Here is a 72,089-nt window from a genome sequence, read left to right as displayed (position 1 = left end):
CACATGTTCCACGTCTCTCCGTACACAGTGCCTGCCTGCTGGCCAAACAGGCTGCTTCATCTTCAGCCACTTTTCTTCAGTCGGCACTCGTTGAAGCAGCCGGCTGTTCACAGAGCACAGCACATGGCTGCCTCTGTGCACCGTCTGGCTCTGCACTCCCTGCAGCAGACACGTGTTGCAAGCTGCCTGTGTGTTTCGCTTTATTAGGAGATTCAGTGCGACTGATGACTGAAAAGGAGATTCCGAAAATTATCAAGTATTTTTGGAGGTATGAAGTTGTCTTTGTCTGTATGATACTTTTTTAATTAGCTTTTGTCCAGGAGGGATGTTTTTGGACACCTATCTTCTGCAACAAAAATGAGCCTGGTAAGTCTTAACTTACGCTGCCAGCATAAGTCATGTCCGAAAAGTCCCACATTTAGACCCGATTCCCTTTAGAAGGAAACTTGGAAATGAAGAGTTATAGCCCCATCATTAACTAAAAACAGCTAACTGACTGGCGCGGGTGCTCCTTGTGATACTGCGCAGTCTCGTTAGTAGACTCTGGCTTAAGGGAACACAATGTCGGCCTGCCCCACATGAAGACATGGACAGGAGACATTCATTTATTAATGGCTGACTTCAGCCAATTCTATAGGAAGCATCACAAACCTAACGTGCCACATAAAGAGCACAACTCACGCCCAAGGGCACAGTCTTTTTCCAGGACAGTCTCAGTGGTCTGTAGTGATTTGTGACTTTGAAATATAGAGTTCCTCTTCAAACATTAGCTTTTGGTACACAGCCGACAAATATCATATGTGGCTCTTGGACCTCGAGATCTTCGTACAGTGAATCGAAGCTTAAGCTCTAGGTGGGCCAGGACCTGCCGGCTATGTGCAGTGGAAAAGAAATAAACATTTGTAAGGCAATAGGTCTCGCATTTATGAGAGTTTGAGCTATTGGCATTGGACATAACAATGCCTTTTATTTATGTGTTTTGAAAACCTGCAAGCAGTGCGTAAACACGCACTTTATACTTCTAGTCCTTGCTTTCCAGAAGCAAGGCTGGCAGTAACTGCGCCTCTTGTACTGCCAGCCTTGCTTCTTGTAAGCAAGGACTATAAGGACAAAGTGCGTGTTTACGCACTGCTTGCAGGTTTTCAAAACACAATTAAAAGGCAGTGTCATTTACAACGCAAATAGCTCAAATGCTCGCAAACGCGAGACCTATTGCATTTCTAATGCTTGTTTAGAGGGGGAGGTGGCAGCACTTTTTTTGTGTGCAGCGCATGCACCCCATCTTGGTGGCAGGTCAGGTCAGAGATAGTCCTTTCCGAACAGAACGCTTTGGCCAAGTGCGACGCATGGTACGCAGACACACCAGTGTTGCACAGAGCCAGAGGCAAGCCAGGCAACCCTGGGACAACATCATTGATCGTGAGACCTGCTGGATGGGATTCTGTTGGCATAGCCAAGTACACGAGATATAAAAAATGTTAAAGTTATTCTAAATTTTATTACTTTGCAGGAGAGATTACTGACACCAACTGCTGCAACCGATTTAAGGCAGACCAACTGCAACAGGGTCAAAGGTAATTAGAAAATTTACCACAGGTCTTCGAGAGTCTCCATGCACCTGAGTAAGCACTGAGACAGCGCCGCCTTCCCTCTCACTGCAGAACAAAGGGACCCTATAACTGTAATCAGGCATTCCCAGCACCAGGGCACAACAGAGACTTACTCTCAGCTCTAGGAGCACTTTTAAAGCAATCGTTGTCCTGCGGAAGTGGATCAGGCCCATCTTTGAGCGTCAGCCTCAGTAAAGACTTGGCCACTAGGAAAAAGTTGGATATCCACTGTCTACAGCAGCCCACCATTCGCAAAAACATTCTGACTTCTCTCTGCGTGTTTTGTCTTGTACACTAAATTCCACAACTTTAAGGAAGCACAATAAATTATTAATCCTTGTCTGCTCTACTAAAGAATTTAAAGCAGTTCAGTCACATAAGTGTTACCAACAATACTCTTTATAGCTACCACACACACAGATGAAATCTTAGCGAGCGGAAATCACCCTGACTGATGTAGTGTACCCTTTGAGCAAGAGGTTCTACTAACACCAATTACTGTTAGTACAAGCACAAAAATCTGTTATGGTCCCTATCTCAATTGTGCAGTTGATGGTGCCTCACAGACTGACACCACAAACCTCTTAACAGACATGTAACACCACAATTTCTCTTATCAAACTCAGCGCAGTCCAAGATCTTGGGATAGATAACAACTTCACCTGCATGCAATGTCTAAATATGACTAGCTACTTAAATGTTACATTATTTATGCGTGTGTTATACAAAATTAAAATTAACACTTTTCAGTTAAATGCATAATGAGGAAATTCGCTCTATGACTCTCTATAGTACTTTCTGTAAACCTCCCCAAAAAATAAGACGCACTTAAAAAAAGACACACTTCGTGCTCATCATGTATCTGACAAGTCTGCTTGGGCAAAAAAGGTAATGCACAATGACTTTTAGAGCACCTTTGTTATTGTGGCTAAAACCTTGGAGTACCCCTAGGGCTGGTTTCCCCATGGAAGTTCTGAAAGGCTGCTTAAACCTCGATAATAGGAATGCCATTCCATGGGTGGCCTTGGTTAAAAAAAAGTATTTGATTCCTTAGATTTGAGTATGCTCTACAATTACCCTGAAATCCACAGACTAAGGAGAGGGTTCAAGATAGCTTTGCTTCACATTCTGAAGAGGTGCGGATAGAAAGGTCTCTTGGATCAGGCTCCATTATTAATTATATGCAAACTTCTAATGGCTCTGACATTGAACCATACCTAAAATGGTGTACCAAACCACAGCACAGATTTTATTTGAGGTTACATTTAATCCATCATCTAGTTGCGTTTCCTTTGGTTGTTTCATGGGTTGCCTCTTTTCAAAGTGTCCCTGTGATACTGTTTCGATTCAACCCAATCAACTGCGCCTTGAGACCCTCTGGGTGAGTAGTGCGCTATATAAATGCTTTGATTGATTGATTGATTGATTGCGTACTTTATGCTATTTTGCACATTGCATACTACGACAAAATTGGGCAACCCAATTTTTTAAGTTTCTATTTTGGACTTAAGAACTATAGAACTATTAACAGTTTGTGAAAATAAATTCCCATGTGGGCACACTTGCCTGATTTTGATTTTGCACATTGCATCTTCGACTGGGGGTTCGTTGTTTTATGTCCTATTCTTTTGCATAAGCCCTTTAGTTCATATAATGAGGGTTTAGAATTTATCCAATTCTTTGCCTCTCCAGAAATTTGCACGGCCACTCAACTTTATTGCTGCTGCTACGAAACATAGGAAATTTTATGGAATGTGAATGACTTTGTTCTGTTTTTTAGCTTTTTAGTATCAGTAACTGGTTGATTTTATTTGCAATTAACTGTGACTGTATTTATTCTCTGTGCTTTTATGACCAGTTTTTGGTCGAATAAAGATTTTTTGACTGACTGACTTTTCCAGTTGATTTATTGCTGCCCACTTAAAAAGAAACGTTGTATGCACTTGGGTCGATCACATTCTTGCCCTGCTTGCTGTACTTGCATTGTTCCAGTGTGCCTGCATTTGTTTTTCCCCCGAATGGGCATCTTGCTTATGCGAGACCGCGTAATGGTCTCGGGCACTATGCGTAATTTTCGCAACACACAATTCCAAAGATTAAAGCAAATTGCACCGACATAATGAAACTTACCCCCAGGCCTAGTCACAAGACCAGTGATTGGGATAGGAAGGGGTGAGCTAACACTAGCAGTTGTGAACTCCCCCATAACATTCCTGAGGTCTTGGAGATATTGAGGCAGACATCAGGAGTCCAACCAAAGAGGAAAGTCCTGAACCACGTGATGATTTTTTCTGAAGCTCCTGTAACGTTAATATGCATAAGCAAATTCACCTAATTCAGTGGAGTAACACAAGATGCAAAATCTGCATTCAGGGGACCTCAGAAATCTACCACCACTGAATAACTGTTGCCCTACCAGGAAAAACACTGGTTTTATTTAGATTGTTGGTACCTGCCTGGTGCCCTGATGAGGGCATGTTGAATGGGTGGGGGTGCTAAGAAGGCGGTGTCCCGTGCAAGGCAGGAAGGGAATGGGTGTGTTTATCCTTTCAAATGTATTGATATTGCTTTCTGTGGCATAGGCGGTAAATGCTATATGGTTCCAACTGCCCGGCATTAGGTACAGGATTTTCTCTCACAGGTTATAGCGTGTTCCCATACATCATTTTCATCCTCCCAAAATAGCGAATGGTTCACTTAACCATTAGTGAGATCACTGGCAGTGATTGCCTCTCTGATAGAAAACACAGGCAGTGAGCCCAGGAAACACCATGAATCAGCCCCAGTGACCACTGAGAGCAAAGCATACCTCTCAGCACACAGCACACCCTCATACGAAGAGAGTCATCTTCCCTGATGAACCTTAAAAAACTTTTGGGGAAGATTTACAAGAAAGTGACACATTTGTAGAGATGCGTCACTTTCCCTGCGCCAACATGCCAAATCCTTGCGTCACCATGGATGCGCCGTCTTTACAATTCGGCGCACCATGGTGCAAGGATTGACAGATTAATAAGAAATTCTGACGCATCTGTTGATGGAAAAGTCATGCATTGCTGGAGTCGTGTCGCAAGCACGACGCAACTCCAGCACTGCTCAGGGGCGCCCTATGCCTAACATGCTGCGTCACTCTTTACGCCTGCTTCAAGCAGGCGCAGGGTTTTGATGCAGCATGGACATAAAAGTGACGCAGTGAAATCTTGTAGATTTCACTGCGTCACTTTTACGGGGCTTCCTGCGACGGAACGCCCACCCTGCATACATTAAACCTGACGCAGGTTTAATGTGGCGCAGGGCTTCACAATGTGACGCATCTCCCTAGATGAGTCACGTTGTAAATGGGCCGCAACTTTTACCCGGCCGCTGCGTCACATAAGTGACGCAACGTAAGTGCAAGAGTGACGCAAGGGGCTTGTAAATCTGCCCCTTTGTTCATATCCACTCCCTTCAATGGCATCACACCAAAAGCAGCCACCTTCACCATCCTTGGGGACTCTGTAGGTTGGAAGGTATGACAAACCCTAAGGGGCAGATTTATGACGTCTGGCGCATCTCTGCTAATCAGCAGAGATGCGCCAGAAAAGTTGCGACGCATCTGCCCACCCGTGCGCCACCATTGATGCGCCGCATTTACAATGCGGCGCACTGTGGCACTCGGATGGGCAGAGGGGTGACGCATCTCCTGTCGGAAAGGCGGCGCATTGCTGAAGTTGCGTCGCAAGCGCGACGCAGCTCCAGCAAGGCTCGGGGGTGCCCTATCCCTTACATGCTGCGTCAATCCTTACGCCTGCTTCAAGCAGGCGCAGGGTTTTGACACAGCATGGCCTTAAAAGTGACTGAGTGAAATCTTGTAGATTTCACTCAGCCACTTTTAGGAGGCGTTCCTGCGCCGGAACGCCCCCCCCCCTGCTCCAGAACGCCTACATGTGGCGCAGGGCTTTACAACGTGACGCAACTGCCAGATGCGTCACGTTGTAAATACCCCGCAGCATGGCGCAGGATTTGCGCCGCCGCTGCGTCACAAAAGTGACGCAACGGCGGCGTAAATGAGGCGCAAGGGGCTCATAAATCTGCCTCTATGTGGCTAGGCAAGTAACTAAGGCAGAAGATTGCACAGCTGAGGTATTTAAAACCAATAAACAAATTAACAATGAATCAGTGCTTCGTACCAATTCCGCAGGACATTTTGTGTGTTCAATATATATTCTAATCCAGAGAAGATCATTGCTTAAGTGACAGGAACATTTGAGCATGCTAGTTGTGTTTTTGGAGTCCTTGGTGGGTGCTAGGATGCCTTAGTGACCAGACCTGCTGCAAGAAGCATTGCTTCCAAATGCAAAAATGGTCAACAAAGAGTGAACCTGCACTGACTACAAGGGGCATGGGGATAACAGCGGAAAAAAACAAGGTAAGGCAGTGGCTGTAATATTCACATAACATAAGCTGGGCAGATGACACCAGTTGCCAATAAGCAGAAGAAGATCAAAATATAAATACAGTCCAAAGAAAATTTACACAAGTCCTTATGTCTCCGAAGTGCACTTTTTAGGCGTATACCCTTCTCAGGTCAAAGAAGGGGCTAAGCTGGGAAGGGACAGGGGCTGCTAATTGAATATCAAATACTCACTGTGAAAAGTACACACAAAGAGGAAGCGAAGCGTTAACACTGAAAACAGCCAACAGCAGTACTAGGGAAAGCAAACAAACACTGGCAAAGCCAATCGGTCTGGCCTTTCGCGCAGCTGTTGTACCTTATTTACTAGATGTCCCTCTTGTGCCAGAAGCAATAGCTTAAAGTCTTTATCAAGGCTGCAGTCCCTCGAGATGTTACTTTATATCCCTATTAAGTCAGAGGCAAGTGCTTGAAAAGCCTTTTACACAGCCGCCGTACCTCGAAGTTGTTCTTAGATGTTACTCTCAAGTCAGAAATGACTGCTTTAAATGTCTCTAATGAGGCTGCAGTGCTGCAAGACATTACTTGCTGTCTGTTGTGATTCAGATCAGACTGCTTGCAAGGTGTAAGGAAATGACACTTTTTGTATCATCACCCCCCCCCCCCCCCCCCAAGTGTTCAGACTGATGCCGCTGATTTTTCAACTGTGAACTCCACTGGTCCCTCCTGACCAGGCCCCAATGCATGTGTGTCTGACCCCTCAAATATGTGTCCAATTGGCTAATACTCATTGGCATATTTAACCTACCAGTAATTCGCTCGTATATGGTACCTACTGTACCCAGGGCCTGCAAGTTAAATGTCACCAGTGGCCTCCAGCACGTATTGTGCCATCACTGCAGTGACAAAGCGAAAGCATTGCTCTAGGACTCGTGCTGCATCCTAGGCAGGGAGCTTTCAAATGCCCACTTGGCATGGATAAGTAACCCATTGGCCAAATCCAATCCTTTCTTTTTAATATTTGTAAGGCACCAAGATAATCCTAAGGTCATATTTAAAGTAACACTTAATGCAAAGGTTATTTTAGAAAGTTACCACTTTCTTGCCCCAAAGTTCTAGTTGCCATTTCTGATTAACTACAGCATTTGTCACTGGAGTCAGCCTGCTGCCCCCCTGACAGGAAGTGTGAAGGGTTCCCCGGGAAGGAGAAAAAAGGCCAGTTGGTGGGAGGAGGTGTGTTTTTATCAGGACACGATGGAAGGAGGGCAGTGGCCCGCTCAAAGGGGCAGCCGCCTCTGATAGGTAAACGTGAGTCACAATGTACCCTGCCCTTTGTTGCAGAATCGGTTTTCCAGGAGGAGTTGCTCATTATACTGGACACAGCTCTGGGGTGTGTCGATAGCTCTGACCAAGGGAGGAAAGGTTCTGACAACTTGGATTTAGGCAGAGAGTTGCACTGTGCGATTGTTTTTTAGACAAACCCCCATGAAGTGATGTAAGAGGGCCTGTGTTTACCTCCATCGGTTAGGGAGTCCTCACCACCCACAAAGTTGAATTTGGCCTAAATATGGCATCTGTGGGCACCAGCCTCGGAACACGCATGGATGTGGAAAGAGCAGAAGAAGAACTGTATCTTCTGAACCTATGGACCTTAGAAAGAAAGCCTGCACAAAGGAAGACTGCACCTGCTGAACCACATCAGGACTTCAGAGAGAGAAGGCCTGTTCCTGCTATTGACTGTGTCAAGAGAGAGACCTAAAAGGCTGGACTTGCTCCCCACTTGTGCCAAGGACCAGAGAGTGGACTCCAAGAGCTAATTAGTTAGTCTCCCGTTAAGCTCCAGGGATAAAAAAGCTAAAGAAGACCTGCATCTGTAAAAGCTCAGCTGATCAGTAACAACTGGATTTCTCCTTGACTCCATTGATGCACTCAGGGAAATCGAGTCTTAGCCCCCAGGAACCTAGAAGGCAGGGGCAGCTAATCCACTAAGGAGGAGAAGCGTTGCATCACTGCTCTCAAAGCTGTGGAACAGGGAAAAATAAAATGATAACAAAGTTATCATTAAATTTTTTGTGGCTGCTGGGCTGGGTTAGGGCGGGTGTGGCTGGTGGCTCAGGGAGGAGGAGTAGACTGTGCACAATAAGTGCACATGACTGCTTGGCTGGCCATCTTGGCCCGGCCAAACCGTCATGCGCACTTTGCATGTTCCCCACCAGGCTGCATTATGAAGCCTGGTGGAGAACATGCCAAGGTCCCCAGTCCCGTTCTGAACACCAATCCACGGTGCTCAGACAATAAAAATGCTGCATTGCAGCGTTGTGATTGGCTTTGAGAAGCCTGTGTGCTTTCGGACTCTTCAGGAACGATGGAGGAGGGACAGAGGTGGACGCAGCGTAAGGAGGTAGGTGTTTTTTTCTTTTTTCTTTGATATTCTGTTCCACTCGCCCCCACCACCCCTTTCCCTGCCAGTCGCCCTGATAGAAGGTCACAGACACGCGGTTGGTGCAGGAGTGGACTCTTTCCCATGGAGGGACTGCAACTTGCGAGTGTAGAGTTTAAAGATAACGTTTTTTGACAAAGAACCAGAGGTCCATACACAACCGCTACTCAGCACCCCACTGAAGCCTCCTTCAGCTACAGACTTCAGAATGCACCCTCTGAAATGTTTTGCTAGTTTGTGGGTAGGCTCAAACTCCCATCAAGAACCTTGGCTCATACTGGACCGCTGGACTTCACCTGTCCGTTGACGTCATGCCTAACACCGGATCCAAGCTGCATATGACCCTGCCGACCAGCCTGTTGATGAGAAAAAGAATCAGAAAAGTGCAAAAGTAAATGTTTAAGTAGGACTAACCTGCCCCAGAATCCACCTCGTGGACTACACATACAAGTGAAAAGCAGTGATTTATAAAACATTTTGAGTAAACTGCAGTGAGTTATGAAAACCTTTAAAAATCATAACTCTGGTTCCCTTCATCAGATATTTGTCATTTTGGTGTCTTTTTAATGATGATAATATATGTTTTTTTTTACAAATCACAGCAGGATTTTTATTGTGTTGTGGTTCTTATACATTAACTATTTTGGTAATAGTAAATGCTTTGAACTTGTTTCCCTTTGAGTTAAACCTGACAGCTGTGTGCCACAGCTACCTAGGACTGAGGTAAGATTTAAATCAAACTAACCTAACTGGACCTGGTACAGAATAGTGGCATTGTTACTTGGTGAGGTGTCACCACCACCCTAACTAATAATCCACTTTCTCACACAAGACATTCACAAAGTTGCAGTACCTCAAGTCATTAAAAGAGGTCCCTCTCGAGTAAGATTCACAGCCGTAAAAGTCTTATACAAAGCTGCAGTACTTTATGCGCTTACCTGATGTCCCACTTAAGTCAGATCTCAGTACACCAATTCAATACTAAATGTCCCTCTCCAGTCAGTGGTAACTGCTTCAAATGTCCTTCACAAAGCTGGGGGTTGTGGCTTCAACATAAAAATGTAAATATACACCTATGCCATTTAAATAACTTGTGCTTGTTTTCCACAGGGGAAATTAATATACTAAAGGTGGTTTATGATGATGAGCTCATATTGCAGCTTTCCGTATGTGTCTGGATTGTTAAGGAAGTTGGTTATGCCACCCCACTACAGATGGGTACTAGCAGGCACTGATATATAGACGAAGAAAACAAAGACTGAAAGAGGTGACGGACTAAAAAGGATGCCCCTCCTTTAATTTCCAAATGTAATGTTCAAGACCTGTGCACAAATCACCCGGCACTTGCCGCCCTTCTGTGCCACTTTAAGACAGATTCCAAACTTGATGAAAGCAAGGAGGTGCACCAGGAAAAACAAATCCAGTCCAGTATATTTCTTGGAGAAATTCTTTATTCCAGATTCATGTACAATAAATGAAAACCTGCAAACGCGTTTCGTTCCCAATAAACATTCATGGAACTTCGTCAGGGCTGTAATGAATCACATAAAACACATAAGTACATAAACGACAATACCATAAACTATTACAACATTTAAAAATGACATAATAATAACTGTAAACTAAAATCGTAAGGAGGCACATCGGACGTACAGTAAACACTACAAAAGATGAAATAATTACTAGTAACCTAATAGAACCACAGATTTTGGACATTGGTAAAGCATAAGTACACAAAAAAAGAAGATGCCTAACCTAATAATAATACCGAAAACGTATTGCAAAAAAATCACACTTATACCCATATGACGGTATCATTGATTACACAAAAGTAGCTGAGGTCGGGATCATTATATGATAATAAACAAAACAAACAACAAAAGCGATGGTAACCCCCCTGGCAAAACAAAACTGAGGATATGGTCATTATTAAGTGAAAAACGACCCTGAATCCCCGCCATGGATGGATTCTGCCAAGAAGACCCTCATTGGCATCATGCTTGTGCCAAGCTACCTCCTACGGCATCCTAGACGCCATTAGTATAATCATAGGTCACTTCATTTTGAAACCCAATGCGATAACTATAATGGTAAATCATTGCCTATGGATTGATGCATCAACACAAATTTCGCAAGGCCACCAGGACAAAAGGGCTAATAATAAACAAAACAAAACAACAAACAACAAAAGCAATAGTAATCCCCCTGGCGAAACAAAACTAAGGCCAAGTTCACCATCACATGAAAAACGACCCTGAATCCCCGCGATGGATGTAATCTGCTGTGTAGACCCTCATCGAGTTCACGCTCTAGCCAAACTAACTCCCACGGCAACCTGGATGCCATTCGCACAATCATGTGTCACTTAAGTCCTAAACCCTATGCGATATCAACAATGGTAAAATATTGCCCATGGACAGATGTATCCACACAAATTACGAAAGGCCCGTAGGACAAAATAACATATGGGAAAGTAGAAATCCATCCTAAATCCCAATAGTGTGCTTTGTGATATTTCCTAAAACTGGACGCTCACAGCTCAAATAGCCATTAAATAGTACCACTGCAATACCGATTAAGAATACCTTAGCTCGCGTTCAAAGAAGCAATCCAACCCTCTCCCTATGTACTTTGACAAGTGTCCTTTCACGTGTGACTGTGGTTCAGTATGCGTTCAGGATTTGCGCCATTTTTTTAATTTTTGTTTATTTTACAGAGTTTTATATAGAGCGAACTTGATCCGAATCGGGTATCAGGGCGCTTTACATAGCACCAGTTGCATTACATGAGGACACATTCATTTTTGTTAGGCATGGGGAGATCAAGTGATTCACCCAGAATCACAGGATGTTCAGTGTCATTGCCGAGACTCGAACCCAGTTCTCCATATTTTAGGCCGACCGCTCTAGCCATTAGGCCAACTCCTCTCCCCTTTGTAATGCGTTTAAATACCCAGTGAACCCAATCAACTGCAAACGTGAAGCAATAGCATAATGTATCACATGACCCCCAATTTAGCCAATGCAGATCATGGCCACAACCATAGCCTCAAATCATCAAAGAGTGTAAAGTGCAACGTGCGGCCATCTTAAAACATGCATATTGAGAAGAGTATCACATTCAATGGTGTCCAGCTGCCAGATGCTCCAGTCTGCAATCTAACAGGAGTGCAACATCGAAACCTATATTTATACTAAATTAATACGAGAAAATGATGGTGAAAAACTCTACATTAAATGCCGACGGCCGCCGCCTCATGTTGAGTCAGCAATCGAATATTGCGTCCATCTTTGAAAGTACAAGCAGCAAAGTCTCCCTGTCAATGGAGTCCAGCCGCTAAATGCTCCAGTCCGAAATCTAACAGGAATGCAACTCCAATACCATTACTTTTATGAAATTAATACGAGGAAACATAAGTAGTAAAATCTCCATTGCATGCCCGCAGCCGCCGCATCTAGTTGAGTCAGCATTCAAAATATTACGGCCATCTTTGAACATGCAAACGGCCAGCTCCTCAAAAGTAACCTAAGGATTATAGCCCGAAAACATGAACATGCTGTGGGGGAGCATATCAGAAGACAGTCAATGAACAAAATGAGGAAAATAGAAAAGGAGTTGGAGGTAAAGTGTCCCTAAGTTGCGCTGGTTAAAATCAAAATGAATGTACAACCAGTACTCGCGACCTAACAATACAGGTTACACTAGAATCGATAGATAAACATTGTATGTAACTCAGGAATTAATAAAAATAAATATAAAAATAAATATAAACAATAAAGGCCTAATTGCATGTCGTAATAAACAGTAAACATAGTTCAATAATAATTGAAGGAACTTAATCAGTAGTGATAACACACTTACACTGGAGTCGCGCTGGTTACAATTGACATAGAAGTATAACCGAAAAATCAGGGGAGGTACAGGTTAAGGCTAGGTTTACCCTCCTTACTCTATATAGTTTCACAAAATTTGAGTATATCGAAAATAAACTAGCCTATGGGGGAACTAGGATTCAACGAACCATCGTTGTAATCACCTTACTAGAAAAATGACTCTTTTTCTAGAGACCCTCACCCACCTGGGATTTCCCTAGGTGGCATGCTTCGTCATTGGGGTTCCTCTCAATCCTCTATGGATTGAGGCATGCTGCAACTTGCGAATTACGTAGGAGCACTTAGTTATGGACTATGTGAGGTGCAGTGATGAGGAGTGGAAGGAAGATAAGTCTTAAAAATATCTAACTAGTGAGCTACTATTTTATTCCCGCCCCTAGCTGGGATGGTTAAAATCAGGGGTTAATACCAGGGAGAAACCTGACCTTAATGAGTTTGGTTCCCCTAGTATTGTGTCTGTGTCAACATGTTTCGAGCTGTCCCCTACAAGCTCTTCATCACGACTACACGGGGTACAGCCCGGTGCACACCACTCCTAATAAATCCTATAATGAGGATACAGTGAAGTGCACACCTCTCGGTTCGTTACCTACTTCTGTCCCTGGAGACCGCATACTCAGACTCAGTATGCGGTCTCCAGGGACATAAGTAGGTAACGAACGAGAGGCGTGCTTTGATGAAGGTGTGACTACAAGCTCCTCTACCCCTGTTGTTGACCCTGAGGCAATAGTATTGCCTAAATAGAAATACGGAGTATCATTAAGTAACAGTATGTATTTTGTGTATACACATTAGGTGTGCACTTCACTGTATCCTCATTATAGGATTTATTAGTAGTGGTACGCACGAGGGCCCACGCTGGTGGTTGCAGCATCAACGTGAAAATATATATATATATATATATATATATATATATATATATCGTTGAATCCAAACATTCCTGAACCTCCTGGTGCGGCGAAAATGAACGGGCGAACACCTCTTAATGGCAAAAGAAGAATATTTTTATTGCTCGCAACTGCCTGCCATGACGCGTTTCGGCTGGTAAAACGGCCTTGATCACATATGGCTGGCTTTGTGGAAAGACTATTTTTAAAATGCTGAACCTGTGTCACATGGTCAATAAAGGTGGAAAACAGTCTATAAACTTTTGTGCTAGATGCAGATCAGAAAACATACTAGCGAATAATGCAAAATAGCAATCCTAATATATAACAGTAAATGCACATCAGCAAAACTGAAATATTGGTGAGACACATGTATTATTTAAATATATAAATATGTATATAAATATATTGATAAATAAATAAATACATAAATATATCCCTGTATAAATACCAGTATAAAACATTTAAATGAGCCCTTTATATCAACATAAATGCAATGGGCCTACTCAAATGTGACAGGTGTCCCGCATATGTTATTACATATAGGATAAATGCAACACATTTATCCTAAAAAGTAAGATCATGAAAATGGATAATAGTCTGTAAAAACTCAAACATCCACCACCTAAAAGTGAAAAATAAAAAGATGATGCTGCTAACAATAAAAATCCTGTCAGTGCAAAAATATTGAAGGTGCTATAGATGTGCAAATATGCCCAAATCTACAAAATCTTATGCAGCAACAGTAACCTATGACAGTATATGTAGGAACTACGAATATACCAGGAGGTGTCCTGAGATGTAATAACCAGAATGAATTCTGATTCTGCATATAAAAAAAAATATATATGAATGTGAGGTAAAAGATGGTAAACAGTACAAGTAAATAAATAGGTATATACATCTAATGAAAAGGAACCACATTTAATTTCTGTACTGTAAAGTGCTAGGGAAACATATGTCACAGTTCATACACAACTATAAATAAGTATACATATCTTCAGTAGTATTCAAACCAAAAGGGGCCTTTGTGTCTAGTTCTAATATTAGACGAGTCTCCAATTGTCTTAACATTCTTTCTCTATTACCACCTGACGTAATTTGGGGATGGCATCAATTACAAAATAAGTAAGACATTGGAGATCATTGTTATAGATATAGATTTATAGATATATATTACCTATTGGCGGTCGCAGATGAATCCCCAGGGCCAAAAAAAACATTTCGGCGTAATGCGCGCTGGGGTCTCAAATTCCGCTGAAATTGTTTAAAAACAATGAAGCGCGGGTTCCCACGTTTTATTTTAATGAGATCCCTGGGTGGGGTAGGTCCAGGGGGCATTTCTTAAAAAATAACAGCTGGGGCCCCCGCAGCCCCGGGGACCACCACCTCTCCGGGGCTTCACTCATGTTGGGAGGGAGAGCGCGCAGCCCTCCTCCTGGAGCCTGTGATGGCCCTGGGGACCGCCATTACCCAGTGCCGGCTCCCGCAGTGTCCCGGGGTGCCCACCCCAGGGACACTGCTGTTTGCTATGACAAGGCGGGAGCCGCATGGCTCCCGCCCTGTCATAGCAAACTTGCTTTGGATTTTGGAAGCGGGAGCAGGAAAACCTGCTCTCGCTTCCAAAATCCAAAGCTGATTGCTTTTCCACACGGGGAGCTGCATGTCAAAAGCAATGCCGGCTCCCGCAGGATTCAGGGAGCCGGTGAGACCGCGGGGGCATTGGGGATCCCCCACGGTCCCCAACGTTGAGGCCAGGCCCTGGGGGATGGGGTCCCTGGGGCCAGAATTGGCCACTGGAGGGGGGCCAACGCTGCCGTCTTCTCGTTTTTTATTTTTTATTTCAATAGTAAACATGTCGGCATGCTTCGGGGGATGGGGTCCTGAGGCGACTGTAAATTAGTGAAAGTGCATGTTTAAAAAAAAAAAAAAGGTTTTGCGACTCTAGCGCGGCTCTCAGCGCGGCCCCCGTGTGAAAGCGATGGGTGCGCGGCTCTCAGCGCGGCACTCAAATACTTCTAAAGTCTTTCAAACACCGAGGGGTATATTCTGAAGGACACATTGCTGAGTTAACGGCACTTTATCGCAACTAAAATGGTGATAAATTTAACGCACCATTCACAAGCTGGAGCAAACAGCCCATTTCACCAGTTTACCAGCGATAGCAGCCTCAAAAAGCCCGGCAAATATTGCTAATGAGATGTAGCGTAGGCGTTCCCGTGCAAAAAGCAGCGAACGCATCACTTCGCAAGTTTCTCAACCACCAGCAAGGTCGTCGAAGAGAGTACAAAACAGGCGATAAGGTGGGTTAGTAGCAGGAAGTTTACACCTGCTCTGAGCTGGTGTGCAGTCGGACTACAATCTGCAACATGAAAGGAAGCCCAACCCAGAGCCACACCTGAATGACAACAGATGCAATGGAGCCAACGATCATACAGCTTGGACACCCAACACTGCTCCGACCCCCCCCGCCACCAGTCCCTTGTCCGCCATCCCCCCTAACCCCCACCCCCCACAAACAAATGTGACAGCAACCTTAGGAAAAATTGGAATGTAACAAATTGGCTGATGTTGCACAATTATAATACAGAAGATGCATGTGAGGTTTGACAATTAAGAATCTCAGTCATCTATGGATTTACGTATAAAATATTTTATTTAAACAAAACCGCGACAATTTGTGAATCACAGCCTGCAAGACAAAAAGAAAGATAAGATTGTGTGTCATGGGTCCATCAAAGGAGAGAGAGAGAGAAAGAGTGAGAGAGAGGAAGAGAGAGAGAAAGAAAGAAAGAGTGAGAGAGAGAGGAAGACAGAGAAAGACAGAAAGAGTGAGAGAGAGCAAAAGAGTGAGATACAAGGAAGAGAGAGAGAAAGAGAGACACGGTGTGAGAGAGAGAAAGAGAGAGAGAAAAAGAGTGAGACAGAGAGGAAGAGAGAGAGAAAGAAAGAATGAGAGAGAGAAGAAGAGACAGAGAAAGAGAGAAAGAGTTTGAGAGAGAGAAAGGAAGAGATAGAGAGTGAGATAGAGAGAGACAGAAAGAGTGTGAGTGACAGAAAGGAAGAGATGGAGAGGGAGAGTGAGTGTTGACACTGTAGAGAAAATCCTCACAGCTCACCTTTCTGCCACCGGTGTGTCTCCAACCACGTGCTGGGATATAGTGCAACCCTTAACGTTAGTCATCTGAAACATAGTATAGAATCAGTAATGGCAGAGTACATACAACTGCACACGCGTAATTCTCTGTTTTGCCCCTGCGCACCCAGGCTGCTGTACCCCATCCACTCCCACTGCCCAGAGGTGTCTGCCCGCTGCTGTGCACCCAGGCTGCTGCACCCCATCCACTCCCATTGCCCGGAGGTGACTTCCCATTCCTGCGCATTCCTGCGCACCCAGACTGCTGCACTCCATCCACTCCCACTGCCTAGAGGTGTCTGCCCACTCCTGTGCACCCAGGCTGCTGCACCCCATCCACTCCCACTGCTTGGAGGTGTCTGCCCGCTCATGTGCACCCAGGCTGCTGCACACTATCCACTCCCACCGCCCAGAGGTGACTGCCCGCTGCTGCGGAAACAAGCCTCTCTGCTCACCTTCCACCACCGGCGTGTGTGTAAGACGGTCCATCATGTGCCGAAGCAACCTCCTCAGCCGTTGCATACACGTGGTCAAGCTGAGCTCACAATTCAGAGTGGGTTTTGATTGCCAGGATGGCCACGCATCATCGCAGGCTGCACACGCATTCACCTCTGGTGCCACTAACTCAGTGGAACTGAAGTAATCGCCTCGTGGCGGGAGGGCCATGTGGGGGGGTTGTCAATCTGTGAATCACAGCCTGTGTACTGCTCGATTTTCCCGGCCTTCCGGTGTTGCAGAGCAATCCATATGACTTCAGTCTCTTTCCATCCGAGTCTAAGGACTGGAGTAGTGAGTAGGGCCTATCTATTAGACACTTGTGACACCATCCCGTGCTCCTACCCTTAGCTCAGGGCCTATATACATAGCCTAGGGAATAGATTTGTTAGCCTTGAGGATAATTTGCCCTATAGTGAGGTTGTTTCATGGAGCTGTGTTGAATTCAGGCCTGGTAGGCCTCAAACGGGAGAGACTCCATCTTTCTTTCTGCTCCGGCAGCCCGGGACCTTTCCAGAGGGAGGGGGATGTTTTAGTTATGAGGTGTTATTCGCTCGGAGAGAACCGGTTCAGGCCGGCCCTTATCGAAGGATTGTATTTTTCTTCATGCCGAAGACACTACATCAGGACGGCCGGCTGGGAAAGTGTCCTTGGTACGGGGAGGTACAGGAATTCGGTGGGCGGCAGGTTTCGAGCTGGAAATTTCCATGAGGGAATGCACTTCTATATTAGTGAAAGTCTGAGTGAGATAAGGGCACTTGCTTCTAGACCATAGGCGGCATCTGGCCGTTAGCAGAAGAGCTATTACTTATTCCAGGGAAGACTGATGATGAACTTGAATCCAAAGAGGAGAGAGTAGCCGATAAGGACGAGGTTCCAGTGACTCGGAGAGGGAGAAGGGAGCAGACCCACAACTGCAGAGGGGTGACTTCCAGGCTAAGCCGAGGCATAGACGAGAAGGGAACCTAGATGACCATTGAGCACGGGCTACGTACCATAAAGGTGAAGTCGACCCCTTTTTCTTTAGAGTATACAACTTAACCTTTCACTTTCCTTGCAGGTTGTCTATATATATAATGTATTCTGCGAATGTCAATGTGGCATTTAAATAAAGTATTTAGCTTGTTGTACGTTAGCATGTGTTGTGTACTTTTGTATAGGAGGATAGCCTATTCTTTAGTCAGAGTTGCCTTAAAATGAACAGAGGTTAATCCTGGTCAGGTAAGTGGTAACTGGATGAGGGGGAAAACAAGCCCCTCAAACTAGAGAACAGGTTGTGCTCCGCTAATGGTCTTTGTGTGATCTGATATATAGTAATCCCAATTCCCCTGTCGTGTACTACAGTGATAATAGGATGAGCTCGTGCCAAGGCTGCCGTGTAGGTAGGAGATTCTGGGTCTGACTGAGGCCGCGAGATCGTGTGTGTGTCGCTGCCGAATGGGTAGGAGATTCTGGACCTGACGGAGGTCGCGAGACTTTGTGTGTTGCTACCGGATGGGTAGGAGATTCTGGGTCTGACTGAGGCCGCGAGATCGTGTGTGTCGCTGCCGAATGGGTAGGAGATTCTGGACCTGACTGAGGTCGCGAGACTTTGTGTGTTGCTACCGGATGGGTAGGAGATTCTGGGTCTGACTGAGGCCGCGAGATCGTGTGTGTGTCGCTGCCGAATGGGTAGGAGATTCTGGACCTGACTGAGGTCGCGAGACTTTGTGTGTTGCTGCCGAATGGGTAGGAGATTCTGGACCTGACTGAGGTCGCGAGACTTTGTGTGTCGCTGCCGAATGGGTAGGAGATTCTGGACCTGACTGAGGTCGCGAGATCGTGTGTGTGTCGCTGCCGAATGGGTAGGAGATTCTGGGTCTGCCTAAGGCCGCGAGACTGTGGTTGCTGAGATTGCGAGGCTGTGAGGTCTTGATATATATATATATATATATATAATAGGAATTCCCTGTCCTTAGGTGGTACGTATATATGTGGTTATTTGGGTGTAAAAAGACCCTAGGGAGGGGGTAACGTTCTGTTTTGGGTCAGAAGGGCCCTGTAGAGCGGGTTCCACCCGATCCGAAAACCCAAGCAGAACATTTGGCGTCACGAACTGTTTACGTAACCTGTGTGCGTTGTGGTTGTCTTGTGTTTGCTTTCGGCGTGTGCGTGATTTTCTTTTTTGTATATTTGCGTGTATACTTTTTCTTTCTCTTTCTTTCTCTCTTCCTTTCTTTTCTCTGCGTTTCTTTTTCTTTCTTTTTCGCGATGTTTTCTAGGAAATCGAAATCTACTCTTAAATTGTCCGTTGATATTCCCGGATGGGATTCAACGCCTTATGGTGCCTTGGCCCGAGAGTGGGCTGATTCTACTGGTCTGAGTGAAAATTGGAATTCTTCTTTGGAGTCGGCGGAACCGGCTGACGTGATTACTTGTTTGCAGACGGCACCTGTCTTGAAGGGTGAGGAGGTTCCCGCTTTGGGGCGCAGAGGTTGGGTTATTCTGTCTGCGTATCGGATTCTGCATGAGAGGTTGCTGAAATTGCAGGTCTCTTTTAAGGATGCGGAATCACACCTTGTTGAGATTCAGAATTCTAACACTTTATTGCGGTGTCAAAATAAGTTGCTTTCCGACAAACTTGACACTTACCAAACGGTTGCCGAAAGGGCGGCTGTGCGGATTGCTCGTTATAAGTACAAGAACAGGCGTGGTCGTGTTTCGTCGCGTAAAGTGCGTCTGGTCGTGGCGAAAGCTGGACTGGATTGGAATCCTGATGAATGGGATGGTAATATCTGGGACTCGACTTCGTCTTGTTCCTCGGGTGAGGAATGTGCTATGCATGAGCTTTCTCGTTCCCGTCCTGACAGTAAGTCTACTTCTCGCACCTCTGATGGTGCACCCCGTGATTGCGCTCGTTCTTCGGGCGGGATTGATACTTTTCACCCTGACTGTCCCTCTACTCGTACTGCTCGGGCTCCTTGTGATGCTCGTCCCGTTGTTTCTGCGCACCCGGTTTTTCGTCGGAAGTTGCAGCAGTCTCCCAATGCTCCGCAGGGTGTTTCTTTAGACTGTTTGGAAGATTTTACCCAGCAAGAAATTAGTGATATTTTGCAACGCTTTCGGCAGCGGACTGGTGAGGCTTTGCTCACGTGGATGGTGCGCCTTTATGAACTAGGCGCTGCTGGTATTATGTTGGATACTGGCGATTGTTTGAAGTTTTGTTCTTTGAGTTTGGATTCTACTGTGCAAGATCATTTTCGTAACTATAATGGTGGTGGTCAAATTTCTTTGCTCCAATTGGCGACTGAAGGTTGCAATTTGAAGTATCCTACTGAATCTGACTGGCCTGTCAATGACAAGCCGTGGTATACCTTGCGTGATGCTGCGCAACGTCTTAAGGAGGAAGTGATGAAAACGGCTATTTTTCTGGGCACTGCTGACAGGTTGCTTGATGGGTTGTTGACTTCTTCGGTGCGGAATCGTATCATTCGCTCTTCTCCTGTTGCCTACAAGCAGGTCATGATGACTTTGTTGATTAACCAGACTGGTAATGTACTATCTACGGTGTTGGAGTCGGTACGCCAACTCGGTGAGTTGGGTGAGTGGTTTAAACCTGAACGTCAGTCTCGGTCTGACACTCGTACTCCTGGTGAATATAAATTTACTAGACGTGATATCTTTACTGGTCTTTTGGCTGATGGTGTGCGTCGGGAGGATATTGATGGTGAGACTACTGCTCGTTTGTGGGAAATGTTTCGCAAACGGGGCTTGGACCGGAAGGAGGGTGCCCGGCGTGTTCGGACGACTGAGTGTGATCGTGGTTGTTCTGATGGTAGCGGTGATGATGATCGCCGTGGGCGCTTTGATCGTCGTGATGATCGGCGTCCTGTACGTGATCTGTCCCCTCGTCGAGAGCGGGACAGGGAGAGAGAGGGGGAAAAGGAAAGGGGTAGAAATGATCATGCTTACAGCAGACGTAGAGATGATAGGGATCAATCCCCTGAATTGAGAAGGAGGGAGGATCGATACAGTTTGGCCGATCGAAATTCGCAGTGCAATGTAGAGGACAGGAATCCATTTCGTAATAGAGATGGATATGAACAGGAGGTACCGATACCTAAGAAACGTGAGAGTCTTTATCCTGATTTGTCCTGGTACACAGAATGCAGTAAGAATGACTAGGAAATAGGTCAAGCTCCGGTACACAGATGGGCTCACAGAGATAATAGACCCTATGTAGATATTGATATTTTTTGGAGACATCGTAATATCCAAAGGGCCCGAGCATTAGTTGATACAGGAGCGGAGGCCACTCTTATTCATGGAAAATCAAAGAAATTTACAGGGCAGCCTTTCACTATTACCGGATTAGGAGGAAAGGAAACCCCTGCAGTTCAAACTTTGCTTGAAATGAGAATAGGTAGAATCCCTAGAAAGGAATATTCTGTATTAGTGGTGCCACTTCTAGAATTCATAATTGGAATTGATATTTTGAAGGGAATGACATTGCATCTTGATGATGGGTGTTACCAATTTGGAACGACGCATTATATTTCGTCCAGACCTATACGGGTTGGTCGTTTAAGGATGCCCCCCATACAAGTTCCCCAGGCGACCAAAGTGGTTTGTCAGAAGCAGTATCGTATTCCGGGTGGTCATGAAGAGATTAGTACCACCATTCAGGAGTTGGTTGATGCAGGCGTTATAACTCCAGTTACTTCTGCTTGGAATAATCCTGTTTGGCCGGTGCGTAAAAGTGATAATTCTTGGCGCATGACTGTTGATTATCGAGAATTGAACAAACACACGCCCTCTTTGACTGCTGCAGTACCGGATGTTATCACCCTGATTGAAAGAATCCAAACACATCCAGGTACATGGTATGCGTCCATCGATATTGCTAATGCTTTCTTTTCTATTCCAATTGCCCCTGAGTGTCAGGAACAGTTCAGTTTTACGTGGAACGGGCGTCAGATGACGTTCAGAAGTCTTCCTCAGGGCTATGTGCATAGTCCTACGATTTGTCACCGGCTGGTGGCAGAACACTTGACTGAGGTACCAGCTCATCCCAAAATTCAGATATGTCATTATATTGATGATGTTTTGATCCAAGGCGAAACACAAGAGGATGTTCAGACACAATTAGATAGAGTCATTGAGTGTCTGCGTGGGAAAGGTTGGGAGATCAATACGGACAAATTACAAGGTCCGTCTCAAGCTGTAAAATTTTTAGGTATTAATTGGCATGAGGGACACCGCGAGGTGATCCCTCAAGTTAAACAGAAGATTCTTGATTTTTCGGTTCCGAGGAATAGGAAGGAAGCCCAGAGCTTCATTGGTTTATTTGGTTTTTGGCGCCAGCATATTCCTCATTTGAGTCAAATATTGGCCCCTTTGTACCGTGTTACACGTAAAAAGAATGCATTTGAATGGGGTAAACAACAGCAAGATGCATTTAGTCTGGCGAAAGAGGCAATTCAACATGCTATGGATCTCTGGCCTGTACGTGATGGTGATGTGGATTTGAATGTGTCTGTGCAAGGCCCTTATGCAAACTGGAGTCTGTGGCAGAAACAAGGCAGGTGCAAAGTACCATTAGGGTTTTGGACCAAAAAGCTACCTGATGCTGGTGAGCGTTATACACCCTTTGAGAAACAGCTACTTGCTTGTTATTGGGCTTTGGTGGATACCGAGCAATTAACATTGGGACATGACATATTCTTGCGTCCTGAAATTCCTATTATGCAGTGGGTTTTGAGTTCACCAAAAACTCATCGAATTGGGCATGCTCAGGAGGCGAGTGTGATTAAATGGAAATGGTACATACAAGACAGGGCACGTGTGGGTCCGAAAGGAGTTGCGTCTTTACATGAGCAAGTGGCGCAAGCACCATCGACTGAGACTGAGAGTGAGTGTTCTGTACCTTTAGAACAGGAGTCTCCTGTCAAGTGGGGTAAACCTTTTGATGATTTGTCCGTCGAGGACAGGAACCATGTGTGGTTCACAGATGGGTCAGCAAAATTTATTGGAACTACACGGCACTGGAAGGCGGTGTCTTATAATCCGATCACACAGAAACTGTTGAGCACAACTGGTGAAGGGAAGAGTAGTCAGTTCGCAGAGCTCTATGCCGTTTATCAAGTTTTGAAACAGGAGTTACCTGGTGTATGCCATATTTTCACCGACTCCTGGTCCACTGCCAATGGACTGGCCGTTTGGTTACCAACCTGGCATTCCCATAATTGGAGGTTACACTCCAAAGAGTTATGGGGAAAAGAGTTATGGCAAGAGATTTGGGAAATGCTCCCACAGAGTACTGTTACCATCTTCCATGTGGATGCTCACACCCCAATAGATTCTCTTGACAAATTTTTTCATAACATTGCAGATGAGCAATCTAAAATTGCCGAGGCAGTGGTGGACAGACAAGATCCTGATATTGCGGGATTGGCGAAATGGGCACACCAGAAGGCAGGACACTTTGGAGAGAAGGCCACTAGCAGGTGGGCTGCTGATAGAGGAATTTATATTCCCCTGGACCTAATAAAAAATGTTATTTTACATTGTCCCGTCTGTCAGCATATCAGACAGCGTAAAGTACCCCAAATTGTTAGAGGTCATTTACATCGCGGGAAATTGCCCGCTCAAATCTGGCAGATTGATTACATCGGACCCCTTCCCATGAGCAGAAATTGCCAATATGTTTGCACAATTGTCGATACATATAGTGGTTTGCTAGTAGCTTTTCCATGTAAGCAAGCCACCCAATTGAATACCATTAAAACATTAGAATTGATTATGATGTATTATGGTGTGCCATTCCAAATTCAATCTGATAATGCATCCCATTTTCGTGGAAGATTGGTACAGGAATTCTGTGCGGAAAATAATATCAAATGGATCTTTCATATACCTTACTACCCGCAGGCCTCGGGCCTGGTGGAGAGATTGAATGGCCTGTTAAAGGATCAGCTACGCAAATTAACAGATGACAAGTATAAAAATTGGCGAGACTTTTTACCCCAAGCACTATTAATCCTGAATAATCGTCCTTTTTTAAATGCTGAATCTCCACTTATGCGTTTGTTCCCCCCAAAGGTTGAGACTATGCCTAATGTAATTAATGAAACTGTGATGTATTGGGAAATTACTTCCGGAGCTCTGGCTCCATGCAGAGCGACCCCAGGGTCGGCAGGCTTAGATTTGCATGCCATGGATGACACCGTTCTAAAAAGCAAAAATCGGGTCATCATTGCTACCGGTGTTGGTATTCATATACCACCGGGGAATTTTGGATTGATCGCCCCTAGATCGGGGCTGGCTGTAAAAGGCATCCAGGTACTTGGAGGGGTAATTGACAGCGACTATCAGGGAGAGATTAAGGTACTTCTGCTAAATAGCAGTGAGAATGACTTGCTGATACACCGCACCGACCGAGTGGCTCAATTACTCATTATGCCTGTTTTCAGTGGTGAAATAATGAAAGGCACTGCCCCAACTTTGCTAACTGTACGAGGCCAGAAAGGCTTTGGCTCTACGGATAACCCTGGAGCCAAGATTTGGGTGCAATCGCCTAAGAATCCCCCTGAACAAGCAGAGGTTATTGCCACCGGTCAGGATAATACCATTTTGGTTATGAGGCCAGGGAAAGATAGCTGGGAAGCTGTCCCAGCTAATAAATGTTATTTACGAGAATGATTAATGCCTGTGTTTGGTTCTTTTTCAGATCATTCTTTGGATTGTTGCTGCAGGATGTGTCGGTACTGGACACCGTTCGGTCTACTTCGGAGAGAGAGAAGGGATCCCATTAACCCGGGATGAATTGGGAACCAGAGTGTTGCGTTCCTTCAATGCGTGGGACTCGTCATCGAACTTTTGGACACTGCTGGCGAAAAGAGTAACTGATGCCCCTCACTTCTGTTTGACACCGATGAGATCTGTGCACGATATCTTAGCGACGTGCCTAGTTGCTGTCCCCGCCTCGCTGGAGACGTTAATAAGCATCTTTAATGTTTCAAAGGCTCGTCCGAATATTATTCTGGGTGATTTTGCTACCCATGCATATTGTCCTTTATGTACTGAACTGCCGAATGAGCAACTTCCCATCCAATCCCAAATAACTACGTATAACATTACACAAGGTGATCTATGCTTTTTCCTCACATGTAATCCTAATGCAATTTCTGAATGTCTACGTCTCAAGTTAAGAGGCGCCACTGTTCTCACATCTCATGAACGAACTCTGTGTTTCCAGAGGACACCGACCACATGTGTTTCAGTCCAGAACAATATGACTTGCAATAGTTTGGTAGTTACTCCCAGTCACTATCGTGCAATATTGCTACCTGCCGGATGGCTTTTCTCATGTGGTAATACTTCCTGGCCCTATGTCCCTGCGAACATTTCCGGAGGCCCGTGTGCCATTACTAGACTCAGTTTACTTATGTTCTCATCACATCCAAATGCCAACTCTCGTGTGCTCCGAGATACAACTACGTTACAGGAGGATTGTGACTCATCTTTGCATTTATATTCCAAGTCTGAATACCTTAGTCTAGCTGTTTCAATTATTGGTGTCCCTGCTTTGGCGGTTTATAATGCTAAATCCATTGGGAAAATGGCTTGCTGGATGGTCAAATCTATTAATCATACTTCCACAGTCTTATCTGACTTACTATTAGACGCCCAGGGTGAATGTAGAGCCATCTTGCAAAATAGAGCAGCCATTGATTATCTTCTGCTTAAACATGGACATGGCTGCTCGGACTTTGAAGGCCTCTGCTGTTTTAACTTATCTGATCATACACAATCCATTCGTGCACACATAGATAAATTGCATGACCTAACTAATGAAGTTAGGAAACACATTGATCAGAGCTGGTTTGACTGGCTCTTTAACTGGTTGCCAGACATGAATATGCTACGCCACACATTAGGTGGCATTTTGATTGCTCTTGTTGTTTTAATTTCTATCTGTTGTTTTATTCAGTGTATCCCTTCACTGCTTCAATTCTGCACATCTGGTACTAGACATAGATCAGTTAGTTTTGTTTCATATTATTCTTCCACAGATGTTAGTTCCATTTAGTATATATATAATAGACTGAAGTCAAGGGTGGAATGTACTGCTCGATTTTCCCGGCCTTCCGGTGTTGCAGAGCAATCCATATGACTTCAGTCTCTTTCCATCCGAGTCTAAGGACTGGAGTAGTGAGTAGGGCCTATCTATTAGACACTTGTGACACCATCCCGTGCTCCTACCCTTAGCTCAGGGCCTATATACATAGCCTAGGGAATAGATTCGTTAGCCTTGAGGATAATTTGCCCTATAGTGAGGTTGTTTCATGGAGCTGTGTTGAATTCAGGCCTGGTAGGCCTCAAACGGGAGAGACTCCATCTTTCTTTCTGCTCCGGCAGCCCGGGACCTTTCCAGAGGGAGGGGGATGTTTTAGTTATGAGGTGTTATTCGCTCGGAGAGAACCGGTTCAGGCCGGCCCTTATCGAAGGATTGTATTTTTCTTCATGCCGAAGACACTACATCAGGCCGGCCGGCTGGGAAAGTGTCCTTGGTACGGGGAGGTACAGGAATTCGGTGGGCGGCAGGTTTCGAGCTGGAAATTTCCATGAGGGAATGAACTTCTATATTAGTGAAAGTCTGAGTGAGATAAGGGCACTTGCTTCTAGACCATAGGCGGCATCTGGCCGTTAGCAGAAGAGCTATTACTTATTCCAGGGAAGACTGATGATGAACTTGAATCCAAAGAGGAGAGAGTAGCCGATAAGGACGAGGTTCCAGTGACTCGGAGAGGGAGAAGGGAGCAGACCCACAACTGCAGAGGGGTGACTTCCAGGCTAAGCCGAGGCATAGACGAGAAGGGAACCTAGATGACCATTGAGCACGGGCTACGTACCATAAAGGTGAAGTCGACACCTTTTTCTTTAGAGTATACAACTTAACCTTTCACTTTCCTTGCAGGTTGTCTATATATATAATGTATTCTGCGAATGTGCATGTGGCATTTAAATAAAGTATTTAGCTTGTTGTACGTTAGCATGTGTTGTGTACTTTTGTATAGGAGGATAGCCTATTCTTTAGTCAGAGTTGCCTTAAAATGAACAGAGGTTAATCCTGGTCAGGTAAGTGGTAACTGGATGAGGGGGAAACCAAGCCCCTCAAACTAGAGAACAGGTTGTGCTCCGCTAATGGTCTTTGTGTGATCTGATATATAGTAATCCCAATTCCCCTGTCGTGTACTACAGTGATAATAGGATGAGCTCGTGCCAAGGCTGCCGTGTAGGTAGGAGATTCTGGGTCTGACTGAGGCCGCGAGATCGTGTGTGTGTCGCTGCCGAATGGGTAGGAGATTCTGGACCTGACGGAGGTCGCGAGACTTTGTGTGTTGCTACCGGATGGGTAGGAGATTCTGGGTCTGACTGAGGCCGCGAGATCGTGTGTGTCGCTGCCGAATGGGTAGGAGATTCTGGACCTGACTGAGGTCGCGAGACTTTGTGTGTTGCTACCGGATGGGTAGGAGATTCTGGGTCTGACTGAGGCCGCGAGATCGTGTGTGTGTCGCTGCCGAATGGGTAGGAGATTCTGGACCTGACTGAGGTCGCGAGACTTTGTGTGTTGCTGCCGAATGGGTAGGAGATTCTGGACCTGACTGAGGTCGCGAGACTTTGTGTGTCGCTGCCGAATGGGTAGGAGATTCTGGACCTGACTGAGGTCGCGAGATCGTGTGTGTGTCGCTGCCGAATGGGTAGGAGATTCTGGGTCTGCCTAAGGCCGCGAGACTGTGGTTGCTGAGATTGCGAGGCTGTGAGGTCTTGATATATATATATATATATATATAATAGGAATTCCCTGTCCTTAGGTGGTACGTATATATGTGGTTATTTGGGTGTAAAAAGACCCTAGGGAGGGGGTAACGTTCTGTTTTGGGTCAGAAGGGCCCTGTAGAGCGGGTTCCACCCGATCCGAAAACCCAAGCAGAACAGCCTGCTAGACAAAAAGCAAGATAAGATTGTGCGTCATGCGTCCATCAAAGGAGAGAGAGAAAGAGTGAGAGAGAGAGAAAGAAAGCAAGAGTGAGAGGAAGACAGAGAGAAAGAGTGAGAGAGAGCGTAAGAGAGAGAGAAACAGTCAGAGAGAGGAAGAGAGAGAGTAAGAGAGAAACAGGGTGAGAAATAGGAAGAGAGAAACAAAGGAAGAGTGAAAGAGAGAGAAAGAGAGAGAGATCGAGTGAGAGAGAGAGAGAGAGAGAGAGAGAGAGAGAGAGAGAGAAACAGTGTGAGAGAGAGGAAGAGAGAGAGAAAGAATGTGAGGGAGAGAAAGGAAGAGATGGAGAGGGACAGTGAGTGCCCACACTGTGGACAAAACCCTCACAGCTCACCTTTCTGTCAGTGTGTCTCCAACCACGTGCCGGGACATAGTGGAGCCCTCAAGCTCACTCATCTGAAACATAGTACAGAATCAGTAATGGCAGAGTACATACGACTGCGCACTCCTAAATCGCTGTCCCGCCTTTGTGCACCCAGGCTGCTGCACCCCATCCACTCCCACTGCCCGGAGGTGACTGCCCGCCGCTGCACACCCAGGCTGCTGCACCTCATCCACTCCCACTGCCCGGCGGTGACTGCCCGCCGCTGCGCAAACAAGTCTCTGCTCACCTTTCATAACCTGCGTGTCGAAAAGAGGGCTTACTACGTGTCGCTGCAAGCCCCAAGCCCGGGCCCCGCGGACAAGGCACCCTGCATATCATGCAGCCCCGCCCCGCAGGCCACCAGGTCTCACATTTGGTGCTGCATCTTGATTTTACCACTGCAGAGGACATACCAGTGCACCCGCCATCATCGCAGGTTTCACACCCGCTCAGCCCTTGGGGTGCCACTAACTCTGTAACCAGTGAGGCCACACCACGTGGCGGTAGACCCCTGCTGTTCGATGGCTCAGGCCTACTCTGTGGTCCAGCAGGGCACACAAAATCTGACCTGTCCGGACCGCCGGGACGGGGCATCATCGCAGGCTGCACACCCACTCAGCACTTACAGTGCCCCTACCTCAGTGCACCGAAAGTCACCGTCCCGTGACGGTGTACCTGTGCCGGTCACAGTGCATCAGGTGCCACCAAGTCTGAAATGGAAATGGCGTGGAACACGTGCGCCCGGTCCTTTTTATTGGCAGGATCAAGTGTCCTGTGATGCTGATTTTGGGGTGTTTTTGAAGATTGGCGGATGGGGGATGTTTGGGTGAAAAGTCGTACACCTTCCAGTGGATCGATTGTGTTCTGCCTTGCTGAGATTGTTGGGAATCGGTGGAACTAGTGTCCCAGTGAGTTTGAAGATGATCGGAGCAGTGGAAGGGCTGAAAACAGAATTTTTTGTGAAGGCCCGGTTTGCAATGTTATCCAAAGGGCGGTTTTGAGTTGCATGGAGAAGTGGTTTTTAGGGGGTTCCAGTTGCTCGAGGGGAACGGGGCTTCTGTGAGTGGTAGGGAGGGAGAATTGGTGCATGTGCAGGAATGTTGGGAGGAATCGATTGATGGGAAGGGTGTTTTTAGGCAATGTCGAGGAAGGGAAACCGCTGCCATAGGGGCCCATGTTAATCGCCAATTTTGCATGTTTTTGGAGTGCGATTGTAGGGTGTTGCAGATGGTTCCGAGTGGATTTGCTTAGCTTCAATCAGAGTTGTCTAGTTTTGATTGCAAGTGGTTTGAAGAAAATCCATGGAGGGGAAGGGGTGTTTTGGGCCTATTTTGAGAGTGCGTTTTGACGCGATTTTAGGCCTTTTGGAGGTCGCTGTAATGCACGTATTTGGGAGGGTAATTTGGGGTGTTGTAGGGATTTGGGAATGGGTTTAGGGGTTTGGGAGCAATGGTGGGAAGGTCTAGTTTTGGGGAAAAATAGTAATTTGGTTGTAGGTGGAGGGGAAAGGGGAATTTGGCCCTGTTTCTTAGGTGCATTTTGTGCCATGGGCTAACATTGGCGGCCCCAGAGGTCGCGGTGATGCAGGTTTTTGGGAGTCTATTTGGGGCTGTTCCACATTTTCGGGAATTGGTTTAAGGGGTCGGGAGCTATGGTGGGAATGTCTAGTTATGGGGAAAAATAGTAGTTTGGTTGTAGGTGGAGGGGAAAGGGGAAAGGGGAATTTGGCCCTGTTTCTAAGGTGCATTTTGTGCCATAGGCTAATATTGGCGGCCCCAGAGGTCGCGGTGATGCAGGTTTTTGGGAGTCTATTTGGGGCTGTTCCACATTTTCGGGAATTGGTTTAAGGGGTCGGGAGCTATGGTGGGAATGTCTAGTTTTGGGGAAAAATAGTAGTTTGGTTGTAGGTGGAGGGGAACGGGGAATTTGGGCCTGTTTTCAAGGTGCACTTTCGTGCCGTAGGCTAACATTGCCGGTAATGGGTTATTGCAGACGAGAGCCACAAGAGGGCGACTTAGGGCTCAGAGCAATGAAAGGGGGAAGTAGTAGGTGTGTGGAGCCTGCATAAGTAGGGAAATGGGTTTGGTGAGTGGAAGGTGTGTTTGTGGTGGCTGAGGGGAAGGGTTTAGGGCGTCGGGTTAGGGTTGAGGGCGCCGGGTTTAGGGCTAGGCATTAGGGTTTAGGGCGCAGGGCTTGGGTTTAACGCTCCGGGCTAGAGTTTAGGGCTCTGGGCTAGGGTTCAGAGCTAGGGTTTAAGGCTCGGTATTAGGGTTTAGGGCTAGGCATTAGGGTTCAGGGCTCTGTTCTAGGGTTTAGGGCTCTGGGATAGGGTTCAAGGCTCGGTAATAGAGTTTAGGGCTAGGGTTTAGGGCTGGCTATTAGGGTTCAGGTCTCCGGGCTAGGGAACGAGGAGGAGAGCAGTGGGGTAGGTAGGGATTGTGTGTTAAGGGTTTGGGAAGGGTAGCTGGTGTTTTGGGGTTCTGGGTTGGTCACTGTGGTGTATGGGTGTTTTGGGTTGGTGTTTGTGGTTTAGGGGTGTTTTGGTTGTTGAGGGTTGGTGTTTAGGGTTGAGGGACAGTGTGTAGGGTTTAGGGTTAGGTTGTAGGTATTTGGGGTGCTTGATGGGTGTGGTGTGGGTGTAAACCAGCCATCAGGGAGTGGCTATGGCATACTGACAACTAGACTTGTGAGCAGCAGATCACTACAATGAAAATCTGGGCCATGTAGCATTGTTGTCCCTCCCTGTATGCGTAAGCGGAGTGGGCTGGTGTATGCCAGTCCTGCGTGAGGCTGTGAACAATGACTCTGGAGCTCTGGGTGTGGTTCTGTCCTGGGCTGTATGAGGAATCAACTGATGAGGGTGTCCCTGTTGTAGTGCTGCCGCCACCCCGGACGCAAGCACCAATGTGTCACCCTGTGACCCAAGTCCCAAAACATGGCCAACATGGAAGGTAGGGTGAATCACTGACCCTACATTCATCCATACTTCCACACATGAAAGATCGTGCACATGACATATCTGTGTGGATATGAATGTTTATTGCACATTCAGTGGAGTGTTGCAGCTGTAGCAATATAGGACCATGCAAAGCCCAAATTTCCGTTTTTGGCACATGGAGGGCAGCCAATTAGAGCCAAGCTCGTCCTCGGGTGTTAAGCTCCGCCAACATATGTACTTATCGAATCACTCCGCCAATTCCAAAGCACTTATAAATTTACTATACACTCTCCTTGCAGTACTCTAATTATCTAGTCTTTACCTATGTACTTATACAATGACAAAGACAAAGTTACATAACCAAAGTTTTCCCCACTGCCAGAGGTAACATGGTTGCGAGCACTGTCCACAGCAGAATGTAATATGGTAGGGCCCAGGGGCAGCATCATGCATACATAATGAACAGACGGACACAGTTGGATAAATAGTGGAACTGGGTACAGGCTTGTGCGCTCGGCACCTTTTTATTACCTGGGTCACATGTCCAGTGATGTCTGTGCTGGATGCATGTGGGGTGAGTGTAAGCCAGCCCTCAGGGAATGGTTGGTGCTGGCAACAAGTACAACAGTAATCATAGGATCACACACAGACATTCAATCATAAAGGGACCATGACTTGTGTTGCACTAAGGTAGGGGCACCAGATGTGAAATAAAACACAAAAGATTCTATCATAAAGGTTCATGACTCGTGGTACACTGAGGTAGGGGCAGCAGATCTGAAATCATACACAAAAGATTCTATCATAAAGGGTCCAGGAGGAGTTGTGGTGCACTGAGGTAGGGGCATCAGAAGCATTCAGTGTGTGCACAACTAGCGAAGATGCGTGGTCCGGGAGGGCCGCACTGGTAGCAATGTCTGTTGCCAACTGGACTGCGTCATCTGCAATCACAACTCGATCTGAATTGTGAGCCCTGCTGGCCGCAATGTAGATCGAAGGCAGTAGTCAGCACAACATCGAGGAATGCTTTTTGTCGGTTCCTCTTGACAAAATCCGAGGACATAGAGTACAATTCTGTCTGCAATTAATAAATCATGTCTCAATGTAAATTGTGAGCTCTGCTGACCACAGCGTGGGCGTATGGAACAAAAGATGAAATATGTATGGACTACATTGTCGAAATATGTAGGTTTCAGGGACGTTATAGTTAGTTGCCTACTGGACTCTGAAATTAATGAATCAAGACTGAATTTGAATTGTGAGCCCTGCTAACCGCAGGGTAGGCGGGAGGCAGCAGCCAGCAAGGACAGACAGCCATGTGGCGTTGAATTGAGCAGCACAGGTAGTGGCATCAGAAGCATTCCGTGTGTGCGGAGCCTGCGATGATGCGTGGTCCAGGCGGGCCGCACTGGTAGCAATGTCTTTTGTCTAATGAATTCTGCCTTAATAAGGGTACGTGGCGATGACTTATGGTGCAGTGAGTTAGTGGCACCTGAAGCAACCAGCGTGTGCACACCTTGCGATGATGCGTGGTCCGGGTGGGCCGCACCGGTAGCAATGTCTTTTGTCTAATGAATTCTGCTTCAGTAAGGCCACGCGGCGGTGACTTGTGGTGCACTGAGTTAGTGGCACCTGAAGCACTCAGCGTGCGCGCAGCCTGCAATGATGCGTGGTCAAGGCGGGCCGCACTGGGACCAATGTGTTTTGCCTACTGGACTGCGTCATCTGCAATTGCGACTCCATCTGAATTGTGAGCCCTGCTGTCCGCAGTGTAGATCGAAGGCAGTAGTCTGTAAAGACATAACTCTGCGGTGCTTTGCTGCTGTGTTCGCAGGGGGCCTGTGTCGAGGAGGCCCGCGGTCATGGCGGCATCCACATAGTAGGGTGAGGGCTGCTGCGAGACGTGTTGGCCTTCACACAAGTGAATCACACCCAGAGCCCCGGCCTATTTATTCACACTTCTACGCTGGAGTGGTGTACATTGGATCAGCCCACTGCGCTTCCTCTTACAGGGGACGACGACACAGGTACATGACAGAGATCTTCCCCACTGCCTGAGGTAACATGGTTGCGTCCACTGTCCACAACACTACAAGCACCAGCAGTATATGTACACATGGAGAGGTTTGTGCTCTGCATAGTGAGGTCTGTCCAGCACATCACCGCTACACTTGGCATTGTGTGCATTATTATTGGTGGGTGACTTGCGTCCTTCATACATGTTTGATTACCACATCTCGCAACATTCAGCTATTGTGTGGCTGTGGGGCCATGCCGTTTTTGGAAGGTCCGCTGTCCTGTTGTGCGCTGCCTCGGTGATAGAATGGTGGGTCCGGGGGGGGAGGTCCTGAGTGTGGTGGCAGTGGGTTTTGTTACCTTCTTAGATGTCGGAGGTGCATGATCAGTAGCTCTATGACATGTGTTGGTCTTCAGATGTGATTCTGGGCTGGGCTCCCTTTCACACTCTAGGTAGTCGTCCCACTTTACACTAGTAAAAGGCAGATGTTACATTCCTACTGCTAACGCAGCTTATCGCCTGTTTTTGGATCGCACCGCAGATTTGGCTGCTCATTGAAAATATCGAGAATTGGTGTTTTCGTGTTACTTTTGCACAGGAACGCCTACTCTGCATATTATTAGCATTAGTTGTTGCTCTCATTTGTGGCGATTTTTTTGGGGCGGAACCAGGTTGAAAATGGAATGATAATTTAAAATCACTGAAAGAACTAGAGGTTTAATGAACATTATGAATTAGAAATTAGCATTTAAAAAACCTTTGAAATTCACTGAAAAAAACATAGGTTTCAGGGACGTTATAGTTAGAAATAAGCATTTAAAAAACCTTAGAAATTCACTGAAAAAACCATAGGTTTCAGGGACGTTATAGTTAGTTGGACATGTCACTCGTACAAAACCAGAGAAATTCTAACGTTATAGTTAGTAGAGCTAACTATAACTCGCGCCCCCGCTTTGCACTGCTGATGATGTCACATATTACATCACTCATGACATGGTCAGTGACATCACTGATGACATCTTAAATGACATCACTCATGACATCACTGATGACATCATCCACGTGATAATCTGATTCACCCCCTCACACCCTAATATAACCTTTGATACACCCACTCTAAAATACAAACTACCATTTTCGAAACCATAGACAAATCAATAGCAGTTACTATATACCCACTGACTAATTCCTAGCTATACACGCACATTCATTCATTCACCCATACAGTTACTCATACATGCAGTAACTCATCAATACAGCACTATTATATGTACTCATACACCTATACAAACACTCATACATCGTCCCTCTTCCCTAGAGTTATTGACACACCTAGCTAGACATGTAAAGAATCAATAACACTGCCATTTACTCACCAATACAGTTAAACATTCACTATCTATCCTATTCATACAGATACTAACATATACTTACTCTCTTATACAATCATTGACACAAGCACACACTCATTTATACAGCCACTCTCACAATTACTCACTCTCAAATATAGTCATTTATATACTCCAACACTCACATATACTGCCTTTCACATATGTAGTTACTCACACATATACCAGTGAGACATACATCCACTCACCAACACAGTGATACACACACTCACGCACCTATACAGCTATTTCCACATGCACCATTGAACCCATACACCCAGTAAATCATCCACTCACACATGCAGGCAGAAAGTCACACACCGCCCGACCACCCACACACACAAACACTGAGGCACCCATACAGATACTCATGCATCCAATAAGTAACCCATGTAGACAGTCATGTACCTAATCATCAACCCATGCAGCAGCTTACACAACAACTGAGAGACTGATACAGACATTCACACAGTTTAGTCACTAACCCATGCATTTAGTAAGACACATTTAATCACTAACTTATACAGTCAGTCACACACCTATTAAATCCTCCACTCACACACTTATACACCAACTCATTCTTCAATACACCTTGGCATTAACATATATAAAATATATTTAAAATTTACAGAAACACACATTCACTGGATGATGTCATCAGTGATGTCATCAGGGATGTCATTTGAGATGTCAGCAGTGATGTCATCAGTGATGTCACTGACCATGTAACGAGTGATGTAATATGTGACGTCATCATCAGTGCATTGCGGGGGCGCGAGTTATAGTTAGCTCTACTAACTATAACATTCGAATTTCTCTGGTTTTGTACGAGTAAAATGTCAAACTAACTATAACGTCCCTGAAACCTATGGTGTTTTCAGTAAATATATATATGTGTATGTATATATATATATATATATTCAGTGAAAAAACCATGGGTTTCACACACGTTATAGTTAGGAATTAGCATTTAAAAAACCTTGCAAATTCAGTGAAAAAACCATAGGTTTCACACACGTTATAGTTAGGAATTAGCATTTAAAAAACCTTGCAAATTCAGTGAAAAAACCATAGGTTTCACACACGACATTTCACTCGTAAAAAACCAATGAAATTCCCCCGTTATAGTTAGTTAAGCTAACTATAACTCGCGCACCCGCAATCCACTGCTGATGAAGTCACATATTACATCACTCATGACATGGTCAGTGACATCACTCATGACATCACTGATGACATCTCAAATGACATCACTGATGACATCATCCAGTGAATGTGTATTTTTCTGAAAATTAAATATGTTTTATATATGTATATCTCACGGACGATGGAAGAATAAATGGGTATATAAGTGTCTAAATGGATGATTTGTTTTTGAAAAATTGATTGTATAACTGACTGATTAAGTGTATCTTAGTGAATATATGGCTTACTGAGTAATGTTTAAATATGTAATTATCTGTATCAGTCTCTCACTTTGTGTATAAGTGGCTGCATGGGTTGGTGAGTAGCTACATGGGTGTTTATATAGGATATTAGGTGGTTTTTTGAGTATCAGTCTGAGTGTCTGCATGGTTCGGTGGGAGGTATTACGGAGTGCATAGGTGCATGAATGAGTGACTCACTGGTTGTATGTGTTGAAGACAGCATGTGTGCAGGACTGTATGGGTGGATGAGTGTGTGTATGGGTGTGTTAGTGAGTGAATGACTGTCTCAATAGTGTCTTTATGAGTAACTACATATGTTTTAAACTAGTATATGTGACTATTGGTGTATATAAGTGAGTATATGTGAGAGTGAGAGATTGAAAGAGTTCCTGTATGAATAAGTATGTGTTTCTATAAGTGATTGTTTAAAAGACTAAGTATGTGTAAGTTTCCGTAGAAGTAAGTGTGGTGGTGTGTGTATAACTGTATATGCAAATAAATCTATGTTTGATTCTTTATTTTCATGAGTGAGTATGTGTGTCAGTAACTCTGTGGATGAGTGGCATTGTGTAGCAGGATGTATAGGTGTATGAGTACATATGATGAGTGAGTACATGTATGAGTGACTGTACAGGACTGTTCGTGAATGAGTGGATGTGTATGTGGATCTTAGAATTACTCAAGAGGTTGTTGTAACTGGTATTGGTATGTCCATTTTTTTGAAAATTTTAGTCTCTATTTTTGAATGTGTGTTTCAAAGGTTATATTAAGGTGAGAGGAGGTCTGCCACTCTGTCACAATGATGATGTCATCAGTGATGTCATTTGAGATGTCATCAGTGATGTCATGAGTGATGTCACTGACCATGTCATGAGTGATGTAATATGTGACGTCATCAGCAGTGGATTGCGGGTGCGCGAGTTATAGTTAGCTTAACTAACTATAACGGGGGAATTTCATTGGTTTTTTACGAGTGAAATGTCCAGCTAACTATAACGTGTGTGAAACCTATGGTTTTTTCACTGAATTTGCAAGGTTTTTTAAATGCTAATTCCTAACTATAACGTGTGTGAAACCCATGTTTTTTTCACTGAATTTGCAAGGTTTTTTAAATGCTAATTCCTAACTATAACGTGTGTGAAACCCATGGTTTTTTCACTGAATTTGCAAGGTTTTTTAAATGCTAATTCCTAACTATAACGTGTGTGAAACCCATGGTTTTTTCAGTGAATTTGTATGGTTTTTTAAATGCTTATTCTTACCTATAACGTGTGTGAAACCCATGGTTTTTTCAGTGATTTTGCATGGTTTTTTAAATACAAATTCTTATATTAAACGTGTGATTTTTTTTTTTTTTGCAAGGTTTTTCACATCTTTTTATTTTTACTTTATATTCTCTTTAAACACTATGCTTAAATTTTAAAAATTCTGCAATATATTATTTTTTCTCATTTTTTTTTTTACCAAACAGGTAAGATATATTAGTATAACATAGTGATTCTTTTTTTGCAATTTTTTTTTTTTTTTTTTTACGTGCGCGTACGGTAAGCTTACGGTAAGCGTACGTTTTGCGTAATGTACGTAATATTTCTACTCTTTTTGCGTATGGTTACGCAATTTACGTAGACGTGCGTACTGCGTACGCGGCGCGTAAGCGCATACGTTACACGCGTACGTTACGCGGAAGTGTTGGGGCGTGCCTGTTATGCGCATGCGCGCGTGCGCGTGTATTTTATACGCGCATGCGTACTTTTACCGTAAGCGCTCCGTAAGCGCTCCGTAAGCGTAACGTACGCGCACGGTGGGTCATGTGATCAAGAAACAAAACTTTTGATTGGTTTAAAGTACTTTCAGTTCTAGAACTCTCCTACACCACACCCATTCCCCTCATTTCTGCTTGTGATCCTTTAGCTGATCCTGTGGGAGCTGAGTTGTCTTTGGGATACGATGGCAGACCAGCACTCCTCTTCTGAGAGTGAGGCTAGCAGCACCACCATCAGGCAGAGAAGGAGGAAACAGAAGAGCTCTTTTATATGGGAGTATTTTACGTTTCCTGAGGGCCAGAAAAAAGTAAATGCTGCTTTAGTGACTTGCAAGCTTCGCCAGCGTGTACTTTCTAGAGGTAATCCTAACAAGAAGTATTCCTTCGGGAATCACACTATGTTAAGACACCTTGAGGATGTACACCCTAGGACACATGCTCGACATACTGGAGGAAACCCTTCAGTAAGTCGACCAAGCACATCCACAGCAGCTCAGCCGAGTCCATCTTCGGCAGCTCAGCTGAGCCCTTCATCTGTGGGGGGAGATTCACCTTTTTCTGGTCCTCTGGAAACTAACTATCGATTTGCGAGGGTTACAATGCGGTGCTCAAATTGCCATGGTCTAATTGTTCGTGGGGAGACCAGTGTTCCCCTAATTAACAACAGAATAGACCAGCACATTTGTCCTACCAGCTAATATTCCCATTCTTCCTTTCCTCTGTCCCTGCATGAACACAACGGCTCTTTTAAGAGCCAACCTTACCTCTCAACTTTTTTTAATTTTTTCTTAAAAACTTTTTTTTTTTTTTACCGTACGCGTAAGCGTATATATTTTTTTTTTTTAAAAACACTAAAAAACAATTACCACATTACAAAGTCCTTGAGGGATTAATAATGAAAAAGTGAAAATCTGATTGAGGAGAAGTGGAAAAAAAGGACCATGAAATTTCTGACTTACCTGACCCACCCAAAAAATTAAATATCAATTTATTCTGATTCTATGCAGAAAACAGTATTCCTCATTCATACCAGTACACCTTAATTTATGGTGAAAACATAGTCCATAATATTTTACATGTTCCTTACATTCAAATTTCTCCCAGAACACAAATTGAAAAACACAACTTCAACAAAATGAATTCCAATTCTATTATTCATTTCTAAATTTACCACATACATCCCCTCTCAAACTCTTAACTCACCTTTAAAATTAGTTAGTTGTGAAAGAAATGTGGCACTCAAACAGCAGATTATCAGAGCCAGGATCTCTGTTCTGTACACCTCTCTCCTCTCAGCAGAACCAGATAATGGCAATGTTTCCCTCTCTTTTTCCACACATATACATGTTAATTACAAATCTCAGTGCTTCCCCCTTTTTTTCAAATGAAATCACACATTTCTATTGGTTGAAAACCAACCCTTTTCCAAAAGTACCCTTCCCCCAACTTGACTTCTGCCTGCTACCATAGCAACAGCTCATGGAACACTGCTGTGTGGAGTCAGGTCAGAAGTTCACCACACAATGTTTCATTTCCAAAGAGCAAGAGTGCTTGACTTTTCAAACCTAACAGCAAATCCATAGTAATGTTCTTTGGTAACACATTTTTCTGTACCAATACAAAACATGCTTCTATAAATTTACACATACAGCCTAGTTTTTAGTGTAGAATGGTGTGAAACAGCCAATGAGTTCTTTTTATTTTAAAAAAATATGTATGCCTCCATTTCCAAACTGTCTTTCATTTCATTTTCCCATTCTACTGAAATACACCTCCTGAGTGCATCCAGATCTCCTTTGAAGATGTTCACAGTGTGGATTGTAGGTCACAGCTATGTCTTCTGGAGTGAAAAATTTGCAGAAAAAAGAGGTATGGTGAGAGACCTTGCTTTGCCAAATGTAGACATTAAATGGATTGGTCAGAGAGGGTTAAAGTGGCACCAATTAATGCCTTTGGTGAAAACCTTTCTACATCTCCCACACCCTAACCTTATTATTGTGCACTGTGGTGGAAATGACCTAGGCACTTTAACTGGGGTAGGTCTGGAAATACTTATTAAGGACACCTTTGTGCAATTGATGTCACTTTTTCCACAAACTACCTTTGTATATTCTAATATATGCCAAAGGCAAAAGTGGAACTGGTCCAACCAATATTGTCCGCAGATTGAGAAAGCAAGAAAGCACGTCAATAAGTCTGTTTCTGCTTTCCTCAGAGACTATGGTATGGGTTCCATTTACCACAACAACTTGTGTTACAACATGCAAGACATTTATAGAGGAGATGGTGTACACTTTACTGATGAAGGGAACAGAGTCTTCCTCTTGAACCTTAGACTCTGCATCGGTACTTACTTGTAGGTACCACTAAAAAATCACTTCATAAACACAACGGCTCTTTTTAGAGCCCCCTAATATCTAAACACTTAAATCTGAATTTTATTTCTTTTTTTATTTTTTTTTTCTACCGTACGCGTACGGTAAGCTTACCGTACGCGTACTCCGCGTTTTTTTTTAAAAAATTAATAAATGTTTTTTTCGTACTTTTGTGTCCTTCTTTGACCCCCTTTCAAATGTTAGGGGGTCTGTAACTCTCTTCCTTGCCCCCTTTTCACGTTATCTCCCTTTTTTTTCTGTGTGAAACACACGAAATGGCGGCCGACACTTCCTGATTTCGTCCGATTCAAATGTTTACAGTCATGTGACAACCAATCAAATTTGAGCTCGCGCACGGCACCGCACGCGTACGGTAAGCTTACGGTAAGCGCACGGAGCGCGCTTACAGATATCTATATTGATTTAAATGCTATTTTCTCAGGAACTACTGAACAGATTTACACCAGAAAACTACAAAAGGCACATCCTTGACCTGCGGACTACCTCTCTGCCAAATTACAAGTAATTCTGTTCAGCCGTTCGGGCTGTAGCTGTGTCTAAAGGTCCTATGGAAAAATGCATGGGGAAAACGCGTTTTGGGACCCCCTTTTTTCTCAGCCCCTGCTTGACGAATCACCCCGAGACTTTCAGGGTAGGAGCGGAGCGTAGCGCCCCATTAGTTTTGAAAATTTCGCGAGGATTCGTCAACCGGTGCCACAGTTATTCAAAATAGAATTTTGAGATTTCCTATGGAAACACGGTCCTAACTATAACTACCTACTGGCGACCGCCAGTAGGTAATATATATATGTATATGTATATATATATATATATATATATATATATATATATATATATATATTACCTACTGGCGGTCGCCAGTAGGTAGTTATAGTTAGGACCACGTTTCCATAGGAAATCCGCAACATTCTATTTTGAATAACTTTGGTGCCGGTTGACGAATCCTCGCGAAATTTTCAAAACAAATGGGGCGCTACGCTCCGCTCCTACCCTGAAAGTCTCGGGGGGATTCGTCAAGCGGGGGCTGAGATAAAAGGGGGGTCCCAAAACGCGTTTTTCCCATGCATTTTTCCATAGGACCTTTAGACACCGCTACAGCCCGAACGGCTGAACAGAATTACGTGAAATTTGGCAGAGAGGTAGCCATAAGGTTAAGGAAGTGCCTTTTGCAGGTCTGGTGTAAATCTGTTCAGTATTTCCTGAGAAAATAGCATTTAAAAGCATTTCAATATCTATACGCGCGCACCGTGCGCGCACAGTGCGAGCTCCCTGCCGTGCGCGAGCGCAATTCTGATTGGTTGTTAGATGTCGGTAAACATTCAAATCGGTTGAAACCAGGCAGTGTCGGCTGCCATTTTGTCTCTCGCAGTCTGAGGGGGTGAAAAAAAAAGGTGGAGAACGTGAAAAGGGGGCAGAGTGGACAGTTCCTGACCCCCTAGCCTTGGTCAGGGGGCCACAGAAGGACCCCCAAGGGAGAAAAAACCATTTTTTTTTAAATTGCGAGGTGCGCGCACCGCGCGCGCACGGCACGAACTGCGAACCATGGGTGCTCGGTGCGCGAAGTGCACCCTGCGCCCACAGCACGCGCGCGGCGTGCGAAGCGCACCGTGCGCGCCTGGTGTAAAACCTGAAAAAAAAAAAATTTATAAATACATAACTTAGCATTTTAAAAAACGTACAAATTCACTGAAAAAAACATAGGTTTCACACACGTTATAGTTACGAATTAGCATTTAAAAAACCTTGCAAATTCACTTAAAAAACCATAGGTTTCACACATGTTATAGTTAGCTGGACATTTCACTCGTAAAAAACCAATGAAATTCCCCCGTTATAGTTAGTGCAGGCAACTATAACTCACGCGACCGCAATCCTCTGCTGATGACGTCAGATATTACATCACTGATGAAATATGTGTCTTTATGAAAAATAAATATTTGTAATATATATATAGCTAAAGATTAATGGAAGAAGACATGGGTAAATAAGTGTCTAAATACAGTGAAGTAATATCTGACGTCATCAGCAGAGGATTGCGGTCGCGTGAGTTATAGTTGCCTGCACTAACTATAACGGGGGAATTTCATTGGTTTTTTACGAGTGAAATGTCCAGCTAACTATAACATGTGTGAAACCTATGGTTTTTTAAGTGAATATATATATATACATGAACGCTCCCACGGTTGCCCATGCTTGAGCAGCACTCTGCATAGATGAAAAGCAACAAGCCTTTTATTGAAGGTACGGCAAGCGTCCTGACTGCCGAAATCATGTAACAGCCGCTCCGTCCGTAAAACCTGACGCGTTTCGAAGGCAGTTCCTTCTTTCTCAAAGGTACACTGACGGCAGTTCCGGTTTCAGTTCCGCTTTTTTTATGCTGATTCCAGGCCCCTCATGGGCTCCTCCTGTGATTATGGAGCATTATGGGAACTGAAGTCCATGGAAATTTCTGGCTTTCAATAGCTGCAATCGTAACTGTGCATAACAATGTCCAAGCTCATGGATGAGCCTCAGCAGACAGGACACCTCCTAAATCCTGCATCTGTGCTCCACACGGCGGCCCAGTTATATACTAAGCCAGGTGTCCCCCTGGTATGGCGGGGTGGTGCATGCTCGGCGGCGGGGCTGCCGCCAAAATATGAACGCTCCCACGGTTGCCCATGCTTGAGCAGCACTCTGCATAGATGAAAAGCAACAAGCCTTTTATTGAAGGTACGGCAAGCGTCCTGACTGCCGAAATCATGTCACAGCTGCTCCGTCCGTAAAACCTGATGCGTTTCGAAGGCAGTTCCTTCTTTCTCAAAGGTACACTGACGGCAGTTCCGGTTTCAGTTCCGCTTTATTTATGCTGATTCCAGGCCCCCTCCTAGAGCCCTCGATGGCCCTGGGGACCGCCACCCCCCAGGGCTGGCTCCTGCAATGTCCCGGGTGCCCACCCCTGGACATTGCCGTTGCGGTCCTGCCCTGGCATAGCAAATACTGCTTTGCTTCATTGAAGCAAAGCAGATTGCTTTTGGACAAGGGGAGCTGCATGTAAGCAGCTCCCCTTGTCCAAAAGCAATGCCTGCTCCCGCAGGAGGCGGGGAGCCGGCTGGGACCGTGGGGGCATTGGGGCTCCCCCCATGGTCCCCAACTTGAGGGCTGGTCCAGGGGAGGGGGTGCCCAGGCTAGAAGTGGCCCGGTAGAGGTGCCACTCGGCCCCCCTCCCACTTAATTTATTTAAACAAAAAAAGAGACCATGCCCCTGGGAATGGGGTCCCCGGGGCTAATAGTGGCCCAGGGGGGGGCCACTTGGGCCTCCTTCCCTTTATTTTTTTTTAAAAGAGGCCAGCCCTGGGGGATGGGGTCCCCTAGGCCAATAGTGGCCATGGGAAGGGGAGCCACGCGTCCCCCTTCCTAATAATTTTTTTTTAAAAAGAGGCCATGCCCCTGGGATGGGGTGCCACACCCCCCCCCCCTTCCCTAGTAATACATTAAAAAAGGAGGCCATTCCCCAGGGGATGACGTCCCCCGGGCCTTAAATCAGCCTCAGGAAGGGGGCCACGCGGCCCCCTTCCCGTTTTCTGTTTTTTTTTGGTTTTAAAATGGGGCAGGCCCTGGGGAATGGGGTCCCCAAGGCCCCAAAAATACTAAAAGAAGGGGGGCTACACAGCCCCTTTCTAAAAATATATATTAAAAAAAAGCTGACGGCCCCGCCCCCTCCCTCCACCACTCTGAAAATGTGCCCCCTGGTGCGTTCTAAGTTGGGGAATGAAGTCCCCATGAATACTGAGGGTCCCTGGGGGCCAACTAGCCCACCAGGAACCTCCAGTAAGCGCCAAACAGCTGGATTGCAGAGAGGTGGCCCGAGGCCACGGTCCTTTTTACACCACTCTGTAAACGCGCCTCTTGGCGCACGCCTGGTGGGACGATGAGGTCCTCTTGTGTCCTGATGACCTCAGGACACAAGTGGACTTCATCCACCGAGCAGCAGTGATGTAAAAAGCGGGCGTTGCTTTGGACCACTCTTATTTATCCAGCCGTGTGGGGCTTACTGGGGGTACCTGGTGGGCTAGTTGGCCCCCAGGGATCCTCATGAGGAAAGGGGAATTCATCCCCCAACCAAGAGCGCGGCAGGAGGCGCGTTTGCAGAGTGGTGGAGAAAGGGGGCATGGCCTGTGTCCACCTCTCAGCAATCCCACTGTGTGGGGCTTAATGGAGGCAAGAGGTAGGCTAGTTGGCCCCTAAGGACCCCTGCAATGAAGGGGACTTCAATCCCCATCGAAGAGTGTGCCAGGAAGCGCGTTTGCAGAGTGGTGGGCAAAGGGGGTGTGGCCTGTTATGAGAACTTAGCAATCCTGCTGTGTGGTACTTACTGAAGGTAATAGGAGGGATAGTTGGCCCCCAAGGACGTCCTTGGACCCAAGTACCCCTCTTGTTACCTCCAGTAAGTCACACACAGTAGGATTGCTAAGAAGTCTTAGGAGGCCATGCTCCCTTTCTCCACCACTCTGTAAACATACCTCCTGACAGACTACGGGATGGGGAATGAAGTCCACTTTACTCCAGAGGGACTTTGGGGGCCAAGAAACCCTCCTGGTACCTCCTGTAAGTCATACGCAGCGGAATTCCTGAGCGCTGGTCTGAGGCCGAGCACCCATTCTCTATTACTCTGCAAACGCGACTACTAGTTAAAGAAGTATGTCTCTTCACCTCTGACTTAGAGGTAGTTTTATTCTCCCTGCCCTACTATGTACTAAGGCCTTAGAGGGGAGGTCATGCAAATCACAGGGGTACCCCAACCCATAGTGTACCCTAGTGTATGTAGGTGTTTTCACTGTATTCTAAGTGTCTTTTAGCATAGCACTGGATCATGGCCTGGTTAGGCACAGTCAGTTACCACTTGTACCCATAGGGAAAAGGTTGGGGGCACAGGATGACTTTTCAACAAGTCCTCTTTCTGCACCTCTGTTGGTTCCTTCTGCATATCTCTTGCTTCTTTCTACAACTTTCTTTATCTTTCTGGACTTCTGTTGCCTCTTTCTGCATTTCTCTTGCTTCTTTCTGCACAATTATTCCTCTTTCTGCACATGTCTAACATCTGTAGGCATAGTTAGAAATTAGCATTTAAAAAACCTTTGAAATTCACTGAAAATACAATAGGTTTCAAGCACATTATAGTTAGAAATTAGCATTTAAAAAACCTTTGAAATTAAATGAAAAAAACATAGGTTTCAGGGACATTTTAGTTAGTTGGACATTTCACTCGTACAAAACCAGTGAAATTTGGCTGTTATAGTTAGTTCAGCTAAGTATAACTCACGCCCCTGCAATGCACTGCTGATGACGTCACATATTACATCATTCATGACATGGTCAGTGACATCACTGATGACATCTCAAATGACATCACTGATGACATCATCCAGTGACTGTGTGTTTCTGTAAAGTTTAAATAATTTTTATAAATAAATATGTGAGGGGGTATTGAAGAATGAGTGGGTATATAAGTGTGTGAATGGATGATTTAGTAGGTGCGTGACTGTCTGTATAATTGAGTGATTAAACGTGTCTGACTGAATGCATGGGTTAGTGACTAAACTGTGTAAATGTCTGTATCAGTCTGTCAGTTGGTGTGAAAGCGGTTGCATGGGTTGGTGAGTAGTGAAATGAGTGTCTATATGAGTTATTGATTGGTTGTCGGAGTATCTGTATGGGTGCCTGAGTGTCTGTGTGGGTGGGTGGGGTGAGTTTAACTCTGTGCTTAGCTGTGTGACTGGGTGATTCACTGGGTGTATGGCTTCAAGGGTGCATCTGTGAAGGGCTGTATGGGTGAGTGAGTGTGTGTATGAGTGTGTTGTTGAGTGAATGGATGTCTCAATGGTACATGTGTGAGGAACTACATATCTGAAAGGCAGTATATGTGAGGGTTTGACTATATAAATGACTATATGTGAGAGTGGGTCATTGTGACAGTGGCTGTATGAATCACTGTGTGCTTGTGTCAGTGATTGTATAAGAGAGTAAGTATGTGTTAGTATCTGTATGGATAAGTGAGGTGGTGTGTGTATAACTGTATAGTTGAGTAAATGGGAATGTGATTGATTCTTTGCATGACTGACTAGGTTTGCAAGTAACTCTATGGCTGTTTGGCGGTGTGTGAGTGTCTATATAGGAGTATGAATGCATATGATAGTGCTGTACTGATGAGTGACCGAAAGTATGAGTGACTGTATGGGTGAATGCGTGGATGTGTATGTAGACCTAGGAATCGGTGAGTGGGTATGTAGTAACTGGTATTGGTGTGTCAATGGTGTCGAAAATGGTAGTCTGTATTTTAGAGTGAGTGTATCAAAAATTATATTAGGGTGTGAGTAGGTGCATGATTATCACGTGGATGATAATCGCAAGCATTACACAACTCCAGCAATGCACAGGAAGGCCTATTCCCACTACACTGCGTCACTCCTTATGCCTGCTTCAAGCAGGCGTAAGGTTTTGACGCAGTGGGGTCCTAGAGGTGGTGCAGTGAAATCTTGTAGATTTCACTGCGTCACTTCTGCAAGGCCTTTTTGCCGGGGAACGCCCACCCTGCAAACATTATATACCTGATGCAGGTATATTTTGACGCTTGGCTTTACAACATGATGCATTAGATGCGTCACATTGTAAATGAGCCGCAAAATGGTGCATTGTTTACGCCACTGATGTGTCACAAAAAGTGACGCAACGGCGACGCAAAAGTGTCGCAAGGGGCTTGTAAATCTGCCCCAAAGATTTTTGTAAATGTGGGCCCAGGTGTAGGCACAATGGTAAGGGTTCACTTGGAGGGTAAAACCACATATGGAACATTGTGTGCTGCAGCCATCCACTCAGCGCAGGAAGCCACATTCTCATCAACAGGTCTTACCACCCTCCATCCTTCCTTGAGGAACCAGGGCCTGCCGCGCGGTCCTGGCTCTTAATTAACTGAGGAGGCTGGCAGTCTGTTTAGTTACCTTAGTTGGTACCCACCTCCTGTTGCTAATTAATTATTTCTCAACGTGTAAATATTTTGATTAAATCTTAATTGGTACGATATTTAGCTTTGGTGCCAATTATGGTAATTAGTGTATTTACATTTTTTTAATTTACATAACTTAGAATGGCATTAAATAGAAACTACAACCTGCTCAGGTCTATGGGGCTGAGGTTAGAAGCAAAACCATTTCATGGTTCGTTTCCCATACAACAATTACCCTCTCCGGGACCCGAATATTAAAGAAACAAATTGAGATGGTATTTAAGAGTGCAAAAACCCTGCCAGCCCCAAGTCTCCTCTGGCCAATTACAAAGAAAACAACCTCCAAAGCATACACATCCCATAATCTGTTTATGGGATTTTTGCATCTTAAATGATACAGAAATGGGTGGAAGTAAGGAGGGGCGTATAGCAAGCCCATTTGGTTAAAATCAGTCAAAACACTTTAGAAATTTTGAACAGGTTTGCTATGCTGAAGTGTAAATATGTATATTGCTTTGCTCGAGGGATGCAATGTGGTGTGACTAAATGTGTAAGGTCGGGAGGTTTCTAGAGGGCCAGTCGAGGGCAACGCTCTCAGGGGAGTGAGTGTGGTGCGACTGAAGATGTAAGATCAGGTTTCCAGAGAGTCATTCAGTCCAAGGAGAGCTGGGAAAGAGGTGATTGAGGGGCACTGTCCATGTGGCATTGGAGTGGAGGGCAGAAAGAAGCAGAGATCTCCCTGTGGGAAGACCAACATCTTGGGCAGGGCCCTCTCCTGTAGGAGGAATAGAAAGACATATATATAGCACATCCCGTGACCGCTCGAAGTGTGGTGAGTTTGGGCAAGTAAGGGTTAGAAACAGGGAACATACAGGCCTTCAATACTTTGTGGAATCACAGATTATTCTGTTTTGGTCACAAGGTCAAAGGTGAAGAATTGACAGGATGTGGCGCTACGGCCAGAGCTGCCAACTTTGGAACTGGGGAGCCAGGTGCGAGTCTTGGCGTCGGCTCAACATACTGTGATTCTGGGCAAATCACTTCATCTCCGCGTGCATGCAAAAACGAAAGGGCCTTATTTACAAGAAAGTAACACAGCGCGATGCTGCACCATGCTGCATCACTTTTAAAGCACAGTAATGCGTCATATTTACAACAATGACATATCCATGAACTCTCCCCTGCGTTGGCGCCCAATTGACTACATTGCGCCAACGCAGGCACCCTTGCACAATAGTGCAAGGATCCCTTCATTGCAGGGGTGATTGTTTTTGTGCAAGAAGGGACACCTTCCTGCACAAAAACAATCGCGAAAGGGGCTTTCCTCTTTCTATGTGTGCTGCAGAATGCAGCACGTATTGAAATAGGGAAAAACGAGGACAAATTAAAGTAATTCTCCTCATTGCGACTTCTTACGCCTCCCCTGGGGAGGCATAGGATTCTGACGCATTCCCAGGTTTACGAAATGTTGTAAATCTGGGAATGCGGCAGAATCCATGGGTGTTTTGTGGGAATACCCACAGCAACACCCTTGGAACGCCCCTTTCACGCAAAGTGCTGCGTGAAAAGGGGCCACATTTACAAGGCCACAAAAAGCCAGGCAGGGTGGCTTTACATGGCCTTGTAAATATGGAGCACCACATTGCGCTACCGGTGCGTAAAAAAAAGTGACGCACTGGAAGCGCAAGGGGCTTGTAAATTAGCCCCAATGTGTCCTTGTGCAATGTAACTGGTGCTCGTGTAAAGCAATCCAATACCTTCGGGCGAGTTTGTGCCATATAAACCTGGGAAAGAAAGAAAACGTTCTAAAATGTGTATGCTTGATATGAGGTTGCAGGCGATCCTTGGGACTTGCAGGCTTGTACCAGAGTTGGACCACAGCCTCGTGGGTAGATTCAATGTGTGTCAAAGTCCATTCTCAATAGATGCGATGCACAGAGGATGGGAGCAGTCACAGGCGCCTGGACCCATTGATCACGGTGTAGCCAGAGCAACCGTGTTAGCCCTTTAAATTTCACAAAAGTTTTTAGCCTCTCCTCTGTGCTTTGAAGACCTAATCACCTGATCCTTGAGCACAAGCCCTGTTTGTAACATCCAAACAGTACCACATGGATCATAGACAGACCACTCTGGAGGGCTCGAGGAGAAACAGTAGGAGCATTAACGCTGCTTCTTAAGTCCTCATCACGGTCCTTTCCACTAGACGATGTACCCAGGGCCGGCTTTAGGGCAGTGCGACTGGAGCAGCCACACTGGGCGTTGACCTGTGGAGGGAGCGCCGACCTCAGGGGGGGTGCTGTGTTTAGCAATGACTTGTGATTGGAGAGATAAGGGGCACTTATGCCCGGTGGTAGTGAGAGAATCCAAGGAGGCAGTTATAGGGTGTGGGCGCTCCAAAAAATGTTGTCGCACCGGGCGCCACCAGCACTAAAGTCAGCCTTGGATACACCACAACTGCCAACCCTCGACATTCGCCCCAAATTCCTGATAAATTCCTGACCCCGTGGGGTACAGATTCCACAACATCACTCTCAAAAAAACATCAAGTCAATGCTAAGGAAAAACTGCCAGCGTTACCCATGCCTTGTGATCATGAACCATTCCCCCCAGGAGTGTTACAAATATACTAAGAATGAACCGATGGACCAGAAGGCTACGAACTGCATCGACGCAGATGCAAGGGACCCCAAGGAGGCGTGTAGTCATCCAATAACTATTGGATGAAGCTAATAGCAAGTTCATGGGCTGTGTGAGGACACCCCTTCCTGGATGACATGTCTATCTGGTCAACAGGTATTGCGTGGGTCAGCCATTGACGCACATCACATGTGTCTTAATGATTGAGATGAAGTCACGTGAAATGGAGGAACCACAAAAACCCAAACCCCTATGAGGTACCAGCAGAAGTCTGCAAAACCTTCTTACACAATCTTAAAAAGTGGCCAGAAAGCCATCTTCTGGTAGTCTGAACCAAGGACAATGACCCAGGTCTAATCCATCATCAGCGAGAGCCTCACTTCATAATGAAGAACTTCTGGAGAGTTCATTGGAGCAGGAGTGAGTGCAAAGGGAAATCCTAAAGCGGATGGCGACGCTCACCCACCAGCAAGGGGAGGAGCCACCTGTAGCCTCATCTGTTATACCACATTGTGGCAGGAAAATTAGACTCTGTGCCAGACCTCATCGAGCCCCTCCTGCAATCAAAGTAGGTGATACTTTGCGACCCATCCTTTACTCCACAACAACGGCACTTTATAATACCACTCAGCAATTGCGCGCTTTGGCTTTGTTCCAAGAGTGGTGGTAATCCCGAGAGCACACAGGCCAGAGAAAAATACTCTTACGGAGCAGTAACAGTTTCTTCCTCTGCTTTTTTGGATCTGATTCCACAAGTACCATAGGACATTTAGTGCTACTTACAGAAACTGTCTCCACAATGGGATTTACCACTCAGCATTCCAATTTCCTCACTGTTCCCACTCTGATTCCTCCAGGCCTGGGGGGACTGATTTGCACCTTTGGTGCTGAATCGAAGGTTACAGCAGAACACCTGTTGAAGTCAGAAATAAGAGCAGATAAAGCAACAATAGAGAGAAATTAGGTAGTAATTCAGAGATGTGGGATTAAATCTCATCTTTGGCGCTTATCTAGAACATTCTTTTATTCTGCGCCGTTCACTGTGTAAATCCGCCCTGAAAATAGTAGCGATATGTGGGGAAAACTGCGTAGTGTGCTGTGTAATAGTGTTCTGAGGTCATGCTCACAGCCATTCCCCAGCGGGTGCAAGTTTCAGGCAGCCAGTGTCATCCCAATCCACACTTCCAACTGTTCTGTGCCTTGCTTCAGATGTTTGTGCTACAATAAAAATGTTTTCTGTAAAGACCTCTGCTGGTCCATGGAGCAAATAGCTAGCAGAGGAGATGTGGCATAGTGGCCGGAGCTGCTGACTTTGGCACGTGGAGAACCAGCTTCCCATCCCACCATAGGCACCACATCTTGTGCTTCTGGGCAAATCACAAAGGGCCTGATTACAGCCTAAGGAGCTATTTATTTACCCTCTGATAAATTACGGTACCTAATAATGTACGTTGTTTATTGGGTACGATAATATCACCTATTATGAGTTCATGGAGAATAACAGATGGATTTTGGTGATTATTGAAACAAAATCTCCATGATACGGAAAATATTGCATGTTTTCCACTGTTAATTTCCGGCAGGTTTGACCTGCAGAAATTCACTGAAGGTTGAGCTGTTTAACACATCCGCTAAGTATCAGATGCATTAAATACCTTCAAACTCGTAATTACAACCCATGCGTAAACAGGAGTTTACCCATGAGTCGGAATATTTTGAGGAACTCGTAATCCAGCCCTAAATCTCCCTGTGCCAAAAACAGATCTACCATAGTCTGCTTCTGCTGTAAGATGCCACAATGGCCTTAGCCGTGTATGCTCTATAAACAACTGCAAACAAATAGAAGAATAAACAGGTCCTGATTTATGGAACTGTGGTGCTAGAAGAGTGAAGCACAGAACTGCCCAGCATCCCTAGAGTTCTGGTGAGAAGAAGATCCAGATTTTTAACCACAGATGGCAAAACCTGTACTAGCGGTTGTAGGGGTGAGCGGAGTATCTGAACGCTTCATCGTGTACTATTACTTGTAATATATATTTACAAGTGCCCCAACCGGTGCAACACTTTCTAGCCATCTGGCCCGCTTCAATAACATCCTATGCTCTTAGGTTAGCACATCAGGTACGTGAGCAGAGGTCCACCGCGTGGAGAAGCCGGTGTGGTATTGGATGAAAAGACCTTGGAGCTGAGAAGATTTCCTGGAATCCAGCAAGTAAGGGTTAGAGTAGGAGGCTTGTAATGGAGCACCCATGCCCAGCTCCTAATAGGAAGGGTAGAGGTCAAATAAGCCAGGCCACTCAATGGCTTTTTATTTTAACTCTACAATTGGGTGGTGATGGCCAGCTGTAATGAGAGTTACTCAATTGGAAGTACTGTTTGTTTTAATTGAGAAAATTGGAAAATCAATAAAAAAGTTAAAAAACATAAGTCAGGTCTCTTTTTTTTAGATCTGGTCTTGGAACTGCCTCGCCAGACTATTGTTTAAATTCTTTATGTGTGTGTGTGCGTGTGTGTACATGTACGTGCACGCGCAGAGTGTAATATCCTTATTCTCACCATTGCTGTGTGTGGGGAGTCGCTAGGAGTCACAAGAGTCATAGTCTCTAGGGGGTCGTGATACCCCGCCAGTCCTCCAGTCCATCAACAATGCTAATTAAAAACACAGTGTCTGCACATCTGCATATATGGATTATGCCATGACATTTGTTCATGTGCATTTGGTTGAACAAAAGGTATTTAACTGGAACCAGTGTTCAGGGGTTACCTTTGCGCAGTATGGTAAAATCCCATTGAGGAGTTCTGGACTATTGGGAGAGATGATTATCTGCGTAAAGTAATAAACATGCTATTTGTGAGTCTCTAAACACATTTTTTTCTAATGTCAGTATTGCTGAACTGTGGCAATAGACTTTATTTTGATCTTTGCACTGCAGTAATATGTGTTTATTAGTATAGCTACTCAAAATAATATGTGTTATTGGGCAACATTTATTTGCATTGCCATGTCATAAATAAATATATATTTATTTATATATCTCAGGCAGTACCCAGAAAATAAGTTCTAGCCGGCACTCCTGGATATCCAAATTTTGTTCATCAAGTGTTGTTGTGATGCGTTTTGGCTTAACAACAAGCCTTTGTCAAATTTCACAAAGTTTGTAAAAGGCTAGTTGTTAAGCCTTCACAAGCCATAAACTTTAAGATTTGGATTTCCAGGAGTCCCGGCTTGAACCACTTTTGTGGGGACCGCATGGCTTTTGTTCATTAGTCTTCATCCATTGGCCTGTTTAGCTGTCATTCAGAACTTGCTTTCGCCCATCACAGTGTGCTTCGTGGGGCAATGTGTCAGCCCACTTCAGCTATTGGCTCCCTCCGTTAGTGACGGTGTCTCAGAAGTACAGTGTGCACATGCAGCATATAAATAGCCGTTTGAAACAACTCTGCTGCAGACAGAGATCATGGTTGCGAGTTTATTAGTTATGAGTCAATGCTCTGTGACTTAAAAAGAAACACAGGCAGCAGTCGTCCCAACAAGATACATAAAGCACACAGTCAATGTACATATAATGAAAAGAAAATGTCAAATGCATGGTGCAAAGCACATTCACTTCCTGTGTGTCGCATATTGATGTTGTATACACTAGGACCCTCCTGGTTCTGGGTGGACTCTGAACAGGAACTACGTAATATGCGGGGAGGTGTTAGAGTGTGGTTAATGTGAAGTATGATGTGTAATGCTCAGTGGGTGAGTCTATCCTAAGAAGAATAAAGTAATGCTTGAACGCAGCTCACGTGTTGCATGATTTATCTTCATGCTATAGGGTTGAGGAAGATGCTACAATTAGCAACGAGTAGGGGATACGTGCCTGAAAAAACACAAGACTGCTCTCCCTGAGAGTTTGCTACTGCACAACAAACTGCTCGCGCGTACCACATGTGACAAGAACCGATGCAAGCAGTCTACAACCGGAACATGTGGAGTTAAAAAAGCCCTGCTCGAGTCCATACATGACCGCAGAAGCAATCGAAGGCCCTGCAGAGTAGCTGACCAAACCCGCCGGTTAGGTGGTCAACAGGGGCACTGCGCCGTACCCCGAATACAGAGACATTAGCCAGACAAAGCAATAATAACAACGACATCAACAAGGTACGAGAATCAGAAAACATACTCACCATCAAGGGAGACTGAAACATACTGCAATGCATGCTTCTCTGGTGGCTTCTCCTCGCAGATGTTGTCGACGCCCACCTCCACCGCGTTCACCTGAACAGCACGTCAACACAATGGTGGAAGAAGTAAACGTGAAATACAGTGCAGCCGTGTTCCTAAAACAACCACAGCCTTTCGACACTTCTAAAAAGCAGAATATTGATGCCAGGTGGGCTGCGTGGATCAAAACATTCCATGACTTCATAGATGCATACATGCCAACAGTTTGAAGGAGGAAAGTGGTAGATATTTTTTTAAATAATCAGGAGAATGTATTTCTTCCATTGCCGTCTGTTGTTCTCTGCATTGGGTCTATTGGCATGTATGGGACTTGCAAGTGTGCTGCTGCAGGAGCAATATCAGAAATGCAAATATACGTTTTTCCTTACCTATCAGGAGCACATAGAAATTGCTATGCCAGACAGAGAAAGCATGAAAAAAATGTGCACTTGCCTGTACGAGCAGGTTACTGGCAGTGCATAATGCGAGTCACACAAGACCAGTCCCTGCCGTCTGAAGCCCGCCAAGGAATTGGGTTTTTACATGCAGGAATCGAGAAACGGGAGAATAGCCTTGAAATCGGTAGTCTCCTACATGAATCGGGAGAGTTGGCATGTACGTAGATGCACTAGAAGAAGAAGATGACAAGAAGATCACCAAATACCTGAAAAACCTTGCAGGTGATGGAGTGAAAGAAGTGCTAAAGAAAGTTTCACATACTGATGCAAAATTGCACCAAAACGTAAAAGATGCATTTGAGGCTAAGTTCAATCCAATGCCGAATGTTGACTATGGAAGGTGTCATCAACCAAGCACGACAGCAGGTTGTTGAGGTAATGTGTGAGTTTGTTGAAAGTCTTGATACAGTGATTAAACATTGCAAGTTCTATGATTTTACCGATGCGGAAGCCATGCGCCTCAGAGTCATTGATGACTGCCTTTCAGATTCATTTAGAAGGTGCATGCTGAGAGAAACACACAGTCTAGAGAAAATGCTGATGGCTGCGAAAGCAGAAGAATGAGCAGACCAACAAGCAGTTGAAATGGAAGCAGGAGCAGTGCACAATGAATCCACGCTGGCCATGAACAGCAAGCAAAAGCACAAAACAGATGCTCCCAAGTCGACATCTTCAAAGAAAACAAAATGATGCTTCCGATGTGGATTTTCGTTTCGCCGTGAATGTAAAAAAGAAGCAATGGGAGAAGAGACTGCTCCCACACAATGTCCAATTCCAGGACCACCTGCAATCATCCCTTTTCCTAATTTCTCTGTAATGGTCATATGTTGCCTGGCCACCTCCACGAATAAACGTAACATATATTTGTAAAGCACACGTTCACCCTCAAAGGGGCATCCTTCTCAATGGTACTCGTTTTATCAACCTCAGAAAGGATGAGAGTCTGAGTGGACCTGCCAGGATTTGAGCCTAAGACCATGAGGTCAAACACAGGCCCCTGCAGTGAATGCATTAGCCCACTAAGCCACCAGACCCCACATCCCCAGACTCCTTGCACTCTGTGCTGGCCCACATCGCCTCTGGCCTCCAGCCTTCAATGGTGAAAGAAAGTGGGCCCACCCATGCAGGGCACGAGCAGCCAGGAAACCCAGCACGGCGGGAGGCACAGTCTCACAAGGTACTCCTGCACCACTAACTGGTTCACTTCTGTCCCTTCAGTACCGCTGGGCAGCAGGATATAGGATGGGGACGCGTAGCCAGGTAATCCGGCGGGGGAGGGAGCGTTTCCATATCATCAACTTATTTGCTGCTGTACTCCTACTCCCCCAGGGCAGCAGGATGCATGACCTTCATTTTCTGGACAAGAGGCAACCACAGGATTCAGGTTCCTGCATGGGAAACACTCTACGCAAGTGTAGGAAGAGCAGCAGAAGTCTAGGTGCCTAGGGTAAGGTCCTCTCTCTGGAGCACAGCTGGGCCTAATTCCCACCAGGTGGGAGGGTGAGAAGCAGTGGTGTAGCACAGGCCCTGCAGTGCAGTGGGGCCCCCAAGCTCCAGGGGGCGCTCTCAGCACAGTACTCTGGCCGGAGAGCTCCTGACTGGCCCCTCAACGTACCTTGCTGGGGGGCCTCTCAAGTTTTGTTTCGCCAGTGATGAGGAGCAGCAAGGCCACAGAGCAATGGAGATATTGAGGTCAGTCCTTGCTCCCCCCATACTGGTCTGATCACGTCAAGGCTTGCAAAGTGATCTGATTGTAGGGTGAGGGAGAGAGAAAAAGAGAGACACGCTCCTGCAGGTTTGGTTGATGGCACAAGGAGGGATCTTAAATACTGGAGAAAGACGTGTTTCTTCAGCCTCAATTCGCCAGGGTTAAAAAAATTACCACCAGTCTCTTAACTGCCTGAAGACTTCACAGCCAAAGTTAGTGGATCACAGACTTCTTGCCAGGCATTTCCGGGAGACTTCAATCCCCAACAGCTACTGCACCAGGAGGTGCCCACATGTTTCCCTGCCTTCCCTGCTGCCGTGCTTATCAGCATACTTTGAATCCCGCAGTGTGGGACAACAGACTTCCTGTCGGGCAGTACCAGGGGACTTCAATCCCCAACAGCTACTGTGCCAGGAGGCACCCACGTGTTTCCCACCCTGCCCTTCTGCCCTGTTGCCCCACTTATTAGCACACTTTGAATCCCGCAACCCGGGACAACAGACTTCTTGCTGGCCAAGGCCGGCCCCGTCTGCACCCATCCGTGGCCGGACAAGGATGGGCCGGGCCCCGTGTCTAACTCCTGTGTTGAGTCTGAGGTGGATAAGCAAAGGCAGATGCAGTTTCTACAGTTGAGTAGCGCCTCATTTATTCATTTTTGCCGTAGGGCAGCGCCACAGGCCTTCCTGCTGCGCTGCCCTACGGTAAAAGAAAAGGGCAGGAATGCACCGTATCTATCAGAAACAGCACATTCCTGTCCTTTTCCCCTGCGCCGGTGAACAAGGGGCTGACGTGCACCAGCGCAGGTACCTTTGAACCATGGTGCACGGGTGCCTGCGTTGAGGGCATGAAGGTCCTTCCTGCACAAAAACAATCACAAGAGGCTTTTTCGTCTTTGTATGTGTGCTGCAAAATGCAGCACACATAGAATAAGGAAAAACGTGGAGAAATAAAGATATTTCTCCTCGTTGTCCCTTCCTTACGCCTCCCATAGGGAGTCATACGTTTTTGGCGCTGCTTCAGATTTACGATTTCTCATAAATCTGGGGCAGCGTCAAAAGCCATGGATGTTGCTGGGAACGCCCCCAGCAACGCCCATTGCACGTCCCTTTAATGCAGAAAGCTGTGTTAAAGGGAACCGTATTTACGAGGCAGCATTAAGCCAAAAAAAGTGGCTTAGTGCTGCCTGATAAATATCGTGCAGGCTCCTGCGCAACCGAACGTCACAAATAAGAGATGTTCCTGTGGCACAAGGAGACTCATAAGTGAGGCCCCAAGGACCAAGCACACCATTTTAAACTTTCTTGACACTGCGGTAGGGGTGCTGTTGAAGGAAATCACCCAGGTAGAACATCAGCGGACCACATCTGGTTTGAATGTCCCAGATGTGGTAGAGTGTGCAGACACCTCTTGTGTATGTGTCGCCAGCGCAGACATTACTTCCTTCAGTTTCTGGTGCTATATCCTGGACGCTATCACACTCACACAGTGGTACTGGTTCTGTGACTCTCGCACCTCAAGCTGTTACATTCAGTCACTTCAGTCGCACTCCAAGGTTCCACCAAAGCGAAAAAAAAGGATCTAGTGCCTATTCCCTTCAGCCCCTGGGGGTCAAGCCCATAATGAAAAAAATCAAAGACGCCCACCCCGTGAAAGTCTGCCATGGCTCCGCAGTAGGCTCTATGCACCCCACTACGGACTCTGCCTGTATTAGCGCTGAAGAAGTGACTGTAGCGATGGCTCCTCTCACTAACTACTTGGCTAGACTGGAGGACCGCCCGGCAAAGTTGGACCAAGGCTGGCTGATGCCGTTAATATGCTTGAGGAAAAAGTCCTACAGGTGGTGGGGGGTTGACTGAAGTAGTTCATGATTTATTTATTTATTTATTTATTTATTTATTTATTTATTTATTTATTGAAGAGATGATTGATGCTAGAGTTGACTCCCAAACGACACCCCTAACTATTGGCCACACTATTTCCTCTCGGGCCTCTAAACTTGTAATGACTGGGTCCTCCACTCCCCAACCGATCTGCACCACGGTATCCACTCATGTTAATGAGGTTGTGTGACGTTACCCCGCACGCATTAACCTCGCATACTTTTACCCCGCAGTTTTTACTCCGCATAATCTTTTACAACACAGGGCTTTATAACGCACGCCGTTACAATGCATTCCCTATTACAATGTAATTACTATTCTAACTCCAGGGGGGGGCGTTACTTTGGGGCATGCATTGTAACAGTTTTCGGTGCAAAGCCCTGCGTTGTAAAAGTTTTTGCAGAGTAAAAAATGTGTGGTAGAGACAAGCAGAGTAAAAAATGCGAGGTAAAGGATGTTTCCCGTTAAGGAAGTCGACAGTGATAACTGTGCTGTGCCCCACCCTTTTTCCACTCTCCGATGTTGGTCAAGACCCCTATTTACCCCTACGGCGTAGCTGTAAGGCTTTATGTAACGCTTCTTAATTTTCTACCTTGCAGGAGCGGATTCCTGGAGTAGGGCCGGCTACCCCCTGCCATAATTCTTGCACACAGCCGGGCCCCCCAGAGAATTGCCCCTCTTCAATGCATCCCCTTCTAAGTTGACTCTACAGCTGCCCTCTGCCACTACACCTTATGTATGCGTGCTGACTAATGTCCCTGCACTCAAAAGGGGCAGTGTCGAAACCTACTGTGAGATCAAAAAACAAAGTTGTTCATTGGCTCGGGATCCACACAGGTTTTCCAAGAGGTTTGCTGTATAAAGAGGTGATTGTGGTACCCAGTATTGGTTGGTTTGTGGTCACTAATAAATTATGCAGAGGGGACTGTATTGCAATTAATTTTAGGAATCCTTGGTGGGTGGAGCAGGTCTTGTTTAACATGATGCCCCACTCTTCCTTAAAGTCTGATATCTCACCCCATCCACTGTGTTTCTTTTACTCCCCCTGAGAAGATGTACCGAGGTTCTAGGGGAATGCGAGGACCCCCGTTTAAGGTTGGGGCCACAGTCCACCTTCGAGATAACCATTAATTCAGAGGTTCAGCCCACAAATAGAAATTCCCCTTTAACTGAGCTAGATGAGTAGGATTGACTTTTACCTACAAAAGACACACAATGAGATGGCCACTTGCATGGCATTGGGCTCGGAGATCTGAGGCTACAAGTCCAGTCATACCATCCAAGTGGCTGAACATTAATGATTTCGTAGAATCCTGAGGGTGCTGCAGACTGTACCAGGAGAGACTGTGCATGAGGAACTGAATATAGGGTTCACCTTGGATTTTATAGGAATGTGCCCTGTAAATTTATGGTTTTCTGTTTGGTTACAAAATGAATTAGATTTTAATGGAGTGATCCTGAAGGATTGTTTGGGATTAGACTGTTCTCACCAAGTCCCCTGGTTACAGTAGTCAAAGGTGTTTTGTGTGACCTGGGAAGACCTGAATTATTTGCTAGCCTAAAACTAATTTGTAAAGCGGATGTTGCATGGGTCAAGGATGCATTTAATGCCTTTGTGCAAGGAACAAGAGAGGAACCTTTCAGGCTGAAAAGCATGAGCAGACGTCATGTGATGGGTACAACTCCCGGTCAAGTAGATCTGTATTTGGCACTGGATGTGCTTGTTTTGCACAGATGGTTATTATCTTTCTTCGTCTATTCCCCCAGGTATAAGTTGGTTGGCTTACAACGTCAGAACCTGCAACTTGCACATATGATATTGCTGCTGCACTTGAATCTTTACATGTCGTTTTTATTTGCCCCAGATTTGCTAACATGAGACACAAGTATATACATCCCCTCCTCTTGACATTGAATTTCAAGCAAGTGAGACCTGCTTTGTTGTACCTTCAATTGGTAGACAATTGTACAGTCTGTTTTTATGTGTCTTGGTTCTTTCTTAGTGGGGGTGTTTCATTCCACTCGATGAAAGTCTGCCATCTTAACTTGTGTGGTTTTTATGAATTCTGTATTTTTATCTGCTTTTATGATTTACATTGATAAATCGAATAAAGAGAGTTTGACATTACCTTTCAAAGGGGCAATACAAAATCACAGTAAGTTTAAGAACTGGGGGACAAAACAGCAAAGGTGAGTGGCCGAGAAGCCAGAGTGTGAAGTGAGGGCTCATAACTAGGGCTGCTGCCAGACAGCTTGCTAATGCCTCCTGAACCGAAAGGGTTACTTGCGATGGGTGGTTCTGGAGTTACTGGTGCAGTACAACTGATCTGTCTGGTGCTGAAATAAATTGCCCTTGATATGCATCTCTGTATTTACCATTGCCCTGTTCTCCACCTTGAAATTCCTCTTCCTTACTTCAACCTGTTATATAGGAATATGGAATAGCTTGATATGGTGCTGATCAGTTGTTGTGGTTTATGTCAGGTGCACTGGTGTTTGTGTAGCAAGGTAGGAGGAAGGGTGAGGGCACATATTCGATTCTCTGTGTAGGACCTTTATTGCTGCAAGCAGGTGACTTCGGTGTGCCATCTGAGAACAACCATGCATACAGTTCACAGATCAGTGAAAGGCGTGTGGTCCGGTAGCGGCTGATGCTTTTAAAAAGTGGTGAGGCAGAAAGTTAAATATTAAGTTCAAGTAGGGGGGTGTAAAGCAGATGGGGAGAGGATGTGGCAAGGTTCGAGTCTCAACGTCAACTCAACGTCCTGTGATTCTGGGAAAATTGGGTAATCTCCTAGGGCCAGATGTATGTAGCTTTGTGTTTGTGATTATCTATAGCAGAATTTTACGATTCACTATTAGGTAATTTCAAACAGTGATGTACAAATGTGTGTTGAACATATTTAGGAATTCCCAGTGGGTCACAAATAGGCTCACCTCATTAATATTCATGAGATAGGTCGCAATTTGCGACTCATTGGGAAACGCTAAAATCACAGGGATGGTGGCCTTCTGGAGTCAGCAGACAACCATGTCTGTGATTGCTTTTAAATAAAACAATGTGTTTTTTAATTGACATACATCCTGTATTTTCTTAAAGGAAAATAGGATGTTTTTCAAAAAGAAAAATGAAAAGTTTTCTTTTCATTTTTTAAGAGTAGACAGTGGTCTGTGGGACTGTGGGGGCAACACGGGTGGTGGGTCAACACCCCCACACCCCAATGAAGAAACCGCTGCTGACGTAGTCACCTCACCAACCATATTCCATGGAGTTTCTCTTGTCTCTTGTCTTCTCGATTGCCAGGAGCCATGTTAATTATTTGATCCAGTGATCCAGTAAACAATTATCCTCTTCTACACTAGACTCCCACGTGCGGGGCCATCCCTACCACAGGGGTTTTAGATGAGGGCCCAAAGTCACAGATGATTGGCTCGCAGATTAGCGCATCTTCAGCCTAGCTGGTCAGAAAACCATGTTATCAGATCACACCATACCAAGAATGTATCATTCTGTTGAAAGATGCAAAGAGGCTCCCCATGGGAAAGCTAATACACTTAGTTTAACATTTCTAGATTCTTTGGCTCTGGTCCTGTATCTTACAGTGCTGTAGATAGATGGTTTGGAGCTTTGTTGAGTTTAATACTCAATAAAGAATCAGATATAAAGGCTCAGTCAGCGTCTTATTATCAAAAATCACGAAGAGATGGAGCAATTTAAATCACACTATATCGAGAAAATTGCATATAGTCCTGCTCATAATATTTAATTAATAAGAGAAGTCTTTGAAAAGTAAAGTAAGTGTGTTGCATTATCAGACCGTCAGATCCTTTGCTCCTGTTTCACGACTTCCTTATTCAATGATGGCTCTTAATTTACTTCAACAATGAGTGTCTGAAAAATCAATTACCCACCTTTTGAATCTGGTTTAGTTTATTGAGGGTCACCAGGAGATGATTTTCCGTCTGTCATATAATGCGAGTGTACCAGTTATTTCATCAAGTCTCGTTGCCACACCCATCCAGCTGCTCTGGATGCTAATACAAGTGACCAAGCAAGGATGCCGTGGACCCTAATACAAGGTAAATGGGCCTCTTTCCATTGGTTGAAAGTAAAACAGACATAATTTGGGTCCCAAGGGCCCCTCAGTCCTCTGGACCACGGGTACCACTGCACATGCTGCACCATCGATCTATGAATTCTCAGGAGATGAGTTGGGGAGGTTGAAAGGTTCATGTAGAAGCAACAGATTTCTGAAGGAAGCTTCACTCATGACAAGCGTTATGACAAATCTGTGAGCTCTTAAAAAAGACCATTTGGGTTTGGGTGGCCAATGAAGCTTTTTCAAGTGATAGGATTCTGAGGTCCTTTGAGTAAGGCCTAAACGCAGCCAGGCCTCTGAGTTTGGCCCCAGCTGAAACGCGCGAGACTGCTGTTGGGGTAAACTTAGGTACAAGGTCTGCTACATAAACAGGTCGGGATCAAGAGCCTGGATAGAGGGAAAAAGCTTATCAGAGAGAAAAAAGGTAGGATCTTTTGTAATACTCTTAAATGGAAAAAACAAGTAAACTAAACGTTTACAATCTGCACAACAAGCAAGGGTAACATGTAGGCTGCAAATTGCTGACATTGGGTGAGGTGTAGGACCAAGTGTAAGAACGACGGCCGGAAAAAACGTAACTATATTTTATTAATGGCCCGCTGTATAGGACTCCACAACAGCGCCAGTGTTTATCAGCCTGCTGGCACTGCTCTCTCGATGGAAGTGTCGCTCGCCGCTGCCGGCTCCTAGACCAGGATGGTCTGCTCTACACCATCCTCGTCGCCCTTTCACTTTCATGAAGCTGGATTTACTGCGCTCCTTTGACTCTGGGCACTGGAAAAATGCTAAACAGTTCCTAGTGCATGTGCTCTGACCCCTTCAAACGTTGAAAGACCTGCTAACCCTGCTAGCATATTTACATTTTAATCCAGGCCACAGTAATATGGTTCAGGAAATGCATAGATGAAATAAAGGGTAAACTTTAACAATGGGATGCAGTGGCACCCACATGAGTGAATTTCAAATCATGACTTCAGGAGTTCTTTTACAGCTCTGAGATGCTGTGAGAAAAGCAGCCGAAAGCGGCATCAACGCAAGGTGTTTGTGACATTGTAAAAAGCCTTCTTTTGACATTAACTGGATACCAATAAGTCATATCTTCAGCCAGCAAGGCCTGTCTGTATAATTGGCATGTTCCTGCAGTGAAAGTATACAAAAGCTGTATTTAGGCTTTGGTGGTTATTCCCCATAGGAAAAGCCCATTAGTGAACATAAATCATAATTTCCATAAGCCAGGTCAGATATAAAAATCATGCCTGAAAGCCTGGTTAGAATTAATTCAATTCAATTAAAAATGTATAATCCTGGTGTGGTTATGCTAACAGAGACACACCTTTCGTATAAAGACCGGGGATTGCTAAAACAGCTAGGGTTTGAGGTTATAGTATGCGCTACTCAAAGTGCTTCTATACGTGGCGTTGCAATATTAAAGAACAAATGTTTTAGGGCAAAAGTTTGTAAGACAACATCGGATAAGGGAGGTCGCGGGACTATTTCACAGCTTATATTAAAAGAGAGGAAATATGTGTTCTGCGTAGAGTATGACCCTAACAATGATGATCCTAGGGTGGTGGATAAGATAAATATGGAACTTTTGAACTGGGAGGGGAATCGGGTGGTGATGGGTGATTTTAATTGTATTATGGACTATGGGATTGATACCACAAGGAGGGGGGTATTTCAGAGGATGCGGAAAACACGTAGGGCAATCTGGGAACTGGGCCAACTACAGGCTATTAGTGATGCCTGGAGAGCATTGCACCCAAGCTTACCAGGGTATACTTATTTCTCTGCCCCACATAAATCTTATTCAAGAATAGATATGGCTTGGGTGTCTGCACAAATATTATGGTCTACAGAAATAGATGTATGCCCAAAAGTAACATCAGATCACAATCCCATTCTTCTAACTTTTAAAGTCAATACAGAGAATAGGCCACCAAGATCTTTTTCATTTCCTAGGTATCTTTAATCAGATGCGGATTATGTAGCTAGCACCCGGGAACAAATCAAAAGCTTTTTTGAAGAGAATACGGGGTCTGCTACTCCCATTGTGATGTGGGACACATTTAAAGCCGTTATTAGGGGGCATACCCAACAGTATATCTTGCACCAAAATAAAATGAATAGAGGGACATTGAAGGAGACAACCTCTGCAATACGTAGGGCAGAAGATTTACATGCGGAGGCAGTTCTGAAGGGGGCGGGTGAGTCAGAACAACTGGGGTTTGAGTTCATTAATCTTAGATTGGGTCTGAAGAAAACACTTAAAGAGAAGAGCATAGTCGAATTTAACAAATATCGTCAGATACAGTATGAGTACGGGGAAACAATTGGGAAAATTCTGGCCTATAAAGTAGCTGACAACAGAGCTAAAGCCCATATTACAACCATTAGGGGGCCTGCTGGTAGACTGTATGAGCATCCACAGCAGATTTTAGAGCAATTTGCGAGGTATTATCAAGTATTGTATACTTCTACAATACAGCCAAGGCAGGCAGATATCCTGGATTATATTCAGGGATCTTTCCTGCCAAGTATAGGCGAGGAGATCGCTGAGTCCCTGGATGTAGAGCTATTGTCGGAGGAGATTGAAATGGCAATCGGGGCTCTACCATCGGGTAAGGCTGCGGGGGAAGACTCTGTACCCCTAGAATTTTATAAAATCTTCAAGGATGATCTGAGGCTGCCTTTTAGTCAGACGATAGGGTCTATCAGTGCTAATGGGCAAGTGCCTGATTCCTGGAATATGACAAAAATTGTCTTCTTCTTAAAAAAAGATAAATCAGCAGAGGAATGTGGGTCTTATAGACCGATTTTGCTCATTAACACTGATGCAAAAAGTTTTGCAAAAATACTGTCTAACCGGCTTGCCTAGTCTGGTCTCTCCCCAACAACATGGGTTTATTCAAAATAGAGATACAACTACTCATGTAAATAATGCAGTGACAGCGTTCGATGTTGCCAATATTACATCTACCCCCACTCGGTATGATTCTATTAGATGCTGAGAAAGCGTTCGACCGAGTGGGGTGGGAGTTTCTCTGGGCTGTAATCGATGCTTTCGGGATCAGAAGTCGTTTCAAGAAATGGGTACAAGCCCTATATGATAAGCCCAGTGCTAAATTAGCGTATTCAGGTTTACTATCATCTGTTTTCCCGGTGTCTTGTGGCACGCGCCATGGGTGCCCTCTCTCACCCCTATCATTTGCTCTATATATAGAGCCATTCTTCTGTGCTCTACAAAACAATCCCCGAATAAGTGCTTTTAGCAATGGAACAACTTCTTTAAAGGTCACCGCTTATGCGAATGACCTGGCAGTATTCTCCACCGACCCTGGGCAAGCATTAGGGGAAACAGCGGATAGCAGCGGCTGCTACCGGGTTCGGCCAGATATCAGGGTATAAATTAAATATTAATAAGGCCCAAATATTAATTAATCATAAACCGCAAGCTGTTATACAGGGGGTCTGTCCAGTCCTCACTTATCTGGGGGTGCGTATATCAGCACAAATAGAGAAAATCATTGTTCTGAATTATGAGGAGCTGCTGAAGGATACAATTAAATCATTTAAAAATTGGCACAAGCTACCGATAGGCTTTATAGGTCGTATTAATATAATTAAAATGAAAATCCTGCACAAGTTTTTATATCTTTCTCGCTCTATTCCACTACGGGTCCCCAACTCCTTTTTCAAACGATTAGAATGGGCAATTGGTAGCTTCATATGGGGTTACAAGAAATCTAGGCGAGCGATAGAAAGATTAAAACTACCGTTTGGTCAAGGAGGTTTGGAGCTACCGGATTTTAAGATGTATTTCTGGTCAGCTTTCTTTGGCCGCTTCCGTAGTCTGATTAATCCTGCGAGTATTCTATTTTTTCATACATTTATGTTGGGGGAAGAAAGTAAAATGTTTCTGTATAGAATAATGGACCCTAATTATTTTAAAAGGGTTAAATTTAAGACCGCTCGGGACAGCATATATATCTGGTGGGCGATCCTGCATAAAGGCAATATATCACCATATCATGATAAATTCCCTCTGTATTCTAACCCCGCTTTACCTAGTATATTTCACGATCGTTGTTTTGTTTGTAGTGTGAATGCTGGGTGATGTGGTGAGCGAGTGACAACAGGGAATGAGTATGCATAGAATGGTATGAAGTTGGGGAATGGATGTGAAGAATGTTAATATTAATGTTTTTAAACTAAAGTGTTTCTGTGGTGTGATGTATAAGGGTTTGAAGAATTGTGGATTTTTTTGTATATAAATGTGAGAATAAATAAAGGAAAGGTTTTGGATTCATTCAGACGGAAAAAGAGGTCTGAGATACATGTTGTTTGATTTCAATATGGCCCCTCGTGAATAAATGTGTGTGAATAGGCATCAGTACTGGCAATTGTTTAGTTCTTTACTTAGATGAAAAGTCACAGAGGACTAGTCTTCTCCGTAGTGTAGTGATCAGCACCATATAAATGGATGTTGTGGATTTCTCCTCAAAGGACGTAACTAAAGCTCATCAACACTTTGATCATCCTCCAGAGTAACATCAGAATTCTCAGAATCAGCATTTAGGGGCCTTACTGTACCTAGGGGATATGATGCACATCCTTTGATGTTAGGACCCCCAACCACCCACAGTGGCTGGTCATCCCGGTCCATGAAAGTCTCCAGTCCTAGGTAGTCATCATAGTTTGGTGGCTACGTTTGAATCACACAATCAAAAAATATGTACAACAGTGCTCTGTTTCTGCTCAAGGCCTCCCACACGAAACCAATCTGGGTTACTTCAACCGCAGCCCAGAGCTCAATGCTGGTCATCCATTTCACATGATTTTATTGTCAAACTACAAAATTCACAATGGTTTACAACTCTTTTTGTTTGTCATAGAGTACTTTCCAAATCTGAAACATTTAATTTCTTTAATGAAACTCTCCAATACAGTACAATAATTAACCCAAGATTTCAACTTAATGGCCTTCCATAGTCTGTCATTACTGACAGAGGACCTCATTTCATAGTATGTTTCTGAACTGAACTGATGAAAAAGATGGGTACTGTCCATTTTAGATCCACCAGTTATCACCCAAGACTGGTGGACAAACAGAGAGGGTAGCTCAATCAACTGAGCAATATCTTAGGTGCTTCCTGATGAATCATCCATCAAAGTGTTCTAGGTGCATATTACTTGCGGAATTCGCTTACAATAGCTCCTTAGAATGCCCTTTGGGAACACCTTCCTTTCCCTGCACCTTTGGCGGCATCCACGTAGGCGGCCTCTCCGCATATCTTCACTCTCAGTCACACACTTGTTGCACCAGATTAAGGTCACCAACAGGATGTGCAATAATACTTATTGAAAGCCAAGACATATTGCAAGTGTAAAGCTGTTTTACATTGTCAGGCTCCTCCTGTCTATTGCCCCCGGGATGAGGTGTGGCTATGCACTAGAAGCCTGATGTACAACAGTTTAAGTTTGTGATTTGAAATTAGCGTTATTAAGCAAATCACAACTTCTGAATTGCCAAGTACTATTTATTAAGCATTGTCATTTCTTTATGTTCGCTATTCCTTAATACTGATTTAGGATTTGCAATTTGGTGTACATCACAAATTGCAAACCATAAGTCGCAAATTGCATATGTTGCAGCAGCAGTGAATGATAACCTCACACAGATCCACTTTATCATTACCGCATGTGAAATTTGAAAGGCAAGATAATGTCAAGTCAGGAGCCATAGGAAGAGGCAGAGAGAAAAAGGAAAATAACATTTAGTGACTGAGAAAAAGGAAAGGAACATTTAGCATTGAAAAACCTAAGAGTTTGGTTGATTCATGGGTGACCGAAAATGGGGGCATATTATCAAGGACGGTGTTAAAAATTATCGCCGGTTTAGCGGCAAAATAACTGCCGCTAAAGAGGCGATAATGGGCTTGACAATAGGCCCGTGAGAATTCCAATAGATGTCCAAGTTCTGGTGTGAACATGGTTTTCTGCCGCTAAACCGGCGATAATGTTAACGCCGTCCTTGATAATATGCCCCATGATTAGTTGTGTGAAAAGGCCTGACTTTCTATTCCAGGGGCTACTTGAAAAAGCACTTGGGGGCTGTAGCCAACAACATATTAACAGTGTATAATTCAACAGAAGGCGTGTGGGGAAGATAAGAAAATCATAGATATGACCTAAGGTGCAGGACCAAAGAAACAATTGTAAACAGGAGGTCACAGCACAAGGAGGAGGCCCCAGGTCTGAAGCACCAACAGCAATGGAACAAGAATAAGAATCTACTTTCAATCCAGAGGCAAAGTGAGGTGTTGCTTCAAGAGCAGCATCAGCACCAAGACAGACACACTAGATAGAGTAAATGTCAATATTTGTTGATTTCTTTTTATTTTTTTTATTAAAACATTGTTTATATGTTGCAAATACCAATAGTTTTGATAACAGACACATTGTATACAATAATAATATATTAGTAATATGGAAAATGTTATTTATAAAAAATAATTGTTAATTGATCAATATAATGCCAAGTCCCATACAAAGAGCACAGTTAAAGAGTTACCTAACCAGAGAACCCTGGCCCAGACTGAGGAAAACCACCAGAACAGGAAGGCCTTGCAACAGCTGAACCACCAGCATGTGAAGCACTCAAACCACAAGAGGAGAAGACATGATGTGAGAAATTGAACCCTTTCTGACAATAGCCACACAACCTTTTATTTGCACTACCATTGTCCGACCTACTGTAAAAGCTCAGTCAACAACACAAAATGTACATATAGGTCATGACATGAATCTTTAGGCAGACAGGGTGGCGCTCCTGCATCACAGTTCGATGAGTCAGAACAATATATGCAAAACATTTAATACAAACAACGCGGGCACTTGTGAGCTCAGGGGGAGGGCTGAGGAGGTTAGGAAAAACCAAGGGCCATATTCACAAGGAGCTATCGCCGAATTAATGGCACTTTATCACAGCCAAAGTCGTGATAAATTTACCTCCCCATTCACAAGCTGGTGCTAACAGCCCACAGCACCAGTTTACCCGCGATAGCAGCCGTAAAAAACATCGCCACAGAGGTTCCCGTGCCTGAAGGGAAGGGTACAGTCCGCAGCCTTGTCACCTAGCATTGGTCGTCAATCCGGAAGTGGCAGTCCATGTCCCTGTCCAAGGTGAGTGCATCGGAGTGTATCGTGGGTCCGTGGAAGGTCATGAGGCCATGTGCGGGACCAAGCAGAAACAGGCCAGGTGGAGGTAATCAATGCTAGTGCTTGGTTCTTCTGACCACAGTCCCATCCACGTCCTTGTCCCCGGGTGTGTGCCCTGCCCCACCTGTGGGTGTTGCAGAACAGGCTGCTGCACTGTGTGCCACTGACACATCAGGGGCATGAGTGGATCTGGCTGCCGCACTGTGCTCCACTGACACATCAGGGGCCTGAGTGGATCCGGCTGCCGCACTGTGCCACTGACACATCAGGGGCCTGAGTGGATCCGGCTGCCGCACTGTGTGCCACAATGACACATCAGGGGCCTGAGTGGATCCGGCTGCCGCACGGGGAGGCACTGACACACCAGGGGGCGGGGATGTGGATGGTGTGGGGGCAGCAGAATTCATCAGCGCCACACCTTGTGGTGGCAATGCCATGGTGGTGGTCTTTAGGGAATGATAGATCCCAGCTACATTTCGATGATGTGCAGCGGTGGCTACCATTCTTTCGGCCTCCATCCGCACCATGTCCTCCATCAGCCTCATATGTATGCCAGCTCACGGCTGACATCGCTGGAGCCACTCTGAGCGGACAGCTGTTCTTCTCTCTGTGTCATGTTTCCAGCGATGTCAGTCAGGGCTAGTTGGCGACCATGGGGCAGACATAGACACCCAAGGATGGCGTCCAGTTTGGCAGCCATGATGCCGAAGCCCACCCACACCTGCTCAGCCGTCTCCATATGGCCCTCCAGCGCACGGCGTTGGAAGGCCATGTGTTGTTCCTGGAGGTCTTGGGAGGGTGCCGGGGCTGTGGTGCCTCCTGCTGGGTGGTTTGGGTGGTGGGTGGGGTCTCATCGATATAGCTGGGCTGCCCTGACCTGGAGGTGAGCGGCGGATGAGGTCAATGATGTCTTGGATGGTTTGGGTGTTGAGGCTGGTGTTGTCCTCCTCGTCATCCGTGAAAAGTGTCTGGGACTGCTCTGCATGAGGTGTTGACGGTGCCCCTGCGATGTGAAGGGGAGATGGTGTATTACAATGTGTCCACATATGTGTAGACGCATGGTACATGTTGACATTCAGACAGCATGGCATTGTACATTGTGACAGTCTGTAGATCTGGGCGATGACCTAGAGTCATTGTGGGTGTGCACAGTGCTCTGCTTGACTGTGCATGTGTGCCATTGTGCCCATCTCCACCCGCCCCCCCCAGTACCTGGTGGTCACACACCCTGTTGTGGTTGTGTTGCATCCTATCGAGCAGGGTCCGGTCCCCCGACTCCGGCCACTGTATCCACACTGATGACTGTCGACACCAGCTCCTCCATGTCATCTAGCTCGAGCTGTGGCACGGGCCCCCACCTTCGGTCTGCATTGCTGCCTTCTGGTTGGCAGAGAGTTTCTCCTTGGTCTTCCGCTTGATGTCATTCCATCGCCTATTGTCCTCGTCCATTGTCTGCTTGTGCTCTCCAACGGCATTCACCTTGTCGACGATGTCCCTTCATATTGCAGTTTTGGTGCCCAGTGACACGTTGGAGGTGACGAAGAGTTGTTGATGGTGTTCCATCACCTCCGTGACTATGATCCTGTTCACCTGCGGACTGAACTTCGTATTCCTCGTCTTCTTGTCCTTGCCCTTCCCTGTCCCCGAGGTCCCAAGCTGGTCATCTGGGGTGCTTGTGGGGTTGTGCTTGTTCTCTGCGCCTGCTCCAGCTGCCTCCATGGTGCTTGGGTGTAGGTCAGTTTGTGTGTGGGTGTTTTTTCTGCTTTTATGGAGAGTTTTCCCACCTGCCAGGTGTGTGTTGCAGGTCTGGCGCTGCTTATTGCTGATTTCCTCATCGCGCTTTGGCCCATCACAGGTTTTTTGGTGATGTGGTTTGTGTTTTTATCTCCATCGAGGTGATTTTATCGCAGTCATTGTCCGCGGTTTCGGCAGACTATCGCATGCTACCGCCTTGCTTGTGAATCCCACGTTGTCACAGGGTTATTTTCTGCTATATTGAAAGTTGCGTTACGCTACTCTTGCGGTAGTTATCACACGTTCTTGTGAATATACCCCCAAGTCTGAGGTGACCTCAGCGGTAAGATCTGGTGTGTCTGATTTCACTAAAGCAGTGAAGGGTCATTGCCAGCTTCTTGCTGGGACTCCGCCTGCAGGCCACAGGCCGCTCTGTTGAAAGGCTGGCACCTGCTACAACGAGCAATGGAAGAGGCAGAGCTAAGATGCAGACAGCCAATGCAGCAAACACATCAAATTCTGCACCAGGAGACAGCGGAGAGACAGTGCGAGTGGTGTCTGTTAGAGACGAGCCAAGCACAACTCCATGAAGAAGCCAGGATGGGCAGGAAGAGTGTAGTGGAACTCTGCATCCACGGGAAGGAACTGTAAAAAGTTTGAGATGTAAATAATTGTGTTACATTTATTATATTTTTCAATGACATGTTCATCTTATACAGAAAGATATTTAATATTTTCATTTAAAACCACGCAGGCTGGCTACTTCCTGTTTAAGGATGTTTGATAAACAATGATCCAAAAATATGCATGATATAAACATTAAATCAACATCTAAGATGTCTGTCTTGCCTGCCTCAAAAGTGTTTGTCACATCAGGTCTGCAGTGACGTCCTCGTGCGGCTCTTGACCCTCTCCAGTGCCAGAGTCATCACTGAGAGACTCCACAAGCATGTCTTTTGTTATTGGTGTATT

Source organism: Triturus cristatus, chromosome 9 (assembly GCF_964204655.1).
Source record: "Triturus cristatus chromosome 9, aTriCri1.1, whole genome shotgun sequence".
Classification (NCBI taxonomy): domain Eukaryota; kingdom Metazoa; phylum Chordata; class Amphibia; order Caudata; family Salamandridae; genus Triturus; species Triturus cristatus.
Note: the sequence above shows the minus strand (reverse complement) of the source record.